The following is a 68,656-nucleotide window of genomic DNA, read 5'->3' as shown; positions in this document are numbered from 1 at the left end:
CGCTTCCCGCGCTCCCCGCCCGCCCTCGGCGGCCGCTACCCGCTTCTCCACCCACCCCCCGCGCCCCTTGTTAGCCCGCCTTCGCGCCCTCTGGCCTGGCGGCTCCCGGATCGCGGACCCGCAGCCCCCTCCCCCGGGCGGGCTGCTGAGACCCCCCTTTCTCCGCGGTCATCCTCCTTCCCCAGCCTGGGACGGGGGAGGGGGCGCCGCATCCGGATCGGGCGTGGCCGGCCGAGCGGGTAATGGGGGGATGGGGCCGAGGAGGACGCACGATCCTGGAGTGGGGAGGAGGTTGTGGGGGGCGCCGCACTGCCATCTGACTCTGGGCTGGCGCCGGGGTGCTGGGCGGGGGGTGGGGTGGGGGCCGGCCACTGGACCTTGGAGCGGGAAGTGAGAGTGGAAACATTGAGCTTCCATTGTCTGGGGTTGGACTAGCCAACTCGGACTCTGGGGGCGGGGGGGGGGGGGCGTCGCACTTTCTCCCCTCTTACGCGGCTTCCCGGCTCCAGCTGAACTTTCCCAGCTGTTCCCAGGGGCGCGGCGGCGACGTGTCCGCCCCTGGCGGGGGGCGGAAGTTCAGCCCGGAGCCGCCGGCCTTGCCCTCCCCAGCTGGTCCCTTCGGGAGCGACCGGCGAGCGACGGCCGCGGGACCCCGCCTTTCTCCAAAAGAACTTAGGAATGTTAGCTCAGGGCCCTCGACCCAAGGTGGTTCGGTGTGCCTCCGCTCCATGCTGCGGGGCCTGAGACATATAATGGGGCCGACGGAGGAGGGCCCTCTTCGCCCTCCCTCAGTCCTCGGACTGCCCCTCGAGGCAGGACAGATGGTGGCAACCCCTGGGGCTGGGGAGAGATCCGGATTCTAACGCCATCTCCTACCACTTGGTACTTAACCCCCTAGCAGCGTGTCTCCCCATCTGTAAAGCAGCCGTGACCATAATGCAGATCCCCTAGGATAGCTGGGAGGGTCCGGGGAGTAAGGGCACATAGTAGGTGCTCAGTTCCTGGGCTGTTTTTCCTCCCCTCCCAGTCACCTCAGAAGAGCTCACAGTCTGATGGGTGTGAGGGGTACAAATAAGGCTGGATAGCATTGCAGAGGGGTTCAGTGTTGTGTTGTGGGAGCAGGACAGGGGAGCAACCCCCCCACCCCCGTGGGGTAGGCTTCAAAATGGAAGTCGAGCAGTCATTATTATAGAATAAGAGTTTGCTGGGAGAAGAGCCCTAGGTGTGCAAGAAAGTTGGAGAGGGTGGAAGCCCAGGGCCTGGGAAAGCTGGAGTGTTGAGGCTGAGGGTGGGGACCCCAGAAATGGAAAAGATGCCCAAGGTGTTGACAAGTCTGGAGAAGAGCCCCACACTGTCCCAGTGTTGGCCTGAGTGGAAGCATTTAGTCTTCCACTAGGGTTGCTCTGGCGTGAAGAGGCCTCAGAAACCTGGTGCAAGCCTCAAACGGTAGCTGGTTTGGCCTCTTTCACACAAGGAACCGGCAGAACCCTCCCTCTGATCTCATCCCAAGTCATCTCGCTGGAGGACAATTACTTCTGCTTAAATATGGCCCTCAGCTTCGAGCCAAGACTTAGGAGTAGGACCATCCAGTTGGGAGGAAAGATGTTTTTGGAAAGTTGTGGATTTCTTAAAAAGTTTGCTTTTCAAAGCATTCTCCTCTTGGTCAGGATGGGGAAGTCTGAAGAAAGTGCTCGGTGAAAGGAACTGAGCCCTGGGTGGGGGGGCGGGGAAACCTTTCTCAAGTCTCTTGTGGAGAAAGCCAAGAGCCGGCGTGTGGCAGACTTCTGGGTCTGCCTCCCGACAGCTGGTTTCGTTTAGATTTTTGTGTGATTAACCGACATCTTCCTGTTCCTTTGCCACATGTATCTAGCAAGCCTCTTTTACCTTATAAGGGAAATCCTTTGTAGAGTGTAGAAGCTTTGATTGCAGGAAGGGGTGGAGCCCAAAATGACTAGCAGTGACTAGCAGTTTTTCAAAAATACATATATATGTATGCACGTCTATAGTCGTGTATATAAGCGTTCTTTCAATTCCAGACAGTTGAAAATGTGCCAAAAGCATGGTTATCAGGATTCAGAATTCCCCACAGAAGGAAAGTCCACTTTCGTTTTTTAAAGACAACTCATGAATAAAGCACCTTTGTATGATCTTAAAACTCAATACCTTGACTGCTAATGGGGATGGGGTTACTTTGGGGGGGGGGGTGATGAAAATGTTCCAGAATTAGGTCATGGTGTTGGTTGTGCAGTTTTGCTAATGTACTAACTATTGGGGGGGGGGGATCCATTCCTGCCCCTGTTGCTGAAGGAGTTAAAATTCACGTTATTAAAAAGAATAAAAGGCACCCACTCATTAGAAGGAGTGGGTGAGTTTCTTAAAATAGTTCATCGGTGGTTTTAATGTAGTCTCCAAATTGGTGTTTCAGAGGAAGTTGCGATCAGAAACACCTGTGGGAGTTTTCCCTCCATCTGCTGCTAAGACTCTGGAGCTGAGCAGTTTCCTGAGTCTCTGTTTTTCAGCATCTCTGGCCTCATTCTTCTACTCCATTTTTTTGCTGTATAAATTCAGGGGGTTGGGGGGAGGGGAGGAAGCAGTTTCCTACTAATTTTTATGGCCTTCCCCAATTCAGAGATTGACTTGATAGGAAGAAGCCAGTGTAGCTTTATACGTCTTCCCTCGGTTGAGTCAAATTTCACCAACTCTTCAGTATTTCTCAAAGCCTCCACAAGACTCAGCAGGGTACAGACTCAGCCAGGGAAGAGCCATGGGCTGGGTTTCCTGAGGCCAGTTCTGTTGACACTGGACAGAACCACTGCCCCTAGCTGGACCTTTCCATTTCCCCATCATAAAATACCGGAGGATTAAATGAGGTGAAATCCTGGGGCTTCCCGCATGCCAGGTGCAATGCCACACCCTCAGTTACAGTCTTCACGGTGCTGGGGCTGGGATGGGGAGGCCCAGAGCAGTGAAGCAACCTGCCCGGTGCCACGCGGCTACAAATTGGCAAAACAGGGATTCTGACCGAGTGCTTTTTGAGCCCAAAGTTCCTGCTTTCATGTACACCGCCATATTGCCTTCCTTGTAGGTGCAAATACCTTGAAAAGCCAGTGTCACCATTCAGACATCCCTTCCGTGCCTGTAACCACGTTTCCTTTCCTTTCCTCACTTAGATATTTTTGTCCCATCCTCTCTGGGCCAGACTTAGTTCAGGGCTGTGTTCTGACAGGTGCTGCCCCCGCTTCCCCACGTTGTGCGGCCAACATTTAACTGAGGCTTCCATACTCTTACATTTATCTTACCATTGAGGTGACTGGGAGCAGAGCTTTCTATATGCCAGGGTGAGCCAGGGCACTGGTGGCCTTACCCTCTAGGAATCCCAGAGAGGCCAGCACTGTCTTCTCCCAGCATGTGGTGTGCTTGGCACTCGACCGTGTTGACTTGACTGCCTGTCCTGTACTGGGATACACACCTTTCTCATTGAGTGGTGGATGTTCTCGGACGTTTTCGGGGGAAGAACATATGGAAAATTCACATTCTCCAGATGAGAGTGTGAATTCCTTACTGCCTGCATTCCCGGGTGGGCTCTGTCGGGCAGGGGGAGAGAGGGAAGTGTGTTAATGGAAGGAAGAATGCCATGAGAGTTGGGGATGCTGGGCTGGCCTTTCACGTCTTAAGCCGGCTGCACCTCTGACCTCCCCAGGCCGAAGGGGATGTGGCAGCTCTCAATCGACGCATCCAGCTTGTGGAGGAGGAGCTGGACAGGGCTCAGGAGCGACTGGCCACAGCCCTGCAGAAGCTGGAGGAGGCAGAAAAGGCTGCCGATGAGAGCGAGAGGTAAGGATGACCTGGCGGCATCAGCGTGTGCTTCTCAGAAGTGGGGGTGGTGCTGTGCGGCTGACCTCCCAGAGCCGGGGTGCGACTGAAGGAGAACTCCCAACTGGCAGAGAAAAATGTAAAAATGGGTAGATGTAAGCCTGTGAGTATGACTTGTCACTGGCCACCAGTTTGCAGAAGGCTGCTTTGCAGGTTCTCTGAGAGCCACTCTGCATCTCGCTGGTGTTCTCACGATACCAAGTTCCTGGGGGATGGGAGAGGAGGATGGGAGATGAAAACTTGGAATGGACCATTTGCACAGACGATTGTTAAGCCTGCTCGTCAGTGACAACTGTATGTCAGGGACACGTGCAAACCAGCACCATTAACAGACTTGAAACTGACAGCGCTCCTCACCTCGGTGGCATGCACTCCGCATTTGGGCCTCCAGCAGGATGCTCCGTCCTCCGGCACAGGAAAATTCATGCTTTGGCGCAGGCTCTGGAGGACTGAGGTCAGATTGTGTCATTCACAGAAGCAGCTGTCTCTGTGTGGTGGTAAATGGGCTCCTTGTGCGGTGATGGTGTGGGCCAGGCCAGTGGTCATTGTGTATCTACCCCACGATCACACCAGGACGCTTGTTTCACCCGTCCGCCATGGTTTCCTGGTATGAAGTCCTCCAAAGGATTAATTTCTGATTGTGCTGTTGTGAGATTAAAAACCAACCCTGGAGATGGACTTCGCCTGTTGCCCCTTCGGGAAATTTCTTCCGGTGCAGTGTAGAACAGCCTGTGCCATGGGGGGGCCACAGCCCAGCAGAGGCTCTGCTTCAGCCACCAGGAAGTGTGAGGGACCCAGTCACAAGTTGCTCATGGCTGTGCCTGGATTCGCTGCTGCCCATGTTCACGGGCAGACCGGGCTGGCCAGACGTCCCGTCTCACCTCCAGGACCTCGCCAAACCCAGAGAGCCTGGGAAGGCCCCTCACTTCTTTGTGTCATATCACCGGAGGCCTTTGGCGACGCCCTTATTGGGAGACTGCTAGTTTTGGTAGAAAGAATTCTCTACTTGGGAACTGGAGAATCTAGATTCAAGTCCTTCCACAGCCGCTTACTTCACGTTGGGCAAGTCACTTGGATCTCTCCAGTGCTGCGAAGATTTCCCAAGCTTGCTTGGGTGCTGAGGTTAAGGCTTTGTACAGATGTGAAGGGGTCTTGACAGTGAGCTACGAACGCTAGTGACATATTTATTAAACAACAAGACATGTATGGTCCTCCACTCTGGGCAGACATGACACACATCAATACGTTATCCTTGGGAGGTATCTGGTCTTACCTAGGGCGTTCCAAGCAGTGCAGGCCAGGGTGAGCCAGCTGTGCTGTAGATATCCAGTCATTCCCCTCCCTCCCCCCCGGATACTTGTCCTTTCCAAACTAGACCTATCCAGTTCAGCTCCTCCTCACCCCTCACCTTGAGCATACATACCTGTCTCTTACCTGGTCTTCCCATGGCAGTCCCTTTGTCTTTCTGGTTTCTGTTCCCTCCTGTTTCTGAAACCCTCCTGTGGTTCCCTGTGTTCTCTTCTGGAAAGCCTCCCAGGACACATACACAGCTCCGCCCCCAGTGCAGTAGAATTCATCATTCCCACAGCCAGGCTGGCCCCGACCTCCATCACACTGTGGTCACTGTTGGTGTACAAGTACTTGTTACTGGTCAGTGAGAGGCCGTATAGGATGGGAGCATGGGCCCTGGAGCCAGATCACCAGGGTTTGAACCCCAGCTCTGCCACTTACGAGCTACACAACCTTGAGCAAGTTACTTGGCCTCTCTGTGCTTCCATTTCTTCGTCTGTAAAGTGGGGATGGTGTACCTCATAGGGCAGTTGTGAAGTTTGAGGCAAAGGGGAAGTGAATGAGAACCGCTCTACAATTTCCTCTTTGGAGCATGGTTCTTGGAGAGGAGTTTGGATGAGCAGACGTGTGGAGGTGTATGATGAGCCGTAATCGGTGTGTGGAGATAATGACGAGGCTGCTCCTTGCAGAGGAATGAAGGTGATAGAAAACCGGGCCATGAAAGATGAGGAGAAGATGGAGATTCAGGAGATGCAGCTCAAAGAGGCCAAGCACATCGCCGAGGAGGCCGACCGCAAATATGAGGAGGTCAGTGGGGCTGGCGGAGGCCAGCAGCAGGAAGTGGGGAGGAAATGGATCTGTGATAGGGAGGGCCCTGGGGCTGCCTAAAGGAAGCTTTTGGTTAGTTCAGCTGTCCTTCTGCGTCCCCATCTGTTCTTCCAGAGACGGCCACTTGGCTAGGAAACCATATCTTCCACGATGCCAGGAAGGCCTGGGGAATTCTGTGGCACTTGTCTAACTTAGGAGACCAAATGATCAGATCACTTTTATGTCCCGTAGCTGGGTGTTTTGGCTAAAATTGGGAATCATGGGTCTTGAGACCATGAAAGGTCAGTCGCTCTTCTGCTGGCCTCAGTGGTCGGCTTCCCCTCCCGTCTGCCTCATTCCTGGGGCCCACGTCCTCGCGGATGGTCTGGGCAAGGCCTTGCCATCTACAAGGGTCGGGGGGGGGGAGGCATCCTACTAGACATGGTTGTTGGGGTCTCAGTAGATCCTTTCCGTCTGCAGGTGGCTCGTAAATTGGTCATCCTGGAGGGCGAGCTGGAGAGGGCCGAGGAGCGTGCCGAGGTGTCTGAACTGTGAGTGGCAGAGCGGGACCGAGAGGGGGCCCAGCTCGGCTCCTGGGGCCAAGTTGGGGGGAGTTGATCGTGTAGGGAATTGACCCTCTTTAAGGCCTCTGCTCAAGTGGAATGAGCAGCTGGGACTCATAGCTCAGCCCTTCCTCCTTGCCTCCATGGCTGAGAGTCTTTGTTCTTTCTGCCCTGGGAAGCGCTGCCTACATGTTCGCTCTTCCCACAGAGGTGTTGGGAAGTAGACGTGAGACAGACCATAGCAGAGAAGCCCGGAAGTCCCGTTTTCCCAGAGAGGATATCTCAGGAGGCTGCGCCTTCTTAAGAGAACACTTACCTGCGGAAGGCAGGCTTCTCTGTCAGCGTTTCTGCCTTGTTCTTCATGTCATTGTTTGCCTGTGACTCATTCCTGGGTGTTTGTGGGGGGTGGGAGGTGAGAAGCTTGACCACAGTCCCGCAAGCTCCGAACACACAAAAAGCCTCTCCCCCTTGGCCTCGGGTGAGGAATCCAGCTCCGAGGAGCATCCCGTGGTGCTGAGAGAGAGGATCCAGTTTCGCAAATCCATTCAGAGTTTGCCTCCTGGAGTGTCGGGTGCAAACTGATTGTCTCCCAACCTCCTGCGCCCCGTTTCATTCTTACACCTTCCGGAGGCAGCCTCATCAATCATAGATTTCACAAGGCCCTGTTGCCTCACCCTTGGCGAGAGCCCAGGAGTGCTTTACAAACCTTCCTAATACTCCTCGGCCTGCTGTGCCTTTGCCAGACACGATAGGGTTTGGATAAGTGCACGGCACTACAGCTCAGAAAGAAGCCGTTAACATTTTTCCCCCGCATTCCTTCCGGGGGCCCTAGGCAGCGTGGATTCCTCTTTTTGAAAGCTTTCAGGGGAATTGCCTGCTCTAAGGGGGGACAGGACATAAATTTCCTTTGTCTCTGCACAGAAAATGTGGTGACCTGGAAGAAGAGCTCAAGAATGTCACTAACAATCTGAAGTCACTCGAGGCTGCATCTGAAAAGGTTGGTGGTTGGTTTGCGCTGGTGATTTGCTGGACTTACTTTTCTTCCCCATGGTGCATGGGAGTATATGCCCAGGGTGTCGGGGATCTGACCTATATTTGTTAACAGTGGCTTTGGTGCCCAGCAGCAAGGTTTTTCCCCCCCACCAAAAAAGAGAGGTCCAGCAGTTAGAGTTCCTTCTTCAGTGGGGTCTTCGCACCATCTTTTATCTCTGCCTTCGAGGAGGGTGGAGAGGGAATGAGATTTGTACCTGGTCAGGCTCCTCTTAAGGAGATCTGAGCCTAACTGTATACAGAGCCTCACTCTCAGATGAATCCCCTGGATCCTCCATAAAATACACTCTAAAAGATCGAGCAGCAGATAGAAGAGGCGGAATTGGGCTTTTTAGGTTGAAATAGTTCCCAAAGCAGTCATTACCAGAGAGAACCATGTTAGGAACAATGCACACACTCTTCCATAGCCTGCCCTGTGAATTCGCCATCCTCCTCGATTCCTCACTCTCCCCACCTCCTACTGCCCTCCAGTTGCATTGAACATCTAGGTTAGGGGCTTCTCAGCTGTATAGCCCCGCCTACTTCTTTTCCTATCATGATCACATTTGTCATAATTACATGCCTTCCTTGCTCGATGGTAAGTTTTAAGGACAGGGACTGTATCTGTCTTGTTTAGAGCTATGTCATTAGTATTAACAGGGAATCGAGGATATTTGATGAGCGAACGTGGCTTATCACCTGTGCATGCCAAATTAGCTCCTGTGGGCATGGTAAATGCTGTCCTAGGCCAAGGGGTAGATGTTACAGTGATAATATGGCTTCTGCTCTGCAAGGGCTCAGAGCGTAGTTGAGTAGAAGAGACTGACCCAGTAATAAAGTGCTTTGAGACTTCAACAGAGGGACCTTGGAAAGTTGGGGAATGTGTCATGAGGACGTGATGTTTAAAAGGGCTGTAAAGCACAATGGAGGCCAGGAGCTCAAATTCCAGAGTCAGGTTCTGGTCAGTCACGGTGTGGTCACTTCATAGCCATGTGACCCTAAACAAACTACTTAACCTCTCTGATGCTTCTACTCATCTGTAAAATGGGATTGAGGATATCTGGCACCTAGCAAGCAGCTGTAAAGGTTAGCTGATACTAATCTGAGTTGAACCTTGCAAGACAAAAATCCTTTCTGGCAGGTAGTCAATGGGGAAAGGAACATCCCATGCTGCTGGGGGCGGGGGGGCGGGGGTACTAAGGCTGGGAGATTGGAGAGTGCACAGAACGCGTTTGAGAACGATGGTGGGAAGCGGGGTGGGAAACATCAATCAGGCCAACTGTGGAGGGCTCCACGTGGCATCATTTCCGTTCAACCATCTGCTCCATCTTGATCACAGATCCATCTCAAGTTAATCCAGCCCAGGCCTTCAGCTCAGTCCCACCCCAGAGGGCTCCTCTGCCGATTCTCTTGAGTTCTGTGCACATTGCTTCTATCTGGAAAGGTGCTCCCTCCACTTTGCTTCTTAGAAATGTTCATAGTGCTTCATGCACATGCTTTTCTCCAAGGAACAGAGAACCTACATTCTTCTATGCTTTTTTTTTTTTTGCCCCCGCCCTCTTTTTTTTTTTAAGTGCTGTTTTGGTTTCTCCCACAGTATTCTGAAAAGGAGGATAAATATGAAGAAGAAATCAAACTTTTGTCTGACAAACTGAAAGAGGTGAGCGCGATCACACCCAGCTAGTTCAGGTTTCTCTCTCGGCTGGGTCTTGAAGCAATCATAGTGACTCCTTTCTTTTCTTCTAGGCTGAGACCCGTGCAGAATTTGCAGAGAGAACGGTTGCAAAACTGGAAAAGACAATTGATGACCTGGAAGGTACGAAACTACCATCTAATTACGTTTGCTCTGCCTCCCCCTTCGTGACAATCTGCTGACAGTTGGGAGGAGTCTCTGGAGGGGCTGAGTTGGGCTTTGTTCATCCTAGGAAAGTTAAGTACAGAGTGATGGCACATCTGGAGGTCTGGGGCACTGGAACAGGACAGTGCAAGTCAAATGTAGACCTGAGTTGCCATTTTTCCAGAAGTAAAAGCTCTCTGCTTAATTGGCTCCACGTGTGAATACAGAGACCCAAATATGGCTGATTTTGTTTTAAGTCTTTAGAATGTCCTTCAATTTGCTCATTCCTGAGAGACGCCTTGCATTTTTAAAATGCCTTACATTTTCACAGAAGCTCTCTCCCAGAGAACTCAGAGCTTATCACAGTATGAGAAAAATGAAAATACAGAGAATGTAGAGACTGAATAAAGACTCCAGTCTGAAAGTCTTGTGCCCACATATCCCAGAATCTCTTGAAGAGTTCCCACTTAAAAAAAAAAAAAAGAAAAAGAATTCTGTCCTGTGTTCGTCATAAAATAAACTGGGAAATTCTAGCATCTTGGGATTCAAACAAAATCTCCTAAAATTATCTATCTCACCCAGAAAGGGTGCCAAACTTGTTCCTCAGACCATGTGTCCCAGTGTTTGGTTTGGGAGGTGAGGTTTCCATATAAGGGAAAATATCGCATTCCAAAGTATAACCTTTGGACTGGGTGACATCACTGCAAGTCAGAAATAACTTGGGGCGGGAGGTTGGGGGTAGAAGCTGTGTCCATGTCTAGTCCCCCTTTCTTTTAAAGATTCATCATGGCTAATCCCCTGCAGAGCCTCAAGCCACTTAGAAACCACTCCATTGATCTTTTGCTTCCTCATTTGTTTTGCATAGGACACAACTTTCTTCTAGTTCATGCTTTGTTTTCTCACTTTTGTTTTCTTCCTCTCGTTGTTCATCTGTGGCACTCCATTCCGACCCTCACGTTCTGTTCCCTGTACCTCTTTTTCCAAACTCTCTCCCTGGGGACCTCCGCCCTCTAGACGAGCTATATGCTCAGAAGCTCAAGTACAAAGCTATCAGCGAGGAACTGGACCATGCTCTCAACGACATGACCTCTCTGTGAGAGGGAGCTGGGGTGCTGCCCTCTGTCCTAGCAATACCGAAGTTGGCCTCCTCACTGTGGTGCCTGCACTTCCCGTGGGCTTCTAGAAGCTCGTTTCCTGCCTCCTGGTTTGGTCTTTCAAGCCTTCCTCTGCTGTGTCTGTGACTGTGTGACTGAAATAAAGACAGGCGCTCCTCATGCCCAGGCCCTCATTTTCATTTTCTTCCCTTGCCGCTTTTGAGCCGTAGCTGTTGGTTCCCTTGACCATGGCTACAACAGAGTGGGTGGTTCACATGAAGAGCTCATTTCAAAAGGAAAATGATGCCCACGTGATTGTTTCTGCCTATATGGAAACAAAAGCCAATTTGGCAGGAGCTCTCAAATATGTGCTAGCTAAATATCTGCATGCCAATAGCAGTTTTTCCTTAAATAGAAATTGTTTTTGAATGGAGACTTATCCAGCCTCTTAAGCAGCTTGATAGAGTCAGCAGAACTTGCAAAAACCGGCAGGCTTGTGTCTAAAAAGAGGCTCCTCTTGAATGGGGTTTGACCTACGGATTCACAAAGCGGCAATGGCATTCTGGTCTCCTTATTCTTCCTTTTCGCATTTGTTTTCTCTGTGTTACACCCTGAGAATGGTGTCCGGGGTTCCCTGTGTCTTCACTGTTCATGGAACATCTACCCAGCCCTTGGTCCTGGGAGGAAGTTCACCAGTGAGCCTCACCTCTAGCCCCTGCCCTTAGAAAACAACTACACAAGGGATGAAAGCACATCCCATTAGCAGGGAAAGGGGGTGGAAGCTGCTGGAAAGCCAGACAGAGAGAGTTCATTCCCGAGTTCCAAAGTTGCCTGAGATGCTAACGTCTGTCTCCTCATACTTAACTTGAATCAGGAACCTTGCTTTGGTTTGGTGAGAACTCTTAAAGTTAGCCTGTGGGTATTAAGAGATCATGCCTGTAGTGACCGAAAGCTCATAGATTTTTCCATAAGAATCCAAATTTTAAATATTTTATCCACTTTTCCCCTGCACCCCCCCACCACCACCATAAATCATTCCAGAAACACTGCCATTTTGCTGTCCACGCATGTCTTTTAGACTGCCTCTTGAACCTGGGAGCAGCATGAAGATCGCCAATTAGATTAACAATTTTTTTGTCACCATAGCTTATTATTCCTCATCCTATGATTTTATTCAGGTGGGAACTTCTGTCCCAGTTCTTTATGTTCATCCCTCTAAAATCCATCTCCCTTAAACTATTCACACCCTGGGCGCCTGGGTGGCTCAGTTGGTTAAGCGACTGCCTTTGGCTCAGGTCATGATCCTGGAGTTCCGGGATCGAGTCCCGCATCGGGCTCCCTGCTCAGCGGGGGAGTCTGCTCCTCCCTCTCCCGCTCCCCTCTCTTGTGCTCTCTCTCTCTCTCAAATAAATAAAATCTTTTTTTAAAAAAAACAACTTCACACCCTTTCACCCTCAGCCTCTCCCTGGTTTGCTATCATCCACCCTGAACTTTTGCATAAACCACTCCCCTCACACACTGCCATACTTATGACTCTGGAAAGGTTAGACTATGAAGGGGTGGGTGTTTTTTGTTTGCTCACTCTATATATTTGTTCCTGGGATTTTTCCAGATGTATGTGGCCTCCACCCTTTGAAATAACTGCAGCCCTGCTTATCCAGTCATTCTACCTAACTAAGCACCTAAGTGGAACTTCATTTATGGAGAGATTTGGGCTATCAGGATCTACTACCACCCGTGATGGTCTATGGGCCTGTCATACTTCTTGAGGGCAATTGATACATTAAGGGAAAGATTTTTTTTTTTTTTAATCTCAGCTCTAATACAAAGTAGATGCCAGGGAATCCAAGTGGCAAGGTGGAGTATGGTCAGGATTTGTAGTGGGGAAACCTGGGTTTGAATCTCAGCCCTGTGGGACCTTGCACAAGCTGCTTAGCTTTTCTGCAAAACAAAAGTGGTGGCTCCGTCAGTGAGGATTAGGTGAGACCATGGAGAAACTGGCTTACACGGGGTGGGCACTGTCCATCCACATTGGTCAGGCCCAGGTCACTCACTGTTCTTTTCTCTGACAGAATCCGCCCCGATCATAGCAACTTGATGTTTTTAAGTGCCTCCTCAGATGAAAGGGTCAGCAGTTCTAGTTGAAAGACTGCCGTCTTTGCAGTCATTTTTTTTTTCTTTCTGAAAATTTCCAAGCTGATCCTATCACAGTTTATGAGGCATTTGCTTTCCTGCAGTATTTTAATGATTCTTGGCCTAGTCTCTTATCGGCCATCACTCACTGCAAACCAGTTCCATCTTGGTCGCTGTTGTGCCTAGCTCTAAATGGCATCTTACTTTTCCAGGTTTTGAAAATTTATTTTATCACTTAATAACTCACCTGTAGTCTGACTTAGATTTTCAGTCATGCTGCATTTATCTAGGGTTTGACTACATGGCTGTGGACACACAGACACAACAACACAGTTATGCCTGGAATTTCAGTGGCCGTTCCCAAAACCCCCAAAGGAAGAACGGGTTTCAGGATTATGATTTCCTAGCAAAGACTAATTAACTAGCACTAGGGGGGAAATGTGCTGTTTCCCATATCTAGGACTAAAGTCTTATGTTTGCAGCACTTCCTAAGTTCTGAAGCGCCTCTTGTTTGTTCCTTATGGTAATCCCCATGCCCCATATTGCTGTTGTTATCCTTGACAGATGGGGAAACTGAGATTTAACAAGGTTAAATGGCGTATTTCAGTGGCACAACTGGGGTTTAAGTCCAGGTGTTCTAACTCTAGATTGCCAGATTTAACAAATGAAAACAGGACACCCAGTTAAATTTGAGTTTCAGATAGGCAGTGAGTAATTTTTTGGCATAAGTATATCTCATGCAACATTTGGGATATACCTGTCCTAAAAAAGTATTTGTTGTTTACTTGAAATTCAAATTTAATTGAAGACTCTGTATTTTATCTTGCAGCCCTGACTCCCATATTTGATACTTGATCTCTATTATTCCATGGTATTCTGCTATAATTAAAATGTAAAGTACCTTCTCTGCTATGACTTTCACCCTGACTGTAGAGTTTAGAAACTTTTTTCTCCTTAACAAAGATGCTTATTAATTTATTTTTCCCCCACTCTTAATCCTCACCAGAAAAACTTGCCCAGGCCAAAGAAGAGAATGTGGGCTTACATCAGACACTGGATCAGACACTAAACGAACTTAACTGTATATAACCAAAACAGAAGAGTCTTGTTCCAACAGAAACTCCAGAGCTCCGTGTCTTTCTCTTCTCTTGTAAGAAGTTTCTTTTGCTATTGAATCTTCGCTTTGCTGGAAATGTCAAGCAAATTATGAATATATGACCAAATATTTTGTATCAGAGAAGCTTTGAGCACCAGTTAAATCTAATTCCTTCCTTTTTTCAAATGGCACCAGCTTTTTCAGCTCTATTTTTATCCTTAAGTTGCATTAATTCATAAGGTAGGCAGGGTATTTCACAGTGAGCATACTCTCTTAAGACTGAGGGCATTTGGTTCCTGGGAGAATAGACAACCCTACACTTTTCAAAAACAACTCCAGTATCTAGTCATGGGTCAACTTAAAAGGCCGAAGAATATATACCTTCTGGGCCACTGTTGGTCACACGACAGGTAGCCAGGGACCATCACATTAAAATATGGGTAGGGATTTTCCATTGAGAGCAAAAATTAAAAAAAAAAAAGCCAAGGGGAGGGGGCTGGCTTTGTGGGAAGTCGTAAACCATAGACAGAATAACCTAATCATCTTGGCTCTTTCCCACGCTCCACCATGCAGAACAAACATCCTCTGAGCAGTCGGCTTGAGAATGCTTGGGAAATAATCATAATAATCACCCCGATATTTTCTGGATAGATCCTTGATGTTACGCTCTTCTACATGTTCCTTTCATTCTAAAATTGTTCTCTGAGGAGCAGATAGCTTATTCCAATAATGACCAGGAATGAATGTGGTAGAATTCAGTCTTATTCAGAGAAGTCCTATCACGAAGACCACTAGCCATCAATAACTGAGCAGTTGTTAAGAAATATTGGGCAGAAGGGGCCTCTCTGCCAGCAAAGTAGAGATAAAGTAATCAGCCTAGCTTCATCTCCTTTATACTTCAGGGAATGGCAAACTGAAGATTTACTTGTGTAGGACTTTAATTCCTCTTTAGGACCAAGTTAATAAAAGACCAAGAAACTCCTGATTAAACTGGATATGGAGTATTTTGTAGGCAGGGCTGCACATTTTGGCTTTGTTATATTTCTGCTTTCTTGGTTAACATCTCAGAGCTAAACATTCCACATTCCCCAGCAGTGTGGGGGCCAACTCAAGTTTACAATTCTGACAAAATCACCCTGCTTCTAGCTTATCCAAATCCTCTGCCCCTCACTCCTATTTATTAAGCATCACACTACCCAGAAGGGACACTAGCAAACTGCAATTGAATAAAACCCACACTTTTCATTTAGATTCTTGCAACTGTATCATATGTAATAGTATCACTTTTTCTACATTTTCGTCAAATAAATTTTTACATAAACTATAATTTGTGTGAACTTCAGAATGTGTTGGAAGGTACTCTGGTTCAGTGAACGCTGATTGGATGGGAGGGAAAGATAACTGTGCCAAGATCATTAACAAATGTTACTTGCTTTATACCATGACTTCCTGTGAGGATTATGATCTCTATATTCAGGTGAGAGCATTCTGCCTCTAATTCAAAAGCTCCTGTCCTTTGTTATACCCAGTCCTGCCTGAGCCAGGCTGTGAAGAATAACTAGGATTTTAATAGATGAACAGGGAAAATGGTCTCTGTTGCTTGAGTCAGGAAAGCACAAGGCACTGCATATATAAAGGAAGGAAGTAGGAAAGCTGGAAGGTAAGCTGTGTCCACACTGATGAGAGCCTGAACTTAATTTGCTCAGGAGGGGAGAGCTGCTGAAGAGTAATCAACAAAGAAACACATTAGGAAAATCCACTTAGTCATTTTCAGGAAGGACTAGAATGGGAATAGACTAGAGGCAGTAAGGCCAGTTAGGAGGATGCTTCCATTATCCCAGGTAGTGCTTGCCATGGAATGAAAAGAAGTGATGTGGAGGAAGTAATCTTAAGACAGCTGACCAGCTGGTAGGTAACTTAAAGAAGAAACTGTCAAAGATGACTGCAGTTTCACTACCTGAATTGCTCTGATATCTGCCTCAAGATCTGATCTTGGGGAAGTGGGGTAGGGAATCAAAAAGAGAAATGAAAGCCTTTAAAACATTAATGTGGTATGCAAACATTTTGTCACCAAGTACAATTAAGAACATTTCCTTCATATTAATTCAACATTTAGCTGATGCTGTGAGCTTGTTTAGATGGTAGATGCAGGGAATATCAATGACTAAAGTATAAGGGCCCTACCATTACTAGACTGAAGCTCCTTCTCTCCCTCCTGCCTACCCCCTTGGGCTGCAATCTAATCTCAGGATACTGTTAGTCAATCTCGTGCCTCTGCACTTAACAGAAGTGTTCAGTGTTTATTAAACTGATCTCAGATCTCTGGGGTTCCCAATCCCATGAAGTGTATGTGGAACACAGGGCGAGCTTAGGGCCAGATTGTGAAGCCCTGATCCTGACAGACCCTGCATGGGTACTGGATAAGTGTTTGAGGGTGAGTACACTGCAGAGTGAAATCTAGATTAGAGAACAGAATAATCAGGAAGACCAGTGGAGAGAAGAACAAGGTTCAACTATCCGGAACCAAGATGTGAGCGGATCAAATAGCTGTGTCAAGGATGACTTCGGTTTCACTCAGAAGGTAATTCGGGCCAGGCTAGTTTGAGTGGAAGTTAGCACGTTCAGTTGCGGACATGTTTTAGTACCTCTGCCAAGTCCAGAAAGCGGCTGGACACAGGGATGCCCGGGCTATGGATTTCCTCAGAGAATCACCTGCGCGTGGAGATGTTAGCAGCCACAGGAGTGAATGAGCTCCCCCGGGGTGCGAGCAGACCTGGGACCACGGGGATCTCCTAAAGGACACGCGGAGACCCCGAAGACTGCAATACAATCTGAGAAGCAGCACCCGGAGAAGGGGAATCGTGGGCGACAGAAGAAACCAGCAAGTAGAATGGGGAGTGACCCAGGAAGGTGGCCAGTGGCACCAACGACGACGACGACGTGGGAGCGGCTCCGCTTGAAGCTCTCCCCACCCGGAGCCAGATTCTCGCAGTAGGCTGCGGAGGGATGGAGGAGGGGCGGCCAGGGCCGCGAGTCTAGACGCCTCTTCGACGCCCCGCCAGCACCACGGCCCACCTCTGACCCGCAGGAAACCCTGGTGATCTCGGGCTTCCGAAGCCCGCGCGTCTGAGCTCGGAACGAATTTCCCACCTGGAGTCTGGGAAAATCACTGAAGCTCTGGCCTCGGTTTTCCCACCATAAAAGGGCAGGAAACCCATTATCGACCCCCGTGGGTTAGGGTGGGGATGAACTACATTCTGTGTATTTTTTGTAAGAGCGGACAACACCTGCAGGCAAAGAACAACGCTCGGAACGATCACCTAGGATCCTCACGACCCCAGCTCCCTTGGCGGCCGAGTGGGCTGGGGCTGCCAGGGCTCCGGGTGAAAGTTGCAGGCAGACCGTGGTCTGGACAATCTCTAATTAGGTCCGAGGGCGCGTCGCGAGGAGTCCCCGCGGGCCTCGGGTTAGATGGTGGCGGTGAAGCCGCTCCGGGGGCGCAGGCCTGGGTAACCCTAAGTAGTCCCCTGGCCGGCGCTGAGCCTCCGGAGGAAGTCTCGAGGGGCCCTCGCTTCGACTATGACAGGCGTCCCCACTCCCCTTTCCTCTTGGGTTCCCCCTGGCCTGACACAGCGGTCTCCAGACGACAAGTCCACCTTCGCGGTCGGTTCCCGCGTTCTTCCCGGCGCCTACAGAGGCTGCGCAGGCCGTAAGGGCGGGAGCCGGAGAGCCCTCCGCGCGTGCGCCCTCTGCTGGCGCCTGACGGTCTCCCTGGTCAGCGTACGCACGCGCCCCAAGCCCCGCCCCTGAGCTGCGGGCTCGCGGAGCCGTTGGAGACGCTCCCCGCCCTCCCCCTCCCACCGGGGGCGGGGCCGCCCCAGGGTCGAGGGAAGAAGGCGGGGACCCGGGATGCCACGCCCCCCGCTGGTCTTCATTTGAAGCCCCTCGACTCCTCACTGCTGGCCAATTGGAGCCCGCCCTGTCCCGAGCGCCGGCCAATGAGCGGCGCGTTCGGGCCGCTTCCGGCACCGCGCCTTGCTCGCCCCTTCCCCAGGTCTCCCCGCGACGGGCGGGGCGCGGGAACGGGCGACGGCCGCGGTGACGCGCGGCGGGCCCGGAGCCAATAGGGGGCGGGCTCGGCGCTGATGGACGGGGCTAGCGGCCAGTGGCGAGGCGCTGGCCGCACTTCCCGTCGGGGAGAGAGTGTAATATGGCGAAGACCTACGATTACCTGTTCAAGCTGCTGCTGATCGGGGACTCGGGGGTGGGGAAGACCTGTGTCCTGTTCCGCTTCTCCGAGGACGCCTTCAACTCAACTTTCATCTCCACCATAGGTAGCGGGGCCGGGGAGCGGCCGGGGACGCCGGAGGCCCGGGCCGGGCGCGCCCCTGAAGGGCTGGGGCTGAGGGAGCGGCTGGGCCGGACGGATCCAGGGATCTGAGAGGGTCGAGGGGACTGGAGGGGAGAAGAGCAGCCGCCTCCACCGCCTTTCGGGAGTTCCCGGGCTTTGGGGGGGAGGGAACCAAGTGCCCATTTTGCAGATAGGGAGACTGAGGCTCCAACCCTCAGCCTGGTCGTCAGGAAGTACGTGTCTTGGGCTGGGGTCCTGGCGCCGGTCATCTAGTTCTGTCCACACAGCAGCCCTCGAAGCTGTTCTTTTGGAGTCAGAAGTGAAACAGGCTTGGGGAGTAGGCCATAGGAAGAGGCCTATGACATCTGATCTTATTAAGCATTTACTGTGTGCTAGCCGCTTTATGTGCATTATCACACTCTCCAGTCCTCAGTGTTAGGTGCTTTTATGAGCCCGTCTCACAAACGAGGAATTTGAGGCCCAGGGAGGGACGAGACTCACCCAAGGTCAGAGTCTGCCGGTGGCATAGATGGAATTTGAATCCATGTGGGTCTAACCCCAAAACTCAAGGCTCGACCATCCCAGAGAGATGTGAGCACTCACCCCCAGCGCAACCACAGCTGGTCCATCTGAGGGCCAGAACTCTAAACCAGCTCTCTCTTGCTCTTTTCCTCTGGAATGTTCAGGGGTTAAGCCCCTCTCCCTGACCCTGTTTCCCCCATGGGTGAATTTCCTCTAGAAGGAATGGTGAGAAGGAGTCTGGAGGCTTTCTCTGCCCAACCTTCCACCACTTGAGAGTGACAGCAATGGCGACTGACAGCTGCCTGCCCTAGGACCTGTCATCCCCAAGGAGATGCCAGATAGAAAACTTCAGTGAGAAACCAAAATCAGCCGCTGCCACAGACAGCCCTGACTTCCCTATCTTGAGGCCCAGGACACCGGTTGTCACTTTGCAGAACAGCCTTTCCCACAGAGCCAGCCCACATTGTGGTTGAACAGAATTGGCTTGTTGCTTCTCAGTTCTGATATCCACAAAAGTGGAGCTGACTTCTCCACAAAACATGCCACAAAAACAGCCTTTGCCCATGTGAAAATGTTTGACCTGGAAGTAACACTGATCAAGCGGAGTGGCCTGTGAGCTCTGCAGCCTTACTTCAGAATGGTCACCAAGCCCAAGAGTTGATTCTGAATGGGGAAAACCTAGGGACCAGGTTTTGCTTTACCCATGTGTAACTTGAACCCAATCACTTATCTCCCTGAACCCCATGATGAGCTGCTCTTTCCAACCTTGCCCTCCTCCTGTAAAGCTACACTTTACAATGATATGCCATGCAGAGGAGAGAGAATTGGACTGGAAATGGCCATGCCTGCTTTCCAGCCACTGTTTGCCCTTGAACAAGCACTTAGTCTCTCTGAGCCCTGTTTCTTTGGTTTAGGAGTAACACTGTCTGCCGTGACCAGTGCCCTGGATGGTTGAGGATCAGAAATGTACAGTGAATAGGGGTTGTCATTATGGCCAGAGGCTGCCTGGAGGAAGCAGAATGGCTCCTGCAGTGATAGCATCCCATCCTTGGACACAGATGTTTCTGATTCCTCCCCCTCCACCATCCCAAGGTCAAACTTCGGGATAACCCTTGCATCTCTACCAATCAGGAAGTGATGTTAAGGCCTGTCAGGCTGTGGATTGCTCTCAACCCAGACCTCAGTTTCCCAGCATCAGAGACTTCCTGTTCAGCACAAGGACTAGTGAGATAAGTTCAGTAATTGGGCTTTTTGTTTGGTTCCTAATTCTTGACCAGAAAACCCAGTCTAGCACTTGAGGGCTCTGAGGAGACTGGCCTCCACTTCCAGACAAAGACATGACTTGGGCAAGGTCACCTGGGGAGGTAGAGGTGGCCCTTGAACCCAGAATCCCTCCCTCCCACCTTGGTATTCCCATTACATTTGTAGTTTTCCTGCAGGCCTCTGTCTTCTAAGAAAATTTAATTCATCTTGACCTTGAAGTAATGGCCTCATAATTCTTAGCCTTGTAAAGTTTACACTTCCTAATTAAATTTGGTTTGTTAGTGAAACCCAGGAAGAGGAGAGGACAGAGTGTTGCTATGGGACTTTGCTGATGAAACAGTTCTTTTTGATTTTCTAGGTTCCTGTGCGTCTGTGACAGGAGGTGTGGGGGGTGTTTTAGGAAGGAACAGCACTGGGCCTCTTAGTCCTAAATACAGCTGAATGCATAAAGGTGATTCTCTGTTGGCACTAAGTGTACCTCTGGATTTTCTTTATAGATCAGGGATTAAGTGGCTGTTTGTTTCCTGCCCATGTTTCATTTTGCCAAAGCCTATTCTCATAAGCTCCATCGATCGTTTGTGGTGTGAACTTGGCCCCGTGGCTCCTGGAATTGGTTCTTTACAGCCTGGCTCAGCTTCCACTGTCTCCTCAGGGCCCCATTCACTCATTCCTTCAGGAAGACAGATGGCGTAGCATCAAAGTGCTTCGTAAACCACAGAGCGCCACGTAGACCCCGTTGCTCTTAGTTCTGTTGTCCTGCCATCCTTCCTGACACCTGCCGTGTGTCAGCAGGGCTGCCGGGGCTGCAGAGATGACTCGGATGAATCAGAGGGAAACAGAAATGTAACAAGGCCTGTAGTCAAGGTGTGTGCAGGACTGGGTGATCAGTTTTTAGCAAATACGTAGTTGGCCTCTGCCATGCTGAATTACTGGAGACACAGCCGTGAGCGAGACGTCTGAGTCCCTGCCCTCCTGGAGCTTATGTTCTAGTGGGCAAACTTCACGTGCAGGCTGATATTCCCTGTGGTCCCCTGGACAGTTCCTGAGGTGGCCAGGGATGGAATTAGCATACCCATCATCAGTTCTGAGGGGTCAAGCCAGGCTTCAGCCTCAAGGCTTCATGGGTGGAGATTTGGGCTGTTTGCCCTCCATGCAGGGCATTCAGATGGGCAAGTTTTATCCCCAGGTTCATGGAGCAAGTATACACTGTCAGGGATAAGTGCATGAAGAAGAAAAAGAAGTGGGAGGAGAGAGTGAGGATGGTCAGGAAGGCTCCCCAGAGGAGGTGACTTGAACAAGAGACCTGAGTGAAGGGCCGGGAGAGCCAGGTAGCTGTGGAAGGAAACATTGCAAGAACAGGAAGAGCAAGCATGAGAGCCCCGAGGCCAGATCGTGCTAGGGATATTTAGGAAGCAGTCGCGTGAGCCACAGGTGCGGAGAGGTGGCCAGGCTGGGCAGGACCTGGGAGCACACACGCAACTCTTCTCACTTTATTCTGGGGCTGAGGGGGTGGTGGGAAGCCAGTGGAAAGTGTTTTTTTCTTAACAGTTTTATTGAGATACAATTCATGAACCATAGAGTTCATCCATTTAAAGCATACAAGTAAGCAGCTTTTAGTATATTCACAGAGTTGTACAACCATCACCGCAGCCAATTCTAGAACATTTTTGTTATGACAAAAAGAAACCCCAAACCCCTTATCAACCCCCTGAATCTCCCATTCCCCCTGCAACCCCTGGTGACCGCTGATCTCCTCTTTGCCTGGATTTGCCTGTTCTGGAGAATTCATACGAATGGGGTCCTGCGCTCTGTGACCTTTCATGTCTGGCTTCTTTCACTCAGCATGATGTTCTCAAGGTTCATCCATGTTGCAGCGTGTGTCAGGATTTCGTTCCTTTTCATGGCTGAGTAGTAGTATGGATGGACCCCATTTTGTTCATCCATCCATTGGCAGACACACTGGAAGGTTTGGAACAGAGGTTAGCTTTGTGACATGGTTGAATGTGGTTTGGAAAGCCTGGGAGGGAACTGAGGGGGTAGGAACCTGGAGAGCACCTGAAGAGGCTGAAAGGTCACCCTGGTCTTGGGCAAAGTGGACAAGGGGGGGCAGGGTGAGGAAAGCTTCTTGGAAGGTGACCTTCCAGCATGTCCTAAAGGAGAAAGTTTGTTGGACTGACAGGTGGGCAGAGTGGGGACCGCCTGCAGAGAGGGAACAGCAGGTGGGGAAGCTGGAGGCCGTGGGGGCGACATTGTGGGGTGTCATGGGGCTCCATGCCCTGTGTGCCTGGAGGGCCTGGTGCTGGGTGGCGGGAAGCGTGGGGCTCTGGCCTGCAAAGTGTTCTATGGAGGCCCACCCTGAGAGGCAGCCCGGTGGGGAGAGGGGATAGAACAAGGCTTTGGCATCTGAAGTACCTGGGTTTGCCTACCAGCTGTGCCGCTTGCGGCTTCACTCTGGGCAGCTGTCTGCCCTCTGAACCTCAGCCTCCCCTTCCATGAGAGGAGAAAGCTCTCCAGGTGCCTCCAGATTTGTGATTCCGAGAATCCACGTGCGTGGTGCCGGACAGGTGCTCCATAAGCCATGGATGCTGTTAGCTGTGCAGGTCGGCAGTGCCCACCTCAGATGCAGCTTCGAAAATGGGCTAACAGTGATGTGCCTTTTTTTTTTTTCCTTTTCTTTCAGGAATTGACTTTAAAATTAGGACCATAGAGCTCGATGGCAAGAGAATTAAGCTGCAAATATGGTAAGAGTCGTTGCCACCATCAGCCCCTTCGCCAGTGAGCACTTACAGCCAGAAGCCCTGTGCCTCTTTCCCCCTCCCTGTGACCATGGCCTCCATCTCTTTGTGCCCAGCCATACACGTCAGGCTTTCTTCAGAAACCTCAGGGACTGTGCTTTGCTGGTTACTGGGGCCTGGAGTCTGTGTCAGCACCTTCGGGGGACATAGCTGCTAGTCCTGGTTAGCTCAGCATTCCGGTGTGGGCACAGCTGGGTCTGGGCTTTCCTGTGGCCTACTTCCATTGAACTTGGAGAGCCCTCTGTGCCCAGGCAGTGATGGAGGCTGCAGGGCAGCAAAATTCCCCAGCCCAGCATTTCCTCTTGAGCCTACCAGCTCGCTGAAGGAGGCCAGACATCATTTCCTCTCTTCTGTCGTGGTGAAGCCCAGGCCTAACTTCTCTAACGCACAGACCCAAAACCCCAGAACCAAAAATAAACCGAGGCCTGGGCCCAGTGGTGAGACCCATTTCTACTCCACTTACCTGGGGCTGATTCCTTGTGATACATCAAATTAGAGCCGTTGTGAATCCCTGTCACTGATGCCAGCTGTGGTCTGTTGCGCATGGCAGCAGGAAGGCTGAGCTCACGTGGTCAGATGGAGGGGAGTCCCTCCCTATAGCCACGTCACTGGCAGGGAAGTATGTGCCCTGAGCCAAGTTAAAGAGAAGTCCTATTTGAGAGGGTGGTGCAGTCTCCCAGTCCCGGCAAGCACCTGTGGTGAGAGGGGCTGCCGTGAGAGGGGCCACGGAGCCACCCTCCCTGCAGCCTGTCTCCCTCACCCCAACGTCAGAGCACGAGCATTGCCCTGCTTGCCGAGTGTGTCCCCTCGGCTTCCATGGCGTTCACCTCTGACACAGACTTTAGAGTCCAGACCTGGATGAGGCCTAACGCTCTGTTAGTTGGGAATCAGGCAGTTTCTGGCTGCCTCTAGAAGTACCTCTACCTACCACGCGTGGCTCCCAGCAGCCTTGGTGCCTGAAGTTCAAAGTGACACCGCGGCCGCAGGCAGAAGTTTCGCTTTCTTCTTCCCCTCTCTTCCTCCTTCTGCTCTTAGCAGTATCCATGGGGTTAGAGACTTTCCTAGACTGGGGCCACGGTTGAGAATAAAATGACTGTTCGTAACCACTAATGTCACCTGCTGTTGGCATCAGAAAATCAGCAGAGCCCCAAGTGAGGCGCTTCTGTTGTGGTCCAGAGAGGCAGCGCCCTCGGCAGGGCAGGAAGGGGGTGCAGGGTCGTGAAAGGAACCCTGGGTCCAGAGACAAAAGACTTGGGTCTTGCCCTGGCTCTGCCACCAATCAGGGAAGTCCTCTTCATCCCAAACACTGAATACCCTCCGTGCCAGGAGCTGGGCTGGGCACGGCGTGTCTCACCCCGGTGTCGCCTCTGCACTGATGAGGAAGGGCTTTCTCCCTGGCCTCCACCGAAACAGCAAGTGCAGAAGTGCGTCCGAGGCCTCGCTGAGGTTGCCCAGCTCAGCCCACCCGCCATGGAACCAGCCCTTTCCAGACCCGTGTGGCTCTGGACTTTCACAGATAATACCTGACTTGGCTCTTCGGTGACCCAGAAACTCTGGGGAGAATCCCTAGGAAACAGAGGAGTCCTAGGGGGACATGGGACATGACTTTAGGCCTAGTGGGGCAGGTCCTTAACACCTCTGAGTCACCGCTTCCTTCTCTGTAAGAATAGGGAGAATGGGGCTGCTGCCACGGGGCAGGACGGTGAATCAGGAAATGACCTGTGAGAAAGCAGGGTGTCCATCCTGGGTAGATGTCCGTTGTCCCCACTGTAATGATTATTCATGTTTGCTGTCACTGGTATCCCTTTTTCTGCTTTAGGGACACAGCTGGTCAGGAACGGTTTCGGACGATCACGACAGCCTACTACAGGGGCGCAATGGTATGGATTGGTTTTTGTTTCTTTTTCTTTTCTTTCTTTTTTTTAAAGTCAAAATGAACATTACCGTCTTGAATACCAAAACCTGGATCTTTCTGGGGAGTCCATGCTTAGGGTTCTCAGGGGTCCTCAGTCCCAGGTTAATTTCAGGAGAAGACTGTGTGCCCTGCCCCCACATACATCCTCTTCTGCTTTAGAGACAATGCAGGGTTTAAGGAAACCTAATTCTTTGGGAATGAGGGAAGACTCAGGAAGCCGGTTCTTCCAGGTGAGGTCAGTGAAGTTGGAGATGGCATGCCCCAACACTTAGGAGCGTTCACGTGGCCCACGTAGTCTCTATGGAATCTGCTATTGAAGACTTGAAGAACAATCCAGGAGCTGACTTGTTCTGGGCTGTTGGCCATTATATTTGTCACCTGGGCCAGAGGCAGGGTGATGTGATAGGAAGACTTATTCCTCCTCCCTCCAGTACTTTTACTGAGCACCTTCTCTAGGCCAGGCCTGAGCTAGATGTGGAGGACGACCTGGAATAGGCTTCAGGTGGGTTGTGCGTGTGTGAGGCATGTACAGAGCTGAGTGCTCAGGGGCCAGAGGGAGAGGGAGGCAGATGCCTGCAGCCTGGCTCAGTGCCTCGCGTCACCCTCTGAGCTCCATCTCCTGACTTGGAAAGTGGGACAGAGAACAGGACTGTGTTCCGGGCAGCAGTGAGGATGGATGGCCAGCTCCCCCTTTCCAGCTTCCACTGCACCCTGCCCTTCCCAGTGTACACCCCATCCTACAACTGCATAGATGCCTGTTTCCTCCATTAGACCATCAGCTCTGTGAGGGCAGGACCACATCTTGGTCACTGCCACGTGCCCTGTGCCCGGGACCATGGTGGGTATGTGGTGGGTGTTTAGGAAATACTGGCGGACTACAGAAATGAATGAAGGCATTAAGTATTTAGAGTATCCTACATAGCTTCTGAAACATAATAGAAACTCAGTCATGTGGGTTGCAACCTTAGCACCCCTCATTAAAATTTATTTACTCATTTTCCTTTCACCTTGCTGTCCTCTAGTGAGGCAGGGGCCTCAGGGATCTGGGGTCCTGGGGGAGCTTCTACTGTGTGGCCTCAAGTAGGCCCCCTCCGTGTCTGGCCTGAAAGAGCTCCCCACTGACCCATTCACTGAGCCCCTTCCTGGGCCAGCTGCTGGGCCCAGGTCTTGGCCATTAACCCCTGAGCATGGGTGCCATGGTTATCCCCATTTTACAGATGGGGGACCTGAGGCTCAGCATGGTTTCGTGCCCTGCTTAAGTTCACACAAAGGGTAGATGGCTAGGCCAGTACTGACTGGTTGTCTCCAGTGCCCACATCCTCAGCCAGCCCCTGGTGACACTAGGCTGAGCCATTTGTGTGGCCCTGTCCAGCCCCAAGTGTTTGTGGTTTGCAGTCCTAGATCTGTGCTAACCTGTATAGAAGCCAGCAACCACGTGTGGCTCTTTGAGTTTAAATTGATTAAAATAGGGGTGCCTGGGTGGCTCAGTCGTTGAGCGTCTGCCTTCGGCTCAGGTCGTGATCCCTGGGTCCTGGGATCCAGCCCCGCATTGGGCTCTCTGCTCGGCGGGGAGCCTGCTTCTCCCTCTCCCACTCCCCCTGCTTGTGTTCCCTCTCTCGCTGTGTTTCTCTCTGTCAAATAAATAAATAAATAAATAAATAAATAAATAAATAAATAAATAAATAAATAAATAAATAAAATAAATAAAATAAATAAATTGATTAAGATAAGAAATCGAGCCCCTTGGTAGGACCAGGTGTATTTTAGCTACCCCAGAGCCATGTGAGGCCAGTGGTAACCTCATGGGACAGCTCAGAGAACATTGCCACCATGGAAGCCACCATCCTTTCCCTGTATAGTACTAGACTCTTGGGTCCCAAATTTGGGCAACATTTGATGTCTCTTGTCCCATCATGAGCTTACAGCCTGATATGGGGAGCTGTGCCCAACGAGGGCTGGGAAAATGATCATTTGGAGCTCTAATGAGAGTTTCCAGGAGGACCTGGAACAGAGTGATCCCGTGCTTTCTAGGGACTTCTCTCTCCTGATAGAGCTCTACCCACTGCCCACAGCCCTTGGTTGGTGAATACCTGGGACCTTGGAATCTTGAGCCTGTGGCATCAACTTGCTGGTGGTGGCCAGAGTCCTGGGCCAGCAGAGGGGCCAGTCCCTGGATAAACAAGTGGAAAGGCCTCGGGACCCTGTGTCATTTCTTGCCCCTGATGGCCAGAGGGCAACTGCGGGGCAGAGGCCTCCATAATGCTTGACTTATGGAGTCTGCATGCCAGAGTCTTCTACTCAAGCTGGCCTTGGCTGGGGCGTGGTGGACAGCACAGCCACTGAAAGCTCCGTTGAGTTATCCCGCAAGTGGCCACTGCTCAGTCTCCCCAAGAAAGCCCTGAGAAGGGGCCCCCAGATGGCATTTTTGAGGGGTCCTGGCCATGGCTGTAGTTGTGGCAGGCTACGAGGCCACTGTGTGCCCCCTAAGGTTCATGGCCAGGATTCGGGATTGCAGTGGCTGTCTTGCCCCGTCTTTGAGGTTTTGTCACATAGTCTCCCAGTAATCCCCCCGCAGCACCCACATCCCGTGTTCTTACTCTGCAGACTCAGGTAGCCTCAGAGACTTCCTAGCTAGCACCAGAGGTCATGGGTGTGGGCTGGCCCCTTGGAGGGGGTAACCTGAGGGAATTGAGTAAGCCAGGCCAGGGCAGGACAGCTGGGGCCATGGGCCTCAAAAGTGGCCCTCAGCATTGCTTGGTCCTGATGAGGGCCTAGGGCGGTTCCTAACGGGAGATGGTGTGATCAACTTCTTCAGAGTTAGCCTTGCCTGGGCTTCAGTCTTAAAGGTCACTTCTGTGCACCTCAGTTTCCCTTGTATCAAGCAAGGATATTTGCCCTGCTCAGTGATGGCAAGATCATGGGCCCAGGTGGAGGTAGGTTCACTGTGCAGCTCTTTCGGGACCCCTGGACTGCCTCCTGGGTGCTCATGCATTGGTTATGGAACCTCGGGCCTCAGTGCTGCCCAGCCCTGTGCTCCAAGCTGGCCCCCGCTTAGGTGGAGTCACTGGAATGCACAAGGGTGTCAGGGTTCAGGCCCCAGGTGTGCCCTGTACTCTTTCATGGGATGGGAGATGAGCCTAGCCATCCCCACACCTCAAGGTCCTCATCTGCAGGGTGGGGACCGTGGCACCCTGTAGTACCTGGCACATAGTGATGCCAGATGATAGGTCACGCCAGAGTGCCCAGAGGAGACTCAGGCAGGGTGGGGTGAGGGAGAGTGGGCGTGAGAGGGGCCCAGTGGGCACCGGGGCCATGGAGCACAGCATGCAGGGCAGGGAGCTGTGGGACATGAGGCTGGGAGGTCGGCAGGACCTTGTGGGCTGCCAGAGCGTGGGCCATACTTAACCTGCTGGCACTGGGGAGCCTGTAAGGCTCGTTTATAAGCCTGAGTTTGGTGGGATCTGGTCTGTAGGGTGAAGGGTCACCTTGGCGGCTAGGTAGACAGGACTAGAGCCTGGGAGACCGGGGAGGAGCTGGTGCTGCAGTCCAGCAGAAGGACGGGCCGCAGGGGTGGAGTGGAGGGAGTTTGTGGGAGGGGTGTCCTGTTGGGGTCCGTCCCAGCCACCCCACCTTGCTGGGGGCCTCCCCCTCAGCTCGCAGCTTGTGCAGTGCACGTGTCTGTCTCCCTCCGCTCAGGGCATCATGCTGGTCTATGACATCACCAACGAGAAATCCTTTGACAACATCCGGAACTGGATTCGGAACATTGAGGAGGTAAGGCTTGCAACCCGTCACATGCACAGGAACTTCATACATGTCCTCTCCTCAGTCCCCACCCCAGGGCTGCGTGGTTCACAGATGAGATCACTGAGGCACAGGGACCCCTAGAAGTCACTCGCCAAGAGCCCCGTAGCTAGGGACATACGCAGAATGGGGACTAGAAGCCAGGCAGCTGACGCTGGAGACCACACGTGGGCCTGGCCTCATCATACGGTGGCCCTGAAAGCCCATTTCCCTGGCGGGGCTGTTGGGTTTGGGTAGTGTCTCAGTCATGAGAGAAGGGATATCCAAGCTCTTGATCACCATGAGCATTTGGTGCTTTGCAGAAAAGGAAGGTTCTGGGATAGGCATGACCCTTGTGTCTGGTGGATGTGGTGGGGAGGCATTTCCGACAGTGCTGAGTTTCAGCAGAGCAGGGTGTGAGCTGGTCTGAGCTACCTGTGTTCCGGCCACAGCTCTTATAGTGCAGCCGGCTGGGAAGGAGGGTCTGCTAGCCTCACCTTCCGGGCCCAGAGTTGGTGTCCTCGCCTTTCGGCTCCCCATAGAGCTTGCTGTCACCCGCAGAGCTGCCTTGGACGGTGGCACTTGCAGCTCTTGATGACTCATCAAGTGGGGCTTCGGGTCTGAGGTGCAGCCAGAGGACTTCACCCATCCATAAAGCCACGGCCAAAGGTCGCGTCACTGCTGGCCTCTGAGCAGTGGCACCAGGCTGCCGTCCTGACACCCCCACATTGGCTGGCTGGTGGCTGGGCCCTGGCTGAGGATGAGGAACTGCTCCTGTTGGTCTTTGTGGAAACTCGCTATTTCTGGCCAGTGGGCGAGAGGGGGCCTTGCAGTTAACAGGAAGTTAGGCAGGGAGCAGTGAAGCGTGTCTCACCAAGACCAGATCTGAGCTATACAGTGAAGGTCCTTTTCCATACCCAGGTCCTTCGGGAAGCGCAGACTCCTCCACTGGGGCCTGGGAAAAGGTTGGAGGAGGAGCTCTGATCAGGCATTGTGTGAGGGGGGGCAGTTGTGGGAGCGCCAGGGGATGGGGAAGTACCCAGGGCTGGCTGAGGTGGGGGGGGGGCACCCCCAAACAGGCGTTGCCCACTTCCAGAGCCCAAACAGAGTGAGCTGGAGTGGGGCAGAAGATCCCAGGACAGCAGCTGGGGCCTCCAGCAGAGGAGCCAGAGAGGGAGGGAGGCGAGCAGGGGGAAATAGCCCAGCCTCGCTTGCCTCCCATAGGCCAGACCCTGCCAGGAGCCCAAGGATGGCCTCAGATCCTGGGTGACACAGCCCATAGAGAAGCTGTCCTCAGCAGCTGGAAGGCATGTGCTTGGTCAGAGTATTAGAACCTGGACTCTGCTCTTACTGGCAGTGTGACCTGAACAGACCATGACTCAGCCTCTCAGCTTCAGCTTGTCACCTGTACAAGACTGTGCTAGCAGTCTTGGCCCACCACGCTGATTTCAGGGGACAGACTGCGTGTTGGCCTGTAGTCCCGTCTGACCTCTCACTTCCCCTATCTGCCCCTCCCCCCCCAGCATGCTTCTGCAGATGTCGAAAAGATGATACTCGGGAACAAGTGTGACGTGAACGACAAGAGACAAGTTTCCAAGGAACGGGGAGAAAAGGTGGGCACGGCAACCGGCTTGGGCCTGGTGCCTCATGGCAGAGGGACTTCAGGGTTTTAGGGTCCTCTGCATGGAGGCCTGTTCTGCCGCAAACGGTCCCCGATTGCTTGCTGAGGGAGTGGGCTTTGGGGGAGATTCCTTCACAGTGTTTCTGAGCATACAATGACCCGCCATCCTGGCTTGTACAAGACTGAGGGGACCTGGGACTCAGGACTTTGCCAGGCAAACCAGGACACTTTGGTTGCGCCAGTGTGGTGCTTTCCTTGAGAAGGAAGAGTGGAAAGCACTCACCCGGCTGGGCTTCTGTCTAAAGACTGCAAGCACGAGGGCTTCTGGGGTGTGCTCTGCATGCTCCCATATGGCATCTGGTGGCAACCTGTTGAGACCACAGGGAGCAGGGGACAGAGCCACGGTTTGAACCAGGCCCCCTCCATCTTCCTGCCAGGGACGCTCACCCATTCACCACCTGCTCTCCACTCGGGGCTTGAGGGAGCAGCCCAGGAGGTCACATCCATGGCCTGAGACCCCCCCCCCAACTTCCTTGCTCCCCACTTGGTGGTTTGTGGCGTTCAGGGGCGCCTGGTGGCTGAGGTGCACGTGTGTGTCTCCCTTCCTCACAGCTGGCCCTGGACTACGGAATCAAGTTCATGGAGACCAGTGCGAAGGCCAACATCAATGTGGAGAACGTAAGTCCTGGGCCCACAGCACGGACCCCTCTGGGCTGAGGGACAGGCTGCCCCCTCTGGGGAGGCTCTTCCAGAGGGACTGACCTCAGGCTCCGGGCTGTCTTATTAGCCAGGTGGCCGGTAGGCGGTTTTGGGGCATTGCCATATGCCAGGCCCCTTGGGGGAACCGCTGTCATGTTGTGACATCAGCAGGTGCAGGGCCTGGCTGGCCACCTAGGGTATTACCTCAGTGGCTCTTGGGCAGCCCTGGAGAGCAGGCACAGTTTTGCAGGTGGAGAAACTGAGCCTCGGACAGACCCAGCTGACTGGTGCCGAGGCCTGGCTCCAAGTTTGTGCTCTTAGCCACGCCACCCACCCAGACAGGCCCCAGTCGCAGCCCAGATGGAGTAGGGAGCCCTGGCTGAGCCTCGGACCAGGCCACCCTCTCTTCTCCACGGGGATGCCAGCCTCGCAGCTAACCTGCCGATCTCCATCCCACCACCCCAGTGATCTTTCTAAAGTGGATCTTCCCTGTCACTCCTGAGCTCAACCCCGTACTCCTGGCACAGAAGGCCCTCCCTTACCAGCCCCAGCCAGTGTGCACCGCCCACGGCTTGGGCCTCGCCCACCACTCTCCATCCCGGGCCGCCTGTGCAGCACCCTCCTCGTACCCTCTATTCCCTCAGGGCCCAGTCCAAGTGGGCCCTCCTCAGGGAAGCTTCTTGTCTTCCAGCACCCCAAGTCACCCTCCACAACAGAACTTTCCACATCATGTGGCCCCCAAAAGGGCCAGGGCGAGCTTTTGTCAAGCATGGGGAGACAAACCTTTCACCTGGTACCAGCCCTTCCTGGCCTTCCTGCTGGCAGGGACCCCAGATGAAGCTTGTTTGGCTAAGAACGACTTGTCCTTCTTTCTGCCCTGCCCCTGCGCATCAAGAAGCAGGGGCAAAAGTGGACAGAACACAGGAGTCTGGGATGGAAAGCTAGGTCCTCCTCCTGGATCCTTCCTTCAGACAAGTCACTGACCCCTTTGAACCTGAGTTTCCTTTCTGTCCAGTCAGGGTGTCCCCACGTCCCAGGTCATTGGCTCAGGGGAGGTGGTGGTACAGGTTGACAGGAGTAGCCCAGCAGTGGCAGGAGATGGGGCTGGACAGGGGACACCCACACCCAGGGAGCTGCCCTAATGCTGCCCCCCTCTCCCGCCATGGTCCCACCACATGTCCTACACGGAGCAGCCCGGAACCAGCAAGCCCCTCTCTGCTCCCTGCTCCAGGGACATTAATGACATGCTTATTCCACAGGCATTTTTCACTCTCGCCAGAGACATCAAAGCAAAAATGGACAAAAAATTGGTGAGTGTATGTCCTTTTTTGAATCCTTGCACGGCTCCCTGTTGGAGCCAGCTGTCCTTGGCCTCAGTGCTGTGATGCATCTCCGGGCAGATCTGCGCATTAGGGCCCAGCCAGACCTGGTAGGGCATCTCTGGGAAGGGGGCAAGAGTTAGCAGGAGAGGTGTGGGCCTCCACACCTGGATGCGCTGCTCTGCTCCATCCTTCCTCCCTGGCTCAGAGCTGCTCCGTGCCAGGTGCTGTCTGCCAAGCACGCGGGCTAGCCGGGGACACAGGGCCCTTTCCACCCTGCCTGGGAGAAAGAGCCTCCTGCACAAAAGCCCCAGGCAGCCCAGAGCCACAGCCCACCCTGTGACGAGGCCGCCAGCAGGCCTGTGTCTGCCAGCCACCGGCTCTCCGTATCAATGAGTCCATCCCCAATTCTGTAGGCCGGGACAGCTCTGTGACCTTCAGTAGGGCCCTGGGGCCTCAGAGAGGTCATGCCCGGATTCCTCCCCATCCACCCTTTTTGTTTGTTTTCTGGCTTTTTTGTTTCATAGTGCCAGGCCCTCAGTATTTCTAGAGCTGCCTTTGGTCGTGTGTGCATACTTGACTATACTTTGGGCATGTTTAGCACCTAAACACTGCTGTGAGTCTTGCTCCAGAGCCTCCAGCCCAGTGGCCACTCTTCCCCGGCCCTTTCCCACCCCTCGTTGTCTGATACGAGAGCATAAAGCCAGCTATGTGTCGCTTGAGTTACATCTGGTCACACAAAACGGCACGTAGGACACAAAACACCACTCAGGTAGTTCACATCTGATTTAAAACGTGCTTTTGTAATTCTCAGGTGCTGTGAACGGAATCATAAGGGATATGATCAATTTAGTAGCAGCCTTTTAGCCGAAACAGGAAGCAATCCACGTACACAAACACACTGACCAGCAACAGTGTGTCATTTTCCTATCCTTTCTTTCCTCTTCAACATGACAGTAAAATCGAGATTCTTTTTTTTTAAGATTTATTTATTTATTTATTTGAGAGAGAGAGAGAATGAGAGAGAGCACATGAGAGGGGGGAGGGTCAGAGGGAGAAGCAGACTCCCTGCCGAGCAGGGAGCCCGATGCGGGACTCGATCCCGGGACTCCAGGATCATGACCTGAGCCGAAGGCAGTCGCTTAACCAACTGAGCCACCCAGGCGCCCTAAAATCGAGATTCCTGATGATCCCTCTGCCACTTCCCCCCTGGCAGTTAGGCTAAGCGTTGTGGTGACGCTCTGTTTTCCTCAGCCCGTGGATCACCTCCGTAGAGCATGAAGCACTGATGTGCAGCCGTAGTCCTTGCATTTCCTCTTTTTCTAAACCGAATTGCAAATCGCAGATGGTTAAATTCCTACTCATTTCTGAACCGAATTGCATGCAAATCGCAGACGGTTAAATTCCTACAAAACACCTTCGTCTACATTCGGAGTCGCAGCCCCGTGCCACTTCCTCTCTGCCTTTTCTTTTTAATTGAAACATAATTGACATGTAACATCGTGCAAGTTTGAGGCGTACGATACATTGCTCTTAATATGTTGATATTCTGAAATATGATTACTGCAGTAGCGTGAGCTAACACCTTCATCACCTCCCATAATTATCATTCCTTCTTTGTGTTGAGAACAATTACGATCGAGTCTCTTAGCAACTCTGAAGTTGATAATACGGTGTCATAAAGTCAACACAGTACTGTTGACTATAATCACTGCGCCGTGCCTTAGCTCTCCAGAACGTATTTATCTCCTAGGTGCAAGCTCGTATCTGTCTTACATCACTGATGCGGCCAGCTCTGCCCACCCCTGTCTTCTCTCTCGAGAGCATCCTAGAAAGCCGGGCTCCCGCCAGCGCCCACCCTACTCCCAGACCTCCGGCGCTTCCCCGCTCTGCCCAGCCCAGTGCTCCTCACTGCACTGAGCGCAAACTCCATACCGCCTAGGCCACTGCCGCCCTCCCCACCTTCTCACCCCGCCGCGTCCCTGTGGTCTGCTCCAGCCACACTGGCCCTTTCCTGTTCCTTGAACCCTCCCCGCCATGTTCATTTGGACTTTCCCCTCCCCCTGCAGTGCTCCCCTCCTGCATCAGCGTCCTGGGGCTACCGCAACACATTCCCGTAACAATCTCAGCAGCTTCCACAACACATGCGTGTAAAAGTTCCGGAGGTCACAAGTCGGAAACGGGTCTGACCGGACTAAGACCAAGGTGTCGGCAGGGGTGCCCTCATCCCCAGAGGCCCCAGAGGCCCCAGGGGAGAACCCGTTTCCTTGCCTTGTCCAGCTCCTAGAGGCCATTCCTTGCTTTGTGAGCCCTTCCTCCATCTTCTGAGCCAGCCGCTCAGCATCTCTCTGACCCTGCTTCCTTCGTCCCCACTCTCCACCACAGCTGGGGAGTTGCTCTGCTTTTAAGGAGTCACAGCGTTCGATGGGGCCCACCTGGATGATCCAGGCCGCTCTCCCCATCTCAGCTCAAACACATCTGCAAAGTCCTTCCGCTGTGTCAGGTTTCCTTCTGCACAGGTTCCAGGGATGAGGGCGTGGACGTCTTGGGGGGCAGTTACTCCGCTGACCACAGCCCTGGACTGTCCCTGGCCTCACTTCACGAGGCCTCTGTTCAGATACCGCCCTCAAAACGCTTCTCCACTCTTTGCCTGTCCTCTCTCATTACTCGCTGCTATGGGAAATCACTGCTTATTTGTAGACCCGTGCGATTTGTCTCCCTGTACGGTGTGAACTCCCCAAGGCTGGACCATTTGCCCACCCCTGCATGCCCAGTGTCCACACAAGGACCTTGCACAGCATAGGCATTCGATGGTTACTTGAATAAATTTGGGTTTTACTTGAGAGCAAAAAGATGAGAAGGAATTAGTCAAAGGAAAGGGGACTAAACCGTGCAAACAGGATGGAACGGGAGAAAATAGGATCTGAGTGGCCAGGGTAGGCAGGGGCCAGATGACAGGCAGAGGCTTCAAATGCTGTGTGAGGGACTTAGGGCATTCCCCCTGAAAATGGGGGAGCATGGGTGGGTTTCGGTATGGACTGAGTGGACAAGATTAGAGTTTAGGGCCTGCAGTACAAGCTGTGGGGCAGAAGGTGGACAAGGGGAGAGGTGGTGAGTCAGAGCCCTGGCACAGGGACGTGGACACCAGCCAGGTGTGAGTGGCATTGTGACCTTGAACCCAACCCCACTCTTCCCCTCCCCCCCCCCCAATCTCAGAGGACAGTCTTTCTGCTGCCCCTGGGCTGCCTCACTGGGAGGGACTCAGCACAGTTGGGTAGATGGATGGAGAGAAGGAAGTAGGGAAAGGAGGTTGAGATGGGTGGGGTGAGCAAATGGTGGGAAAGATATTGAAGGGATGAATGGAAGAGGGGGGATGGGCAGGCGAGTAAGAGGAGTGGAAGAATGGATGGTTGGAAAGGGGAGGTAGGTAGCAGATATGTGGGTCTGAGAAAAGTGAGTTGTCAGTTGGAAGGGACAGTTGGCTGGTTGGAAGGTGACGGAGGTTTGACAAATGCGAGGGGATAGAGGGTTGGGTGGACTGGCAGATGGGTGGTTGGTTGGTTCATTGGTTGGTGAAGAGACATAGAGCTGATGCTCAGCCATGACCTCAGAAAACTTTTTGCCATTTCAGGAAGGCAATAGTCCCCAAGGGAGCAACCAGGGAGTCAAAATCACACCAGACCAGCAGAAGAGGAGCGGCTTTTTCCGATGTGTTCTTCTGTGAGGAACGCTGCCTTACTCTGAGCCTCGCTCCATGTGGCTGACTGTGCCTGTCCGGAGTGAGTCCGTCACTCAGCTGGGGCCCTCCCCCTCCAACACTCCCTGCCGTGCCGCGGCCACTGGGCCCATGGCCACCAGACACAATTGAGAAATTGTTTATTTTAGTAACTGTCTGATCTTTTTCAACTTTGGAGATGGAATAAGTTAAGAATTTGCTATTTTTCCCTCGATGTCTGCTGAACGGGCCCTCTCGTCGTGTAACCAGAGAGAAAGATGGAGTTGAGGTGTGGCCATCAACATCAGCCAACATGGTAGGCCTCCATCTCCAGGCCTTTAATCCTCATCTCATTGCAATACAAGCAAAGCCCCACCGGGAAGCCCGTTCACATCCCCAGCACAGAAGCCAGGCCCCCAGAGGCCAGTGAGGGTTCTGGGAGTTCCAGGCTCCACACCCTGAGCGAGGTGACGCATGCCGGGCCCACGAAGCGTCCACCTAGCACATCTGACGCCTACTTTCTCCTCTTCTATCTGGTTTGGACAAGTGACTAAAACCATTCCCCCCCCCCCCCGCATTCTTCTCAACTGTCAAACCAAACCAAAGGGAAGCACAAATTACGGAAATCCTGAGGAAAGAAGCTTGGGGCGGCCCTTCCTGTTCACAGCCAGGTGCTGTCCTAGTCCGGCGGGGCCTGGGCATGGTCAGCAGGCCTCTCGGCATTCCCCGCCCGAGCGCCGAGGGCCGCAGGTGACCCTGAACGCGCAACCACACACGGTCCAGCTGTGCTTGGGGCATCTGCGTCTTGGTGCCCCAGGCAGCCCCCCGACGCCTCTTCCCTCCCGCTGTCTCCAAATCGGACGTACTTTCTAGCTGAGATTTTTATTTTTCCAGATCTGTAGTGTCATGAAGTGATTCTGTCTTTGATTCCCAGCGGCAGACCCAGGTGACTGGGAGCTCGTGTGCACCTCTGGCCGGACGGGCCTGAAGCGTGAGGCCGCACTTGGCGCGGGCCGAGGCACAAGCAACAGACTGACCGCGGAGCAGTCTGAGTTGGTTTTTAACTGCCGTCACCCGGTTCTGTTGTGGCAGCTCTACCCTCCCATAGCAACTGCAACTGGGACCGGTAACCAGGTTGGAGGGGTGTCAGCCGGGAGCCTTTCTTTCTCTCCACCCCCCCCCCAAGCTGCTGTCAGTCCAAGCCATTGGCATTGTAGTTTTTTCTTTTGTGAATTAAAACCAACATACCAGCAATAGTCTGCTCTCCCCTGAAATCTCTTAACATGCTCTGTTTACATCGATAAATGCACTTAAGGAAAACAAATTAAAGCTCATTTTAAAGTTAACAGATTTTTTTTTTTTTACAGCTTATCTTATTTCTTGGTTGTAATTTCATCTGTAAGATTAGAGATTGGACTAGATTAAAGGTAATGGATATTTATGTCCCCATGTCCCCTGTAGGGCACTGGGTCGAGGGTCCTCCGGAGGCCTGTCATTTAAAGTGGGAGCCGTTCCACTTTTGCGTGCCTTGGCTCTCATCTGCTCCTCAAGTGTGCCAGGTTCACCCCTACCCCAGGTGTAGACAGGATCAAAGCAGAGGAGGTCGGTTACCCCGAGCTCTGAGGAGATGCAACTGTGACCCAAAGACTGACTTGGAAGAAGCAGCTTCCCGACCCCCAGCTCTGCCCTCACACACCCCCGCCCCCCAGGAGAACGGAGAGGTGTACGCCCCCACAGCACCACTGTGGGACATCACGTTCCCTGTTGAACCTGCCCGGTCAGCATCAGACCCCATCGTGCCCCCACCATTCTCTCATCTGCATCCTTGCCGGCACCCATTTTGCCAAGTCAGGTGCTGGGTTCCGAGCCCTGTCCTCCCCCCAGCACAGCCGCGGGCTGAGCCTCAGTCTCCTCGTCGGTAAAATAGGCATGAGCCAGCAAGATGGCACCTCTCAGCCTGGGATAGACGCCTGGTAAGCACTGAGAGATGAGCTGCCGTCAACATCCCCTGGTCATCATCCTCATTATCAGCATCACTATTTGTCTTGTGCCCCAAGAGGAAAACTCACTCCTCTCTTCACATCTTGTCTCTTTATGGGGCACAAGTCCCATAAATAGCTCTCGGCACTGAGCTGGAAGTATTTGCCCCAACAGGCCCCAATTTTGTCCCCATTGCTCCCAACCAGGTCAGGCTGGGGTCCTTGAACTCCTCAGTCCCGCCTGAGACCCAGCCTTTTCCTCAGAGAAAAGGACTAGGACTTCGATGCGGTGGCACGCAGGGAAGTGGCTCTTCCACTCTTGTCCCCTTGTACCGGGAAAGAGGACACCTTGACTTTTTTTTTTTTTAAGATTTATTTATTTATTTATTTGACAGAGACACAGCGAGAGAGGGAACACAAGCAGGGGGAGTGGGAGAGGGAGAAACAGACTCCCTGCCGAGCAGGGAGCCTGATGCGGGGCTCGATCCCAGGACCCTGGGATCATCACCTGAGCCGAAGGCAGACGCTTAACGACTGAGCCACCCAGGCGCCCGACAATATGAGTTTTATTTTTATTTTTATTTATTTATTTTTTAAAGATTTTATTTATTTATTTGACAGAGACACAGCGAGAGCAGGAACACAAGCAGGGGGAGTGGGAGAGGGAGAAGCAGGCTTCCCACCGAGCAGGGAGCCCGATGCGGGGCTCGATCCCAGGAACCTGGGATCATGACCTGAGCCAAAGGCAGATGCTTAACGACTGAGCCACCCAGGCGCTCCTTTTTTTTATTTACTTTTTTTAAATAACATCTTTATTGAGATGTAATCTGCACATGGAACAATCACCTACCAAAGTGCAATTAAGTGGTCTTCAGTGTATTCTCAGAGTTGCGCGGCTGTCACCACAGTCCATTCTAGAACGTTTTCATCACCCCATCCCCACAAGCAGTCTTTCCCCATGCCCCCCGCCCAGCCCCCCTGCAACCATTAGTCTTCTTTCTGTCTCTGCATTTGCCTGTCCTGGACATTTCATGTAAATGAAATCATACACCGTGTGGCCTTTTGTATGGGGCCTCTTCTGCTCTGCATGATTCTCTAGATCCATCACGTTGTAGCATGTGTCCTTTTTATGGCTGAGTAATATTCCATCGTGTGCATGGACCACCATCTGTGGTGGCCATTCGGTTATTTCCACCTTCTGGACGCCTGAGCTGTCTCTTCCTCCAGCGTGCCAGGTGTATTCCTACCCCAAGCCTTTGCCCTTGCTGTTCCCTCTTGTGCAAGCCTTTTCCACGTGGGGACTTGTGCGGTAACCATGTCCCCATGGACCGCGGGCTCCAGCGGGCAGGGACAGTGCTCATCTTGTCTGCCCCGTCCCCAGCATCTAGCATGGTGCCCGCAGTTGGGGCTCAGCCAATGTTTGTGGAGTGAATGGATTCATGAACAGAACGAAAGCCTTGTAGGACGACAGGATGGTTGAAAACACATAAAGCTCAGCATTGGCAGAGCCTGACTGCCCTACCCCTTTTACAGGGCTGAGAAGGCACTGTGGTCCCTACCACACGAGCCACCCCACGTGGGGCCATGAAAGTCCTCCTTGCCAGCTGAGGCCCCCAGTGAAAAGCCCAGAGCTGACACCAGAGCAGGAGGGGCCCTGGAGTCCCAGCCCCCCTGCATCCCCCTGCTGGTCCTTTTCGGGAAGTTCCTCTGGCGGCCACCTCTCTGCTCACAGTTTTGAGGACTGTGGTCACCGAGGGGTGGGGGATGATTCTGTTGTGACATTCTCAGGGGAGGACTTCAGTTTGTGTAAGACCACATCTCCCAAGCAGGTCAGGGTTATCAGGGTGGAGCCCTCTGTGGTGGGGCCTCAGGGGGCCAGGCCGGAAGTGGCCTGAGACACCCCATGTTTCTGGAGACTGCACTGCATGCAAATGAGACCAGGCTTTCTAAGGGATCAGGGTCTCCTGGGCTGGTGCGAGCCCCTCCCCAACAGTGTTGCTCCTTATCATCGGGGCTGGTAGCTGACTCACTGGGCTATGGAGGGCACGGAGGTGACGCAAGTGGCCCAAGGTGGCCCAGCCTGTGCAGTATGGAGCCCCAGCTTCTGTCTCCCCAGCCAGGCACAAAGGCATCAGATTAAGTCACAGTGAAGAGTCCCGATTTTACCCTTGACTGAGCCCCACACCGCATGCTTGAAGGTTGTTCCTGTCGTCATCACTTGATTAAGGAGGGCTGTTATGCCCACTTCTCAGTTAAGGAAACCGAGGCCCAGAGAGGTTGAGAGAGTCACCCAAGGCTACCCAGTGGGGTGAGTAAGAAGCCAGGTTCCACGTGTCTCCTGCTTGGGCCTTATGGACCCGAAGACTCCAGACCAGGCCACCCCCACGGCCCTTGAGCCTACAGTGGGGGCTATCTGGACTGGCTGGCCCCGGGTGATAAGGCCCCGGAGGGGAGGCCCCCAGCTCGGCCACCAGGGTCTGGGCTATTTCTGCCTAAAAGGGGAGAAGGAAGTGGTTTTGCCCCTGGGCTGAGGCGGGAGGTGCAGCCAGCACACATCCGGGGCTGCCTGGTCCGTTAGACTTGTACAAGTGCCTACGGTGGGTATCGGGCTCCCCAGAATGTTCTGGGTTTTTTTTTAAATCTGAAGAAAAAAATGAATACAATAATAATGAATATATAATAATCCAGCCCAGACTATAACGGTCTAGATGCCAACAGAATCGTAAAATATGATTTTAAGTGTGATTTTTTTTTTTGGTGTGTTTTGTTTTGTTACAGAGGAAGTCATAATGTGACTTCCAGCCCCAGCCTGTCCAGGCTTGACCCTGCCTCAGGGCCTTTGCCCGTGCTCTTCCCTCCACCTATAGCCCTCTCTTTTTGCAACCCACAATCAAGTTACCTCCTACCTGCCCCCAAGTGCCTCTTGCTCTGGATCAGCTAAGCCCCCTCTGAGGGTTCTTGCAACTCCAGACCCTCCTTCCTGATAGACTGTCTGCTTCGAAACATTAATCATTTCTTACTCTTCATTGCTTGCTAGATTATAGATGCCGGGAGGGTGGGGCTTGCACCTCTTGGGGTCCCCTCTCTGTCCCCTAGGATCTGGCACACAGTAGGTGCTCAATAAAGGCTTGTCATGGGTGAAGCAAGGGTGTCCCTCCACCCGCAGCTCAGCAGCTTTGCTGGACAGAGGGCAACCAGAGTTTGTCCCGGTCCCTCCCCTGGGGCTCACCTGCTTAAGGAAACAGGAACAGCCTGGGGGCAGCAGCCCCACCCCGCTGACTGACGTGTGACCCTGAATCGAAACCAAGGCTCCTGCAGGCTCTGAGGACAGCAAGAGGGAGAGCCTCAGCTGCCCAGGGATCTCCCAGGTAAGTGCCGCGTGGGAATCCCTCACCAGCCCCATACCCACTTCTGTGCCTGCCCCATGCTGGGTGAGGCTGGGGCCCCAGGAGCCTCAGCTCCACCCCAGATTTCTAGAAGAAGGAGCATGGGAGCCAGTCTGAGCCAGAAGGAGGGGCAGGGTGGTAGAGACCAGAAAAGCCGGAGGAATTTTCAGTGGGAGCTGACCATTGAAAAATGGAGCTGGGGCTGGGAGAAGGGCGTTCCTGGCAGGGAAACAGCATGGGCCGAGGTGTGGAGGGAAAGAGAGCTTGGTCAGTTTGGGGTACAGCAAGGATGTCCTTAGGGCTGGAGTACCGGGCACAAGGAGATGGGGGAGGCCCCAATGTCAGGGTCAGGAAGCTGAAACTTAGTATGGATTCATTCATCCCTGGATAGTTATTCATCAGCAGACACCCCTGCACCCTCATCTGTGCCTGCCCAGCATCAGGTAGTGCTGGGACCCAGAAAAATCCAAAAGGACCTAGCCCTGGGCCAGGTCTCTAGGAGCCCTTGATGTGGGGGTGATGGAGCTTTGTGCATTTGGGCCTATTGATAGTAAATGCCTGGGGGCAGTCACCCAGGCCCGTAAGCTTCCCACAGACATCTCCCCTTGCCAAACCAATGTGACAACAGAACCGATCCCTGCGGTTCTTAGGGTTGCAAGCTGCCCATCAGCCATAACCATCTGGAAACTTCGAAGAAAAAAAATCTGTTACTTACCAGCCCTGACATGTACACAGCCAGGGGGCACACAGCCAGGTTGCTGAGAGAGACACAGGCAGCGCACATGGCCCCAGGGTTCTGCTTTTATTGGGGTTGAGGGTGGGGGGCTAGGGTTTTGGGGGCTGAATATAAACTATATTGGTGAATATAAACTATAAGAGCAGGAATTTAAAGCATGGGAAGAGAAAAAAAGAAAGAAGGGGGGAAAAAGTGATCCAAATGGCCAGTTATCTAAATCAACCAGGATGTCTAAAACAAAAGAGCCTCATGGCGGGGATGTGGGGTGGGGGTGGGGGGTGGACGGCGGGAGCATCCTGGCTCTTTATCTTGTTATGTGGCTTGCAGTGTGTTTATTCGCGATAGACTTCATTGAGTTAAAGCAGATGACTTGGCAGTCAAAGAAAGCTTAAGTCAGGCACTTGAATTACAGAAAGAAAAGCCAACTGTCAGGACTCACACTGCACACGGACACTTGAGCTCCATGAGGCAAGGCTAGGCAAAACTTAGGCAGGAACAGAGGGGAAGATGGGAGACAGAGAAGGGGACCAAGGCTTTGTCTAGGTGAAGAGAAAGGAAAGCTGCCTGGAGGAGGGTATATTTTTGCTGGGTCTTGAAGGATAAATAGGAGTTCTCCCAGGTGGAAAAAAGAACAAACCTGTATATATTACCACAGGCTAGGACACTACTGGGTTCATGAATATTTATTATATACCCAGACTGTATAGTTCTGAACCAACTGTACTTTCCCAGGTAAATATCATCATATCCCCAAACTAAAGATGAAACTGAAGGCACAGAGATATTAAGTGACTCACCCAAGGTCACACAGCAGCTAAGTGGGGGAGCTGGGGCTGGACCCCAGGCTATCTGGCTCTGATTCCAGGCTCTTGATTGCTTTGTCACCCTGCTTTATTAAATATTTCTTAATAGATCTCTTTAATTTTACTCGTCCTAGAATGCCTTTGGGCCTCTCCCCGGAGGGCGTGCTCAACATCTGTCTTCTGGCAGAAGGAAGTCAATATTGACCGGGTTAGTCAATATGTTCCCACCCTCTGGAAACAGCCCAGTAACAGTGACCTTCTGCAATATTGAAACATTAGATAGGGTCAGTGTTGGGGGTGGGTCAGGTTTGGGACAGAATGAAGGGTCACCGTGAAGGGTCATGAGCAGACCACCCAGCAGGGCATGACCCTGTTGCTGGTTTTATGTTGATTTGATACTCTTTTATAAATCAGGACTATTATTTTCTTCGGCTCCTTGTCATTGGCTCATAAAGTCCAGTGTTATCCTGAGCTTAAAACTGTCGAAACTCATGTGAATTAATGTTTTTGCACCTGACACATTACAGGTGTGCCTCTGGGGGCCATCAGACATGACAATGTTGGGAGCAAAGGGAATTACTTGGGGCCACATCTCTTTATGGTTTCTTCACTTACCATTTTGCCATGTCCACATCCCTCCTGGGACATTGATATTGATTTAAATAAAGTCAGTTCTTTTTTTTTTTTTTTAGAAAGTATTTGGGAGAGAGAACTAGCAGGAGGGGAAGAGGGAAAGGGAGAGAGACTCCTTAGCAGACTCCACGCTGAGTGCGGAGCCCAATGCAGAGCTCCATCTCAGGACCCTGAAATCGCGCCCTGAGCCAAAACCAAGAGTCGGACGCTTAATCGACTGCGCCATCCAGACACCCCTCAATAAAGTCAGTTTTTAAGCTTAAATGCATATATTTATAAAGGGAGCTTTCTTTCTTTCTTTTTTTTTTTTTAAAGATTTTATTTATTTGACAAAGAGAGACACAGCGAGAGAGGAAACACAAGCAGGGGGGAGTGGGAGAGGGAGAAGCAGGCTTCCCGCCGAGCAGGGAGCCCGATGCGGGGCTCGATCCCAGAAACCTGGGATCATGACCTGAGCCAAAGGCAGATGCTTAACGACTGAGCCACCCAGGCGCCCCTAAAGGGAGCTTTCTAACACTTGTAGTAATGCTATAATAAGAATAGAAGGACAAGGAAAAATTCTTGGGGGATTTTTGGAAGGAGCCAATGAATGAATGCATAGGAGGTGCTCAAGAAACACAAACCAGGTTCAAGCCCGTTGCTCTGGCCAGTTTGGAGTCTTAACCAAGGAGGAGGCACCATGAGCTCTAAGAACAAAACAAAGTACAGGAGGTGGACCAGGCTTGACCCTCTCTCTCCTCCCTCTTACTGCCAGGTAACCGCTCCCCAGGAAGCCATGACAGAAGTGGGAAAGCTGCCCCCACCACTGCCCCCACGACTGGACTGGTTCGTGCAGACGCAGGTGGTTCAGCTGGCCCAAGAAGGGGTCCCCGCATGGTTCCACGGTGCCATCTCGAGAGAGTAAGGACACACACACCTTCCACCCTGCCCTTCACCCTCTTTCCTTGTCTGCCCCCACCTTGGGCAGATTTTCTGCAGAATTCTGGGCTCGGCTTCGTGAAAAGACCTCTGAAGCCCCGGGCAGGAGGGGACTCAGTGTGTGACCAGGGCCAGTTACTTCCCATCCCTGGACCTCAGCTCTCTCTGTACTAGTGACCACCAGACCAGCACTGCCAGGGACCCATCCCCCAAGGCCAGGTATCCATAATCAATGATGGCAGGATGCAGCCTCTGAATCCTTCTTAACACAGTTTCCCAAACAGCTGCTCTCATTCCATCAGGGACATGACCTACGTGCACTTTCTACATTGGACTGAGTTCTGAGGACATGAACAAACTCACCTCATTAGTCACCTTCTTCGTCCTAAATGAACGAAGAGAAGAACGTCTATGGCCACCGTTAGCATGTAGGGACATGGAGAGAACGTTGTGAAAGCCACAGAGAGGGCTAATTGACCACTTTCTCTGAGTTCTGGGGGGCGGGGGGCGCCCCTAAGAACATACTGTGAGCCACATGTTGCCATTTTAAAGTTTTTAGTAGCTATATTAAAAGAAGTAAAAAGAAACAGGTGGAATTAATTTTAATCCTATCTTTTCTTCAACCCAGTATATCCAGGATATTATCACTTCAACTTGAGTACTAAAAGCGCATCCATGAGACAGTATATGTTCCTTTATTTTGTACTAAGTCTTGAAAATCTGGTATCCTACGCCAAAAGCACATCTTAATTCGGACCAGTCATATTAAGTGCTCAGTAGCTACACGTAGTCAGTGGCCTCTGGAGTAGACAGCTCGGGTCTCAAGTCTCCCCATCTTGTCCTATAGAAGGGCACCTTTCTCTCTGTGAACCCATGATAACAATAGTAATGATGATAGTGAATACTAGTAATAATTTGGCAAGCAGTTACCAGGTATATGGGTATTTCAGGCATCGGGAAGCCAGGCAGGGGCTGTGGGGGATAGGAGAAAGTCTGTCCTGGGGTCAAGGTCATCAGAGGCCTTCTGCCACTGATGGGAACACCCCTGTGCCTGAACATCCCAAGGTCTGAAACAACAACAACCACAAAGGGTTTTAGGTTTGTTCAGTCCTGGGATGACGGGTGAACCAGGAGTCTGACCAGTATGCTGGGCAGCTGGATCGCAGCCATCTCCCTCCTGTGTGTGTCCTTCCAGGGACGCCGAGAATTTGCTGGAGTTACAGCCACTGGGATCCTTTCTCATTAGAGTGAGTCACAGCCACGTGGGCTACACACTGTCCTACAAGTAAGGCCCGGGCTAGGGGCCAGGGAAGGGGCAGCAGGGCTCCAGGGCTTCCTGGGAGGGGGCAAGGGATGCTTCATACCACAACTGCTCAGAGAGCAACTGGTGTCAAGTTCTGGCCAAAGCTGGCTGCAGTGAGCAGCTGCAGGTCTGGCTGTAACCAGCGGATGGGGACTTGGTGGTAACAGCCTGTGTGTCTGAGAACAGGGGCTGCTGGGAGCCCAAGAGTAGCTACGTCCCTCCCCTAACCTCCTCCCGCTCCCCGCCCCCATCCCCTTCAGCCATCTACTTGGCAACTCTCTGACTCCACCCGGAGGCACATATTAGGGAAACTCAGGGCAGTCCAGCTCCTTAAGGCCTCAAAACCTGATCTGGTATCTCACAGGATTCAGCAACACAAAGTACTTTTCAAAAGCATTCCAGGCCAAAGGAATAAAAAAAGTCCAATGACTCCACTGCAGAGTTCCCACCGTGGGAAAAGCTTAAACCCTGAGTCACACAGTCAAAAAGGCTTGGGGCTGCCATTTATATGCTGTGTGACCTTGGACAAGTTACTCAACCTATCTGTGCCTCCCCCCAAGTCCTCATCTCTAATAATAGGAATGCTAAAATTAATTCAGAGTCTTGTGAAAATTAAATAAGAGATAGTAAGCACATGGTGAGCCATTAATAAATGCATCCATTCATTAACAGAGCATTTATTGAGGGCCTGCTGTGTGCCTGCCACACAGACTTCGCCTGGGGCACAGACTTCACCGGGGCACAGACTTCGCCTGGGGCCTGAGTCACATTTTCACTATCATCACTTCTATTGATCATTTGACCCTAGCCAGGCACCGAACTAAGCTTTTATATGCAGTAGCTTATTCCATTTTCATGAGAAATCCCGAGGCCAGCCTTAGCCGCCCCACGTTACAGACAGGGAAACTGAGGCACAGTGTGGTTAGTGGCCTACCAGTGTCACATGGCAAAAACATGCAGAAGGCTACTGGGAACCTGAACAGTAGGGCTGCAGCCTCCTAGCCCCAGCAGTGTTGCCACAGAGCCCAAAGCTGCTGCCACCACTTCATGGTGAAGCTCTTGGATGACGGGAGCCTCGTGATCCCCGGAGAGGACAAGGTCCACGCCTCACTGGACGCCCTGGTCACCTTCCACCAGCAGCAGCCTATGCGGCCACACAGGGACCTGCTGACTCAGCCCTGTGGGCAGGTGAGGGTGGGACCCCGGTGGGCCATAGTCACCCTCGCAGGGGCTAAGCCCCCTGACTCATTTTGTTCCCACGCTCCCCATTCAACCTCTTGTGATTCTGTCACTCTCATGATCCCTGCCCTCCCTCCCACGGCCCCACCCCTCCTGGTCTTGGTTCCCTGCCTCACCCCAGCCCCCCAGGCTAATTTGTTACAAGGGTTCATTTGGGGGGGGTACAACCTTGGCTGATGTATAAGAATAGTGTATCTCCTTATAAGGCTCATGGCGGGGCGGGGCGGGGGGGAGCAGCGGGTGAAGGAGGTGTGGGGGGGTGGTCCTAGCCCTCAGAAGCTACTGTGGGAGGGGCATGCTTCCATACAAGGTTTGTGGGCAAGGCAGTTCCTGAGCCCCACTTTCTAGGGTTTGTCTGGGACCCTGGGACCACCCCATCTCCCTCCTTGGGGTTGAGCTGCAGGTTCCCTCTGCCCCACAGAAGGATCCAGCGAACTTGGATTATGAGGATCTCTTCCTTTACTCCAATGCATTGAGGGAGGAAGTTGCCAGCCCCGCCCATGTCCCCAGGGAACATCAGAATCCTTCCTCCTGTCCCAGGGCTGCACCTGAGGAGGTATGTGACAGAAAGCTGGCACCTCCAACACAGGGGAGGGGCAGGAGCGGAGGTGGCCAGCAGCTGCCAGAGGAGACTTTCTAGAGTGAAAATTAGATTCTATAGCTCCAAGTATAAAACCTTCCAGTGATTTTTTTCAAGACACTGCAATTAAAATCCCAACTGTGACCTCGGCTACTCCTCATGCTCATCACCAGTCCAGCTCCAGCCCCTCTGCTATCCTTTCTGTTGTTCAGATACATCAAGCTAGGCTCAGGACCTTTGCATGTGCTGGTCCCTCCCTCAGGACCTTTGCACATGTTGGTGCCACCCACCTCAGGGCCTTTGCACGTGCTGTGTATGCTCTGCCCCCGGATTTCCTATGCCTGGCTTCTTTCTTCAATTCTTCAAGTGTCTCCCTCCCCAGACTCCAGACTCCAAAGTCGTCCCCTCTGCATTCTCTATCACCTCACCCTGTTTATTCACTGCAGAGCACTCCTCACAATTTAAAAAGTCTTTTTGTGGGTTAAAAGTTTATTTGTGGGTTTTCACGTTTCCTGTCTGCCTCCCCTATCAGACTGTGAGCTCTGGGAGGTATTAACAATTTAAATAGTCTTTTTGTGGGTTAAAAGTTTATTTGTGGGTTTTCATGTTTCCTGTCTGCCTCTCCTATCAGACTGTGAGCTCTGGGAGGCCTGGGAATCTGTCTGGCTTGTTCCCCCTATCTTGTTCATCTGTCTGCCTCTCCTCCCCTCAGAGAAGACCTGGCACAGAGAAAGTGCTCAACGAATGAATCTGTGGAGTAGATGAGTGAATAAATTAATGAATCCCACCTTCTCAGGGCTGATTGGACCTTCAGGAATCCCTAGGCTCAGTGTCCTCCATGCCCCTCACATGGCAGGGAAGTTCTGACAATAGTGGAAATGAAACAGGCTGGTAGGATGAACATCAGTGGGTGTGGGGCTAAGCGGTGAAGGGAAAGGGAAGACCTGGAGGAGGTGGCATAGACCTGGGACACATAGGATAAGGTGGAGTCAGTCACACACAGAGATTCAGGGAGGGTGTTTCAGGCAGAGAAAAGAGCACATGCAAAGGTCCTGAGGCTCAGTGTATTTGGAAACAAAAGAACAACAAAAGCCAGTGTGTGGATGGAGTGGGGTGAGTCAGAGGGAGGTCATTGGGAGGTGAGGGGCCAGGATCAGCAGGAGCCAATCATGCAGGGCCTTGGGGTAGGGTGAGGAGCTGGCGTTCTATTCCAGGTGTGCAGGGGGAGTCACCATGAGAGAGCCCATGGTTGCCAGCTGCAGGAGGGGCTGCCTGGCACCAGTGGTAGAGGTGACAGGAAAGAGGCAGGGAGTCCAAGTGGGAGGGACCAGAAAAGGATCTCTGGGGGTGGGGCAAGAAAAGGATATTTGAGACATTTTAGAAGGGAGCCTGCTGATGGCTTGGAGGGGGCGGTGAGGGGAACCAAGGTGTCGTCACGGTTTGAGTCCCTGGGCCCTCCATTATGAGGGAGGTGATCCCAGGATATGCCACTAAGGGAGCGGGGAAGTGGGATGGGAGAGGGCAGCCCACGAAGGGTGTGTTAGGGAGCAGGTTCCCCTGTGGGCATCCGGGGCTTGGTATCCCTCAGGAAGGCTGGGATTCTGCGTGGGACATGGACTTCTGTTATCCCACCTCAGCGTTGAGGAGTTGGGGTATTGATCCTCCATCTTCCATTAGGCCTTGGTCAAGTGCTGTTTCTGGGAGATTTTAAATCTCTGGCACTTCTGGCCTGCTGTGGGGCCAGAGAAGGACCCCGGGCAGAGTCCCCACTGCTGGCATTTGGGAGCGGAGCTGGGGGTACTGAGCGCTCAGGGCAAAGGGATATGGATGGGGCATTGTCGGCATCTGCCCCAAATGTCACCTGAACAACCAAGTAATCAGGGCCCAAGGACCACATCTGGCCTGTTTCTGTATGGTCCACAAGCGAAGCATGGCTTTTATGTTTTTGAGTGGTTGAAAAAAATAAAAAGTAATATTTCATGACCCGTGAAAATCAGATGAAAGTCGGATTTCCACGCCCATAAAGTTTTATTGGAACTCAGGCACACTCACTCGTTGATGTACGATCTCTGTTGTTTTACAGCAGACTGTATGACCAACAAACCTGAAAAGATTTGCTCTCTGGCACTTTACGAAAAGAGTTCACCAATCCCTGGGGGAGATAGTGAAGCTGTTCATGGGGATGGGGAGGGGGCATGGGATCAGGTTTGGGGGCTCACCTGGGGTCCTTCTCACCCCCCAGATGTCTGAGTGGGACCCATGTCCCAACCTCCAGGGCAGATTCAGAGCTTTGGTGGGTGGGACAGCCCCAGGTCTCACCTGCTCTTGGTTTCAGACCTCAGCGAGGCTGACACTTGATCACCCAAGGGGAAGGAAGCCATCAGCAGAGATGGACAGAGCTTCCACGGAGGAAGCCACTTCCTCCTGCCCCCCAAAAGCTCCTCTTGAGAAGGCTTGCCGGAAACTCTGGAGGAACCTCAAGATGCTCCCCCAGACGGGCAAGAGGGTCCAGCAGCAGCTGACATCCCACTTGTCTTCTACGAACTTGTCATCGCTCTGGAGTGCTGGGCCACCAGCAGCGACACACAGCTCAGGGGCCAGGCCAGGTGACGCCCACTGGGAAGATAATGTCGACACAGACCGCTCTGTGGCCACGTCCCTTGCAAGCCCCTCGCAGCCCCAGGATCTGAGAGACAGAGTTGACCCCTCCAGGAAGGTCTCAAGATTGGCCAGCTGGAGCGAGGCGACCCCGAGGGTCAAGGGTTGGCACCAAGCAGTAGTGAGGGCCCTGTCCCCAAAAGTGTCTAAACCAGAGAAAAAGGACTTGGCAGAACCCCAGAAGGACTGGCTCCCAGAGGAGTACCGCCCACCGCCACCCTTTGCCCCTGGGTACTGTTAAAGAGCTTTGCCCTGGCTCTGGGGGCTGGACCCCTTATTGTCTACCCACCAGTCCTCAGGAACCTGAGAAATGTAATAAAGACATTGCTTGGGTCTGGTCCTGCAATTGCCGATCGTGTGACCCGGTTATTTGAATAATAATTATCAGTTACAGCAAGGGTCTAGGGCACCTACTGTGTGCCAGGCCCCATGCCAAAGCCTCCAAGTTCACTATTTCTGTTAACACCTCTGAGCAGGCCCAGCAGATAGGCTCATACTGCATACTTTAAAGAAGAGACTAAGGGTCAGAGAGGAGGAGAGGCATGGCCAAGCTCACCCAGCTAGAGGGTGTCAGTGCCAGGGTTTGAAACCCAGTCAGTTGGAGCTCTTTGGCCACATCCTCTGCACCTGGCTCAAGTCTAAGTAACATCCTTGCCTATAAACAGAGCTGTTCACACCTTCCTCCTGGGGTTCTCCTACAAATGAGGGAGGTGAGACTTGGAGAGGGCTTGGCACATAGTACACACTCCTGACACCAACTTCAGAAGCATGGGAGCCCCTTTAAAGAAGGAGAGAGGCAGCCCAGGGTCATGGTTAGCAGTGGGTTCTGGAGGAAATCCCAGATCACATGGCCGTGTGACCTCTAGCGAGTCACTAGACCTCTCTGGGCTTGGTTTCTCACCTGGAAAGTGGGAAGAAGAGCAGCTCAGCTTTCTCAGGATGAACCAACTGGATGCACATAAAACCTGAGGCTTTGGCTCACAGTGGGTGCTTAATAAGTGGAGGTTAGGGTGGGAGTGGGTGCTCTAGAAATGATGCACAGTGGGGGTGTCTGGGAAGGTGCCCTGGCAGCTAGTTTCGATTGCAGGAATGACCACTCCCTGGACTGACGGGGCCTATAGACGGGCCCCAGGCCGACCACAGATGGAGTGGGTGTGGGGCTTCTCAAATCTGCAAGGTGTGTAGATGTATGGGATCTGGAAAGAGGTGGGCCTGAGTTCAAGGCTGCCTTTGCAGATGACATGAGATGTGGCCTTGGGCAAATCACTCTGTTCCCTCTGAAGTGTGATTGCTTCTCACCCACCCCACTGGCATGCCACAGGCAGCCAATGCAATGGCAGAGAGGTGCTTCGTAAACTGTAAAGTACGGTGCCAGCCTCAGTGAATGACATTGCTGCCCCCTCCCTTGGAGGCCTCCTCTGGCTGTGCTAATGAATGAGGACAGAGTCCAAGCTTGGTCCCTTTGAGCAGCTCAAGGATTGGGGGGAAAGGGGACTTGAGAGGTTGGGGGTAGGGTTCAGCCTTGGGAAGCCCGGGGGTGAGATCACATGGGCCTCATCTCCACATCTGGTCTCTGTCCACCAAAACTCATAGCTACCAAGGCACTTCCAGCCCTCACGGTGGACAGAGATCTAGAAGTCAGCCACTTCCTTGCATAAATGGGGAGATCACGGCTCACAGAGGGTGCAGCCACACCCAGGGTCACACAGTGAGGGCAGAGGTGAGATCCCAGGCTTCCTCTCTCCCATCCGGCAGGTTTAAGGTGAAACACATGTCCTCCAAGCAGACGTGACTCAGTGATGTGTGTTTATTCCCAGAACCCAGGGAGACCGGATTTCACAGCGGAGTGAGGGGTCACCCCGTCCTCCTCTGACCTGACTTCTCCGTGGTGCGCTCAGATGCGGATGTGGAAAGTGCTGTGTGCAAAAAGAAATGGAGTCATCAGGCAGAGAGGGTGGCCCTCCTTCATCCCCCCCGCTCCCTGAACTCTCCTGCAGGGAGTCCCTGAGACAGACAAGGAACCACAGGGGGAGATGGATCCCCTCAAGAACCCCAGGCTGTGCCCCCGCCCCGGTCCCCACAGGGGTGGAAAGCACACCTCTTTGGATCAGAGTTGACACTCCGGCTCCACCCCAGACTTGCCGTGGGACTCTAAGTGAGTGGGTACCCCTTCCTGGGCTTCAGTTTACTCCTCTGTAAAATGGGGATAATAGCCATCCTTCCTGCATGGGGCTGTAGTGAGGGCTAAGGGGGCTAATGCACAGGGTGCTGTCGCCCAGAGATGCTGTCCTCGGTAGGGTTCATTCAATTGTCGTTATTCATGTCTCTGTCTGCCTCTCCAGGGAGAGGAGGGGGGCCCTCTGTGCATGTCAGGATGCCACCCATAATAACAGCCACGACAGCAACCCCAGCACACAGATACTGAGCACCTACTATGTGCCAGGCGCTGCTCTAAAGTCTTTCCATGTACTAACTCAGGGGTCAGCCAACTTCTGTAAAGAGCCAAATGGTTGATATACCCAACTTTGTGCAAGGACTCAGCTGGGCCTTATAGCTCGAAAGCAGCCGTGGCTAATACATACACTAGCAGGCATGGCTGTGTGCCAATAAAATCACTGATGGACACAAATTTGAATTTCACATCCATTTCATGTGTCACGGAGTATTATTGGTCTTTCATCTTTTCCCCGCCATTTAAGAAATGTAAAAACCATTCTTAGCTCACAGGAGGTACAAAAACAGGTGGCTGGCCACCCCCTGTATTAACTCACTATCAGCCCGACTATGGGGGGGCTCTGATTCTCCCCAGGACTGCCAAGTACAGTTGTACACCCTGTTCACTGCAAAATGTTCAGGCAAGAGAGGACTGAAGACCAGCCATGTTCCATTCACCCAAAGAGCTGCGTCCACCCACAGGGGGTGCCCATGGGGTCCCCAATTATCCCCATTTTAAAGATGCAGGGACTGAGGCCAGGAAGGCTGGGGAAGTTCTCTAAGATCACAAATGAATGAATAGGGGAACTTTCACAAACACAGCCTGCGGACTAGTTTTGTAGGAGCTGCGCTCAGACGTGGAAATGGATTGTGCAAAGTGGCAAGGAGTGTCACACCTGAGGAAGTCGGGTGCCCGCAGGATCATGTTCTGGAAGTCTTCCAGGGAGAGCCGCCCATCATGGTCGCCATCGGCCTCATCTAGCACCTTCTCACACACCAGGCTCACCTCCTCAGTGCTCAGCTCCCCCCGCGTCAGCTTGGTCACTGTCTGCTCCAGGTCCCATGCACAAATGTAGCCGTCATTGTTAAAGTCTGTGCAGCGGGATGGAGGGGATGTGGAGTGGGGGCACAGCAGGGGACAGGCAGGCCGGGCCTCTTGTCCCCATGTTACAGAGGAGGAAAGTGAGGCACTGGAGAGATCCCAAGACCCTGGGGTAATGGCTGGGTCTTGCTTTGGAATTGGGCAGAGTCCTGCTGGGAGGTCATTCATTCACTCCACAACTATTTATTGAGCACCTATTATGTGCCAGGCATACGTGACTGTTTTTCATCTACTCACTCAACAAGGATTTAGGGAGTGCCTACTATGTTCCAGGCACTGTGATAAACTTTCGTTCATTCGACAGATTTTTAGTGAGCACCTACTGTGTGCCAGGCACTGTGATAAATTTTCATTCATTCGGTCAGTCAACAAGTATTTATTGAGCACTTCCTTTTTGCCAGGCATGAGAGACAGATGGGGAAGAACACAGATACTGTTGCTGCCCTTGGGTCTCATCAGAGAGAAATCAATAAAGAAATGAACAGATTATGAACAGAAATTAAGCAGCACTGCTCCCTGCTGGGAGAGAACTAGGATGTGGGGTGGAGAGTGATTGAGGGTGGAAGCTGCTTTTGACCTAGACTTCAAGGTGAGCAGGAGTCAAGGGAAAGGTATTCCAGGCAGAGGGCACAGCAGAGGAGAAGACCCGGAGGGAGGAAGAGTTTGGTGTGCTGGAGTTGGAGGGAGGCCCGTGTGGCTGGAAAGTAAGTAAGGGGATGAGGTCAGCAAGCACCAAGGTGGGGCGAAGCCCCCGGGGAGACATCTGCGACGGCAGGGCAGCCCCTGGCCCCAGGCCCGGTCTTGTTCTCACTCCCCACCCCACCCCACGCTCGCCCACCCCCGAGCCCTGCACGCACCATAAATTTTAAAAGCATAGTAAGCTTTGAGGTCGCGGGGAGCCATTTCGCTCATCACGGAAAACATGTCCAGGAAGTTGTCCAAGGTCATGTGCCCGTCCCCGTCCTCAGAGAACACCTGGGCAATCCTCTGGCGGAACGGGTTGTCCTGGGGACAGGAAGCAGAGAGGCCATCCCTGACCGGGGACCCTGGGCTCCATATGGAATCGCTCTCCGCACCCACCTTCCTGAAACCTTCAAGTACCCACCCCCCACCTTCAAACTTCCTCCTGCCCACCGTCCTGGGACAGGATTCCAGACAACTCCTCTCTCTGCCCCTGTGGTCTGGGTGGCCGTCATCCCACTTCTGGCTCCAGGTGCAGCCACGTGACCTGGTTGAGGCCAATCAGAGATCGCTATCGATTGGCAACCGTGATTGGCTCTGGGGTAGGTAGGGTGACTCAAACTGGCCAATCAGAGGCTGCCCTGGAAGATGGCGACGGAGGGGCCTGCTTTACCCTGGTTGCAGAGCTGACAGGAATCTGGCACCGCTGGGGCAGCCCCGTTGGACATCGGCTGCCTGAGCCCGAAGCCCCCTCCTGCCAAGGGGGAGCTGAGAGATGGAGGGAGACTCCTGAGCTCATCCGCAGAAACCCTGGTTCCAGCCGTACCTGGCGCTTGCTCTGCCCCCTGGAGTTTGTCCTCCTATGTTCCAATACATTTTGTCCCTCTCGAATGAGGTTTCTGTCCCTTGTGATAAAATAATGTCTGCTCAGTCACTCACCCCACAAGTCCCCTTCGGCAACACAAACTATGTGACGAACATCCAACTGAGAAGAACCTGCCTTTTTAGCGGCTCCTGCTATGAAAAGCAGAACTCACATTCCCTGAGTACTTGCCATGCAGGAGACCCTGTGCCAAGTCCTTTACCTGCATTATCTCATCCCAGCGTTCCAACAACCCCGGCTTTCATTCCTGTCTCGGTCACATCCTAGCTCTGTGACCATGACCAAGTGTCAACCTCTCTGAACCTCACTTCTTTCATCTGTAAAATGCATTCACTTCATAGGAAGCAGGGGACATCCCTACTATTTTTTTTCCCTGCCTGCCCCAAGGCCCCACACATACCTTCAGTTCGGGCATGCTGCCGATGAGCTCGTAGGGCACCTTCACATCAGGACAGCTGGTATAGTCGAGGGGGACAAGCTGGGGAGCCAGGTCCTGGTAGCGATAGAAGAGCCTGGGGTGGGGAGGGAAACACCGGGAAGAGCTGGCGGATGGGATGGGGAGGACTTGTCCCTTTTCTCTCATTCTTGCAGCTGCTCACTACACATGGAAGGATCATGGGTCCTCAAGAGTCATCAGCTCTGGGCCCAGTCCTCAAGCACACAGAGCCAAACACGGGCACGTCTACCGTCTGGGGGCAGGGCCAAAGTGGAGAGAGGGCCCCAGAGCTAAGGGAGACTCAAGTGGGGACATTGATACTGGGCTTTGAAGAGTGAGTAGGAGTTGACCAGGCTAGTGGGGATGGCAAAAGGGAGTGTGCTTAAGGTGAGGTCATTTTACATCAAACATTCAGAGAATCCGATTGAATCTCTGAATCTCTGGATATCATCACATTGTTGGCCTCTGACTGTAAAGACCCCCCATTCTCACATTTTCCTTCTCTCAGCCCATAAGGCGAGTGTTCCCTAAATGGGGCAGAGCGGAGACAAAAGGCCAATATTCAGAGTTTTTTAATGCATGCAGGGCATTTCGCAAAACACCAAATGCCACCAACACTACCTAGATGGTGAGGCCAGCTCTCCACTCCAATGTCCTCACCTGCTGACACCCTATCTTCACTGGGGGCATGAGAAGCACAGCCTTGTAGAGGGCATCCTTGGTGAGTCAGAGGTCCCCAAGCTGCTAGGGGCTGTTTCTGAGGGAGATGGGAGCCCCTGGGTCATATGATGGCTAGGAACTCAAGGAAGTGGTATCCGGAATTTCAGTCCTGACCACCCAGGTACCTGTGTGGGCCCCCTCAGGGAACAGCCTGAGTTTGGGCTTCTGTATGGCCTTGAGCATGTCCCTCTTCCCCTCTGAGCTTGTTATTCTGCTGACAAACAAGAAGCTCAGGACCGACGAAATGTCAGCCCTCAAACTCCTTGGAGCTCTGCCCATCTGCAGAGCTCAGGTCAGCCTCCCCTGCCCAAGCCTCAGTTTCCCCATCAGTAATCTGATCGTGATGGCCAGGGTGACCCTACGAGCTGTCCTCACCCAGACAATGGGGCTCACTGGTGAAAGGTGTGCCCATCAATAATGGATATCCCGTGCCCACACAACTGGGGCCTTGGCCCCTATCACTCTGTATCTGAACCCCGGCCAGCTTGGGTTTCACAGCTCCAAGTTCATGGGTCGGGGCCTCTGGACAATGGCCCCATGGGCTGAGCAGTAACGTGGGATACCCAACTATGCCTCTCTGCTCATGCCAGCGACCTGCAATGGCCGCAGCCTGCCTACCTGCACCCTTACCTTGATGCTAACCCCACAACCCAGAGCTGACTCTAGCCTCTGCCCCCAGGTGCCCAGCCTCCAGTCCCAGCCTCTTCACGCTGGCCTCAGGGGGATCTTTTTAACATGCTGATCTGTCTCCCCCCAACACCTCTCCCTGCTCACATACTCTCCATGGCTCCACACAACCCTTGGGAGAAAGGCCAAGCTAATCAACTTAGAGACCGTGACAATATGACAATTCTCAGCCTCCCCATCTCTGCCTCCATCCACTGACCGTGCCCGCAATCCCTCCCTTTGTGTTTTAACCACCACGCGGCACTCAGTCCTGTCCAATCGCAAACATCCTCCGACAATGGAGAGAAAGTTATTACCAGGTCTTCCTCCCTTTCTGCCCCGACTGACCTCATGATTTCCTTTCTTGTGAAGAAGGTGCAGTCCTGTGGAGAGAGATGTTGGCTTGGCCCAGAGCCTGCCTCAGGGGCCTCCTCCTTCTCCCTCCCACTGCATGCCCATCCCCGCCTGATGTTGCACACAGAGCTGCACCAGGAACCCTTGCCGATTGCACACCCCGGACAAATGGTGCTGTCCCCACTTCTCAGGCAGGGAAACCAAGGCTGCCAAACCTGCACATCCCCCTACCTGATATGCTTCCAGCTGCTCATGAGCGAAGACTGTCTGCTTGTTGCCCATGGTGAAGACCACTGCCAGGAGTCTGGGACAAGCTCCTGAAGCCCCCAGTCTCCTCAGGACCACACAGGTTGCCAGGCTGCGGCACATCAGCGTCTGGGCAAATGTCCCTGCCCTGGCTGTCACCTGCCCACCCGCCCTGTCACCCCCAACCTGGTGAGATCAAGTTACAGCTGAGCTCTCTGGGCAACAGCCCGAGTATGTCCATGGCCACCAGGACAAGGACTGTAGGAGGTCACAGAACAGCAGACCACATCTGTCACGACTGGGTGAGGCTGGGGGGTATGGGGCCCCTTCCAGAGACAGGCAGGGTGATGGAGAGACTGCAAGCAGATCCCAGCTCAATTACTAGCTCTCCACCCACTAGCTATGTGCCTTAGACAAGTCAGCTGACCCTCTCTAAGCCTTGTTTGTAAGATGGAAGTTATATTAGTACCTAGCTCATTGAGTCGTCCTGAAGATCTAACGAGATCATTAATGCAACCAAAGAAAAAAATTTTAACTATTGGGTTTAAGCCAGTTTTAGGCACTGGGAGCATAATAACTGGGTGAACAAGCTAAATGAGGTCCCCAGATGTGCATTGGAGATGATGATGATGATGATGATGATGATGATGATGATGATGTTATAGCTTAAGAAAAGTGATCCAAGGTGTAAGTTAGAGAAACAGTCAGTTAAATAATACCAAACAGAAATCTTTATTGCAGGACTTGTCAGAGCCTTTAGCATGCTAATGTTCACCATGCATCCTCAATGTAGCAGCTGCCAACCTTATTAAGACCCAGAATTCTTTTGGGCAGAACACGTGGGAGTCAAAAGTTCTTAACCTGGTGCTCCATGCTCTTCTTCCTCTGGGTCTATCCTGTCTCTCCACTTTCTTCTCCTGCTAAGCCTTTTCCAGTGCCACACCCCAACCCCCCTGAACTGCTCTTGGATCTTCCTCTTCCCTCTTCCCCACTCTCTCTGGCCTGGACGATCACAGTTCCTCCCAGTCTCATCAACTCTCTTCTGCCCCAGTGTGTGAAGCCACCTTGTAGAATGTGACTATGATCAGGCTTTAAAGACCCCCTTTGGATGATTTAAAAGAAAAAAAAAAAAGACAATATCAAGTGTTGGAGAAAATGTGAGGAACTCTTATTAATTGCTGATGGTGATGCAAAATAGTTCAGCCACTCTGGAAAATGGATCGGAACTTTCCCATAAGGGCGCCTGGGTGGCACAGTTGGTTAAGCCTCTGACTCTTGGTTTCAGCTCAGGTCGTGATCTCAGGGTTGTGAGATTGAGCCCTATGTCCAGCTCCATGCTCAGTGCAGAATCCGCTTGAGATTCTCTCTCCCTCTGCCCTTCCTGCTCTTGTTCTCTCTCTTTCTCAAACAAATCTTTTTTTAAAAAGATCTTATTTATTGGGGCGCCTGGGTGGCTCAGTCGTTAAGCATCTGCCTTCGGCTCAGGTCATGATCCCAGGGTCCTGGAATCGAGCCCCTCATCGGGTTCCCTGCTCCGCGGGAAGCCTGTTTCTCCCTCTCCCTCTCCCCCTGCTTGTGTTCCCTCTCTCGCTGTCTCTCTCTTTGTCAAATAAATAAAAATTTAAAAAAAAGATCTTATTTATTTATTTGAGAGGGAGAGAGAGCACGAGTGGGGGGCAGAGAGAGGGAGAAGCAGACTCCCCACTGACCAGGGAGCCTGATGCAGGGCTTGATCCCAGTACCCTGGGATCATGACCTGAGCCAAAGGCAGATGCTTAACCGCCTGAGCCACCCAGGCACCCCTCTCTCAAATAAATCTAAAAAAAAAAAAAAAAAAGAACTTTCCTATAGTTAAACATACACTTACCATGTGACTCAGCTATCCCACTATGAGTAGTTATCCAAGGGAGATGAAAAGATGTATGGGCACATGAAAACCTGTACATGCCCACAGCATGGAGAAAACACTTGCAAATCATATATCTGATAACGTACTAATCTCCAGGATATATCTAGAACTCCCACGAGACTACAATAAAAAGACAAATTGCCCAAATAAAAAAAAATGGGCAAAGATTTGGGGAGGGGATGAATAGATGGAACACAGAGGATTTTTATGGTAGTGATTTTTTTTTTTTAAGTAGGCTCCACACCCAGCATGGAGCCCAATGCAAGGCTTGAACTCACAACCCTGAGATCAATGCCTGAAGTGAGATCAAGAGTCAGATGCTTAGCCAACTGGGCCATCCAGGCACCCCTATGGCAGTGAATCTATTCTGTATGATACTGTAATGGTGGGTACATGTCATTATATATTTGTCCAAAACCATAGAAGGTACAACACCAAGAGTGAACTCTAATGTCAACTTTGGATAATATGATGTGTCAATGTAGTAAGTTCAACACTTGTAACAAAGGCACCAGTCTAGTGGGGGATGTTAATAGTGGGGGAAGCTGTGGGTGCGTGTGGGCAGGGAGCACATGGGAAATCTCTATACCTTCTGCTCCATTTTGTTGTGAACCTAAAACTGCTCTAAAAATAAAGTCTATTAAAACAAAACAGAACAGGTAAAGGATTTGAGGAGTCATCTCTCCAAAGAAGATATACAAATGGCAAATAAGCATATGAGAAGATGTGTAACATCATTAATCATTAAGGAAATGCAAACTAAAATCACCATGAGATACCAATTCACACCCACCAGGATGCCTATAACAAAAAAGACGGACAATAGCAAGTTGTTGGCCAGGATGTGGAGATACTGGAACCCTCATACACTGCTGGTGGGAATGTAAAATGGGGCAGCTGCTTTGGAAAACAGTTTGGCAGGTCTTGAAAAAGTCAAACATAGAGCGCCTGGGTGGCTCAGTCAGTTAAGCGGCTGCCTTCGGCCCAGGTCATGATCCCAGGGTCCTGGGATTGAGCCCTGCATCGGGCTCCCTGCTCAGCGGGAAGCCTGCTTCTCCGTCTCCCACTCCCCCTACTTGTGTTCCCTCTCTTCCTGTGTTTCTCTCTGTGTCAAATAAATAAAATCTTAGAAAAAAAAGTTAAACATAGTTATCATATGACCCAGCAATTTTCACTCCAAGGTGGAGAGAATTGAAAATATATGTCCACATAAAGACTTGTATGTGAATGTTCATAGCAGCATTATTCACAATAGCCCCAAAGTAGAAACAACTCAAATGTTCATCAATGGATGAATGGATAAAGAAATTGTGGTCCATTCATACAACATAATATTATTCAGTTATATAAAAGGAATGAAGCACTGATGCACGCCACAACGTGGATGAGTCTTGAAAACACCATGCTGAGTGAAAGCGGTCAGACGCAAGAGTCCACATAGTGTGTGATTCCATGTATATGAAACATTCAGAATAGGCAAATCCATAGAGGCAGAAAGCAGATTTAGTCATTGCTAAGGGGCTGGGGCAGGAGGATGGGGAATGACCGCTCAAGGGGGTGGGTTTCCTTCTGGAGTGATGAAAACGTTCTGGAACTAGATAGCGGTGATGGTTGCACAACTCTGTGAAGGTGATAAATCTCACTGAATTGTGCACTCTAAAGGGTGACTTCTATGGTATGTGAATTATATCTTCGTTTTTAAAAATATCTGTACATGAAGAGTGATAGCGACTTTATGCATAATTACTAAAAACTGGAGACAACACAAATGTTCTTCACCTGGGAAACGGTTAAACAAACTGTCTGTCCATACAATAGACTACTACTCAGCTATAAAACAGAATTAACTACTGATATACACAAAATGAATGAACCTCAAACGTGTTATGCCAACTGAAAGAAGCCAGACTCAAAAGGCTACCTATTAGATGATTCCATTTATATGACATACTCAAAAGGACAAAACTATAGGGACAGAAAACAGATAAATGGTTGCCAGGGGCTGCAGATAGGGGAACAAGGGAATCTTAGGGGTGATGAAACTGTTCTATATTTTGATTGTAGTGTTGGTTACATGATTGTATTCATTTGTCAAAACTCATAGACCTGTACACCAAAAGGGTGAGTTTTTTGCATGTAAATACATTTTTAAAAATGAAAACAATAAGAAAACTAATTAGCAAAGACCTCCTTACTCCCCAGTGCCTCATGGTTGAAGTCCAGATTCCTATGCCTGACCCCGTCAGGCACTCTGTGATTTGGTTATGTGCCCCCCTCCCTGCCCACCACCCATCAACAATTAGTTATTGGGCACCTAATGTGTGCCGGGCGCTGTCCTAGGTTCTGATATTACAAAAGCAGAGCTCTCATGGAGCTCACGTTCCTGTGGGCAAGCAATCAAATAAACACATAATTAGGCAGGGGTGCTAAGTTCCAGGAAGAAAAATAAAACAGGGCAGGGATAGAGAGAGAGAGAGAAGAGGTTAGGCTAAATAGGTTGGGAGGGAAAAGCCCTCCTATGAAATGGTATTTGAGTAGTGACTGGAGGGAATTGAGGAAATAGTGATTGGGAAGGGAGTTCTTGGCAGTGGGAAGAGCAAGTGCAAAGGCCCTGAGGCTGGAGTAAGTTTGACACCATTGGAGGAGGGCAGGGTGGTGGTGCTGTGTTGGAGCTCAACAAGCACTAATTACAATTAGTAAGCTGCTGCTCATGTCCGTCAGCCACCAGAGGCTGCCTCTCTGACACCCAACTCCAATCATGGGATTTTTTTTCTTTTTTGCATGGCCAAGAAATCATTTTTCATGGTACAAATAAATTAATTTTATCTTTGTATGGATAAATTCCAGCTTTATTATGATAAATAATATGCAATAATATCCCCCTTGTAATATAGGATAGAGAACTTAGAATCATAATGACAGTACGGCGTTTCAATATTATCAGGGGAAAACAAATCAAAACAACAATGAGATATCACTGTCAGGATGGCTATTATCAAAAAAGCAAAAGCTGACAAGTGTTGATGAGGACATAGAGAAATGGCAACCCTGTGCACTGTGGGTGGAAATGCAAAATGGTGCATCCACTATAGAAACCAGTAGGGAGGTGCCTCGAAAAAATTAAATAGATCTCCCATAGGATCCAGTATACATCCAGACGAATTGAAATCAGGATCTCAAAAGAAATATTAACACTCAAAAGAAATATTAACACACCTATGTTCATTGCAGCATTATTCACAATAGCCAAGATATTTACAACCTAAATGTCCATGGATGGATAAAAGGATAAAATAAGGCATATACACACAATGGAAGAAAGAAGGAAATTGTGCAATATGTGACAACATGGATGACCTTTGAGTGCATTTGTTCAGTGAAATAAGCCAGTCACAGAAAGACAAATACTGTGGGATTCCACTTATATGAGGAGAAAAAAGTAGAATGGTGGTTCACAGAGGCTGGGGGAGAGGGAATGGGGCTTACTAGCCAACACGCACAAAGCAAGATTCATCAAGCAAGATGAATAAGCTCTAGAGGTCTACTGGACATTATGCCCAGAGTGAGCGATAATGCATTGTACACTTAAAAATTTGTGAAGGGGTTAGATCTCATGTTGAGTGCTCTTACTACAATAAAATACAGTAAAAACAAAATGTAACCACCATATGACCCAGCACTTGCACTCTCGGGCAATCCCAGAGAAATGAAAACTTACGTTCACACAAAAACCTGTAATGGATATTTTATTCAAAATAACCCCAAACAGGAAACGATCCATATATTTTTCAATAGATGAATGGTTAAACAAACTGGTCCATCCATACCGTGGAACACTACTCAGCAATAAAAGAGATACACCTGACAACTTGGGTGGATCTCTGGGGAATTATGCTGAGTGTGTGTGGGGGGGGGAAGTCAATCCTAAAATGTTATATACTGTATGATTCCATTTACATAGTGTTCTTAAAATGACAAAATTATAGGAATGAGGACAGGTCCTCCTCATCACATCATACCTGGGGTTACTTGATAGCTACATGACGTCACTGACAATGTTGACCTTGATCTCTTGGGTAAGGCTGCCAGTGTGCAGGGATGGGGTGGGGTGGGGGGGGAGATGGGTGTGGATCAAGTGCATCAAGAAGGATCTTGGGGTAATAATGGACTGCTCTGTATCTTGTCTATAGCAATGCCAATATCTTGGCTGTGATATTGCACTAGAGTTTGGTAAGATGTTACCATTGAGGGAAACTGGAAGAAGGGTACACGGGATCTCTCCGTATCATTTCCCTGTTGTTTTTAAATGTTTTATTTAATGGTTTCAATGGTAAATGTTACTTAAATATGTTACACATAACATTTACACTTAATATGTTACACATAACATTTACCATTTTGACCATTTTTAAGGGCTCAGCTCAGCGGGATGAAATACATTCACACTGTTGTGCAGTTGTCACCATCTGTTCCCAGACCTCTTTTCATCTTGTAGAACTGAAACTCTGTCCCCGTTAAACAGCTCCCCACTCTCCCCTCCCCCAGTTCCTGGAACTCACCATCCCACTTTCTGTTTCTGTGAATTTGCCTATTCTGGAAACCTCATGTAAATGGAGTCATATGGTATTTGTCCTTTTGTGTCTGGCTTCGTTCACTCAGCATGTCTTCCGGGTTCATCCACATTGTAGCATGTGTCAGAACTTCTTTCCTTTTTAAGATTAACTAATATTCCACTGTATGGATAGATCACATTTTCCTTATTCATTCACCTACCAATGGACACTTGGTGTCTTTCCACCTTTTGGTTATTGTGAACAACACTGCTATGAGCATGGATGTATATATGCAGTCATGTCCTTTTTTCTGGGTCAGGATCCCACATTGCACTTAGGATCTTAGGCTCCTGATTTTCAGTCTGTTTTGTTTTATTTGGTTTTGATTTTTTAGTCTTTTTTTTTTTTCATGACCTTGATAGTCCTGAAAAGTACCAGTCAGGTACTTTATAGAATATCCCTCATTTTTATTTGGTATTTTCTCATGATTGGACTAGATTTATGGGTTTGGGGGGGAAGACCTCAGAAGTGAGGTGTCCTCCTCATCACATCATACCTGGGGTTACTTGATAGCTACATGATGTCACTGACAATGTTGACCTTGATCTCTTGGGTAAGGCGGTGTTTGCCATGTTTTTCCACCCTCGGGTAACTGCTTTCATTTTCCATACTCTACTCTTTGGAAACAATGCAGATTGTGTTAAAGAAATGCTCCTTATCAGGGTCCTCGATGGCACAGAGGGCGATGTTGTGTGATAAAGCACCAGTGTGGACACTTACAGTTGGACAGTGATTTCGATGAGTTGTACCTGTGTACGAAGACACTTAGAAAACCTTAGCTGATTTATTGTATTTTCTTTGTATGTATACGCAAGAATAATATATAATAAAAATCTCTGTGTATTTAAATCTCATGACTCTTTAAGCGGATATAAAGTAAAAAATTTTAAATGAGCAAAAGCACAGGAATTTGGCACAAATCCTCCCTTGGAACATAAATTATCAATGGGGGCAATATTGCTCCTAAGGTGGTGAAACTTGGTTCCGGGAGGAGGGGATGCAAAAACCTTAGATATTTCAATGGTTTGTGGCCCTCCAAAGCTCAATCCTTGACAAAAACTACATTATTGGTATTTAACTTCTCTCATTAAATTAAATTGAATTAAATTCTCTTTAGGGGATGATAATGAAAAAAATGTTGAGAAATGCTGTCATAGAGGTTTACAAAATAGTGACACATTTTACAATGGATGGCCTCATGCTGTGGTGACAAAAACAAGGCTGGAACACTCAGCATAGGTTGGATTACAGTTTGTGACTCAGTTTCCCTACCTGTAAAATCACGATGGTTTGTGTAACAGGGTGGCTGTGGGAGTGAATGTGATGATCCATGTAAATCCATATAAAGTATTAGCTGTTGTTAGCATCAGCAGCAGCCCCATTTTATAAAAGAGGAAAGAGAAGGTCAGAGAGGTCAAGCCAATTCCTGCAGGGCACACAGCCTTGGAAGTGCCAGAGAGGAGCTTCAAACCTGCTAGGTTGGCTGGGGGAGAACAGATTTCCCCAGCTGAGTCTGTCCCATTCCTCCCTGAGGAGCTGATTCTGTCAAGGATCACCCCACCAGCAAGCCTGGACCGGCCTGGCTGCACGAGGAAGTCCATTCTTTCTGGAGGCTCTCTTGCAGTTCCTGAGCACAAAGGGTTGAGGTTATAGCTGGAGAATTGGGCAGTCGCTTGCTGCCCCCTGTGGGTAGAACTGGAAATGTCAGGCCCCGAGCCCTCCTTTGGCCTGATTCCTGGATGCTTGCTTCTCCCTCCTCTGCACTCCCTCAAAGTCTTTGGCACAATTTGGGCAATAGCGGTCTAAATTAAAATGCACAAATGTACATAACATTGGATTATGTATATATAATATATAATATATAATATACATAATAGTATGGTAGTATAAACTACTACGGATTCAGGCCACTGCAAATGTGAGCTGAGATTTGAGGGCATGTAGATGGGCGTTGGTTAGGGAGGGCCTCACTCAGCTTCAGGACATCCTTGTAAAGAGCTTCAAGATCTTTTGATAATGTCGGAGCCTACACTAGGCTCCGGGATCGGCGTGGACTCCTCTTGAGGGTTCTCTCTCTCCCTCTGCCCCTCCCCCCACTCGCACGCAGCCTTGCGCGCGTGCTCTCTCTCTAAAATAAATTTTAAGGGCGCCTGGGTGGCTCAGTTGGTTAAACGACTGCCTTCGGCTCAGGTCATGATCGCGGGGTCCTGGGATCGAGTCCCACATCGGGCTCCCGGCTCAGCGGGGAGCCTGCTTCTCCCTCTGACCCTCTCCTCTCTCATGCTGTTTCTCTCTCGCTCGCTCTCTAATAAATAAATAAATAAAATCTTAAAAAATAAATAAATTTTAAAAATCTTTTTTTTTATTAAAGATTTTATTTATTTATTTGACAGAGAGATAGAAGAGCACAAGCAGAAGGAATGGCAGAAGGAGAAGGAGAAGCAGGCTCTGCACTGAGCAGGGAGCCCAATGCGGGACTCGATCCCAGGACCCCGGGATCATGACCTGAGCCGAAAGCAGACGCTTAACCATCTGAGCCACCCAGGCGCCCTTAAAAATCTTTTAAAAAAGACATTTTGCTAAATGAAAAACTGAGGACAGAAATAAAAGAACGTTGCGCCGATATACAGATATTGGCATACACACTTTTTGTTGAAAAATATAAAAACGAAATTGCTAATCATTTTGGAAAGAGATAGGAAGGGAAGTTTCCAGTTTTTTTGTTTTCTTTTTTCTTTTAACCTTTTCCATACCGTGTGGTTTTCTCACATGGAGCATATATGTATATATATTTTTAATGTCAGCAGAGGATTATGGGAGATTTGGAGTCTCTTCTCTGTTTCCCTCAGTATTAACTCAACATGCAAAAGCAGTCACAACATTCTGATGGGGAGAAGGTCAGTAAAAAAGCAAGGATAGAATAAAATCCCATTTTATTTATTTATTTATTTTTTCATTCATTCATTTATTTTAGAGAGAGAGGAGGGGCAGAGGGAGAGGGAGAGAGAATATCCCAAGCCGACTCCATGCTCAGTGCAGAGCAGGACTTGGGGCTTTATCTCACAACCCTGTCAGGCAGATTACCTACCTAGTGCTGATCAGAGAATTCCTGATTGACTGGTTTAAGATTTCATTTCTGAAGAGCCAAAACTGTAATGAAGTTAAGTCTCTGTTTGGTGATGTGGGGATTAGCATATAAGGCATTTTGGGCTTGTTGCCTTCTTCTTCTTATTATTATTATTATTAATGTGTGAATGTCCCAGCTAAGGAAAAGGAGAGACCACTCTTTCCAAATCAAGTTCCAGACCTTCCACATATTGAACTGAGAACTATGTACTACTTAAAGTACAATACTACTGTATATCACATACAAAATGAGAGAAGAACTATAAGGCCTGATAGCATTTTCATCCAAGGGCCAGAGGAAGATGACCCACACTGAAAAACATAACGCTTAAAAGGATGGAAGGAAAGAAAAATAGGAATGTTGTGGTTACGACAATAGCCCTGCTTGTTCATTAAGCAAATTACTTGTGATATCAGGGAATTTAAAAACCCAACTCATTGGAGCCCCAAGTGTTATGGCACTAGCAGATAGGGTTTTTCAGTACATCCTATGCAACTATTTTCTCTTATCAAACCCTCAAAACAGAGTGGCTGAGACTCAACATTTTATAATGAGAAAAACCAAACCTTGCTACTGTTCTGCTTCGGGTAATGAAGGCATCAAGAGTAAGCCCAAGAGAAATGAAACTTATGTCCATACAAAGACTTATATACTGATGTTCACAGCAGCTCCATTCATTAGGGCTCCAAGCTGGAAACAACCCAGGTGTCCATCTATAGGTGAGTGGATTAAAAAAAAAAAAAATTGAATATATGTATACAATGGAATAACACTTAGCAATACAAATGTAGTACTTTTATAACCAACAAGAGGGGGGCACCTGGGTGGCTTTGTTGGTTAATGGGCTGCCTTTGGCTCAGGTCATGATCTCAGGGTCCTGGGATCAGGCTCCGTATCAGGCCCTGCATCAGGCCCCACATCTCTCGCTCACTCTCTCTAGCATGCTCTCTCTCAAATAAATAAAATCTTAAAAAAAAAACAAAAAAACAAGCGGAAGAATTTCAAACACATTAGGCTCATTGAAAGAACTCTAGCTCAAAAGAACATATATAGTATAATCCCAAACATATAGTATATTTCCATGTATATGAAGCTTCTACAAAAGACAAATCTAATCTATAGTGAGAGAAAACAGGTTTGGAGTTGCCTGGGGTGAACAGTAAGGAGGGGTGGTTAACTGGGAAGGGAAACAAGGGACATTGTGGTGATGGAATGTTCTAGATCTTGATTGTGGAGGTGATTAGATAGGTGTGTAAACATGACAATATTCATCAAAACGTACAATTAAAATGAGTGCATTTTACTGTTTATAAATTATACCTCAGTAGAATATATTTAAAAAATTTTTTTCCAAATGCAGTTGACGTGTATTTCACATAATACCATCATTCAGCAAAACCTGAAAAAACTAGTAAGTACTGATTAGGTTTATAAAAGTAGGTTATCTATTAAAACTCTCAGGGGTGCCTGGCTGGCTCAGTCAGTAGAACATATGACTCTTGGGTGCCTGGGTGGCTCAGTTGGTTAAGCGACTGCCTTCGGCTCAGGTCATGATCCTGGAGTCCCTGGATCGAGTCCTGCATCGGGCTCCCTGCTCAGCAGGGAGTCTGCTTCTCTCTCTGACCCTCCCCCCTCTCATGTGCTCTCTCTCTCAAATAAATAAGTAAAATCTTTAAAAAAAAAAAAAAGAACATACGACTCTTGATCTCGGGGTTGTGAGTTCAAGCCCCACAGTGGGTGTAGAGCTTACTTAAAAATAAAATCT

At 51.0% G+C, this 68,656-nt stretch overlaps 4 protein-coding genes across 10 annotated transcripts in view; 3 read left to right on the top strand and 1 right to left on the bottom strand.

Moving 5' to 3' along the window:
* Positions 1–15,049, top strand: part of TPM4 (tropomyosin 4) — a 21,563-nt gene extending 6,514 nt beyond the window's left edge. For 2 of the 4 annotated variants that reach the window (XM_034998512.1, XM_034998511.1), the window contains 7 exons: positions 3,701–3,834; positions 5,853–5,970; positions 6,451–6,521; positions 7,455–7,530; positions 9,160–9,222; positions 9,309–9,378; positions 13,633–15,049. In XM_034998512.1, the coding sequence (XP_034854403.1) occupies positions 3,701–3,834; positions 5,853–5,970; positions 6,451–6,521; positions 7,455–7,530; positions 9,160–9,222; positions 9,309–9,378; positions 13,633–13,715 (615 nt within the window). In that variant the 3' untranslated portion in view covers positions 13,716–15,049. Of the gene's footprint in view, positions 1–3,700; positions 3,835–5,852; positions 5,971–6,450; positions 6,522–7,454; positions 7,531–9,159; positions 9,223–9,308; positions 9,379–10,413; positions 10,583–13,632 lie in introns of those variants that run through there. The other 2 variants (XM_034998513.1, XM_034998514.1) reach the window with 2 other exon arrangements.
* A 2,733-nt stretch (positions 15,050–17,782) lies between these two features.
* RAB8A (RAB8A, member RAS oncogene family) lies at positions 17,783–37,055 on the top strand. The gene is made up of 8 exons (XM_034996690.1): positions 17,783–18,056; positions 22,539–22,599; positions 24,473–24,533; positions 28,265–28,342; positions 29,875–29,964; positions 30,585–30,650; positions 31,931–31,981; positions 35,622–37,055. The coding sequence occupies exons 1-8, from the start codon at positions 17,933–17,935 to the stop codon at positions 35,712–35,714; spliced, it is 624 nt and encodes a 207-aa protein (XP_034852581.1). The 5' UTR covers positions 17,783–17,932; the 3' UTR covers positions 35,715–37,055.
* A 2,918-nt stretch (positions 37,056–39,973) lies between these two features.
* On the top strand, positions 39,974–50,262 carry HSH2D (hematopoietic SH2 domain containing). 3 transcript variants are annotated; one of them, XM_034997182.1, is made up of 7 exons: positions 39,974–39,992; positions 40,463–41,052; positions 43,997–44,142; positions 45,356–45,445; positions 46,486–46,651; positions 47,124–47,258; positions 49,618–50,262. In XM_034997182.1, the coding sequence occupies exons 3-7, from the start codon at positions 44,018–44,020 to the stop codon at positions 50,179–50,181; spliced, it is 1,080 nt and encodes a 359-aa protein (XP_034853073.1). In that variant the 5' UTR covers positions 39,974–39,992; positions 40,463–41,052; positions 43,997–44,017; the 3' UTR covers positions 50,182–50,262. The 3 variants fall into 3 exon arrangements, with proteins under 3 accessions (XP_034853073.1, XP_034853072.1, XP_034853074.1); XM_034997183.1 differs by lacking the exon at positions 39,974–39,992 and adding an exon at positions 42,744–42,817 and having other exon boundaries at positions 41,027–41,052; XM_034997181.1 differs by lacking the exon at positions 39,974–39,992 and having other exon boundaries at positions 40,292–41,052.
* Positions 50,263–51,457: 1,195 nt separating this feature from the next.
* CIB3 (calcium and integrin binding family member 3) lies at positions 51,458–57,278 on the bottom strand. 2 transcript variants are annotated; one of them, XM_034997184.1, is made up of 6 exons: positions 57,228–57,278; positions 56,991–57,025; positions 55,221–55,332; positions 54,114–54,261; positions 53,051–53,246; positions 51,458–51,856 (listed from the first exon to the last, which is right to left on the bottom strand). In XM_034997184.1, exons 1-6 carry the CDS (start codon positions 57,276–57,278, stop codon positions 51,835–51,837), a joined length of 564 nt encoding a protein of 187 aa, XP_034853075.1. In that variant the 3' UTR covers positions 51,458–51,834. The 2 variants fall into 2 exon arrangements, with proteins under 2 accessions (XP_034853075.1, XP_034853076.1); XM_034997185.1 differs by lacking the exons at positions 55,221–55,332; positions 56,991–57,025.
* Between the last annotated feature and the right edge of the window lie 11,378 nt (positions 57,279–68,656).

This window comes from Mirounga leonina, unplaced genomic scaffold (assembly GCF_011800145.1).
Source record: "Mirounga leonina isolate KUSES-001 unplaced genomic scaffold, KU_Mleo_1.0 Mir_94, whole genome shotgun sequence".
Taxonomy (NCBI): domain Eukaryota; kingdom Metazoa; phylum Chordata; class Mammalia; order Carnivora; family Phocidae; genus Mirounga; species Mirounga leonina.
The sequence above is the reverse complement of the archived record's forward strand: the minus strand, read 5'-3'. Positions and strand labels throughout refer to the sequence as shown.

Bases quoted from the DNA above. Each gene is read 5' to 3' on its own strand.
- RAB8A (XM_034996690.1), top strand. From the start codon at position 17,933: ATGGCGAAGACCTACGATTACCTGTTCAAGCTGCTGCTGATCGGGGAC. The intron at 22,600-24,472 runs GTAAGAGTCGTT...TTTCTGCTTTAG, and splicing joins AGAATTAAGCTGCAAATATG to GGACACAGCTGGTCAGGAAC. The intron at 30,651-31,930 runs GTAAGTCCTGGG...CTTATTCCACAG, and splicing joins CCAACATCAATGTGGAGAAC to GCATTTTTCACTCTCGCCAG.
- HSH2D (XM_034997182.1), top strand. From the start codon at position 44,018: ATGACAGAAGTGGGAAAGCTGCCCCCACCACTGCCCCCACGACTGGAC. The intron at 44,143-45,355 runs GTAAGGACACAC...GTGTCCTTCCAG, and splicing joins CACGGTGCCATCTCGAGAGA to GGACGCCGAGAATTTGCTGG. The intron at 45,446-46,485 runs GTAAGGCCCGGG...GTGTTGCCACAG, and splicing joins GGCTACACACTGTCCTACAA to AGCCCAAAGCTGCTGCCACC.
- CIB3 (XM_034997184.1), bottom strand. From the start codon at position 57,278: ATGGGCAACAAGCAGACAGTCTTCGCTCATGAGCAGCTGGAAGCATAT. The intron at 53,247-54,113 runs GTGCGTGCAGGG...CCCGCTGCACAG, and splicing joins CTATGCTTTTAAAATTTATG to ACTTTAACAATGACGGCTAC. The intron at 51,857-53,050 runs GTGTGACACTCC...TTTTGCACACAG, and splicing joins CGGGCACCCGACTTCCTCAG to CACTTTCCACATCCGCATCT.